Here is a 72,089-nt window from a genome sequence, read left to right as displayed (position 1 = left end):
CATGTCATTCGACCATACGTAATGCATAATTTACCCGACAGTCATGTGACCATGTCAGACGCCTAAAAGTATGACTACTGTTAAGGTAAGAAGTTTGTGAATCGAGGTTTTACCATTGATGACTTACTATTTCCCCTGAAATAGAAACTTTATATTCCAGCTTTTACGAAAGGTAAATACCAACTTTCGGAAGAGGACGTAACAGAGACCGAGACGAATTGCCACTGTACGGATTCACGTGGAAAGGGCTATTAGACGTTTAAAAGTGTTCCGCATACTTACTCAGGTAGTTCCGGTTACCTCTGTCAAAAATTCAGTGACTACCTGATTGTTTGTGCTGCATTGGTTAATCTGAGATCTGATTTTAACAAAGATGAAGATGAGTAACTGATGGTTATGCTAAAATTTTAAACTTTAGTCAGCTTCACCAATGTTTATGATTCATGCAATAACAGATTGTAATATGATTTTATGTACAAGTTCATAATGTTATATTTTTTCTGATCATCCTTAAGTATACAGCATTTCCCCCCTAAAAGACACTGTGAACCATCAACATAAGTTAACATTCCATCTGAGGAAACACTTAACCAGGGCTCTTCACATGAAACTATAGTTCCTTCAGCTTCTATATGTAATCCTGGTGAATGCAATTGTTGTTTGGCAAGATTTTCACCTTCTTGTCCATGCTTGGTGAATTTGTTTTCGTTGAAGGAACGATACAAGTGTTCTCTAATGAATTTATCACTGTTTGTAGAGTGGTGGATGGGAACCTTGTTAGCACTACTGCCAGTTATTTTAATGTTCCTGCTTTCGTGCCACAATTCTGATTCACTTTGTGAAATAGTTGCCATTGATAATGATTTGATTTGAGCGTTAGTAAGTTTTATGTACCTATTATAAAATTGACTAGTTTTTCACAATAAATCACCAACATGTTCAGTATGGGGTTCAGATGAAGGCTCACATACGCATCGTATCCCACGTCTGGTATATCCAGGGGTCCGTGTTTGTCCAACTCTCTATTTTACATTACTTATACGAGTTATGAGATTAGTAGCTGTTCGTAATGTTCCCCTTTTCATTTGAGTTTTTCTATATTCCTTCATTGGGAATTATCTCGTAGTTCCAAATTAATTGGAAATCATTGTTCACTATTCAGATGACATGTGATGTCATTGGTATTCATTGTGGGGCAACAATATTGACCAGACACAGAATACGCTAAGAAGTCTGCATTTTGTTTAAAGTCAAATTAAGCAAATGTTCCTCATTTACTCCCCCAAAACATCTCTTATGAAAGGTGAAGAAAAAGAACAGTGATCAATCTCATAACTCCTATAAGGAATACAAATTAGCGAATTGGGCAAACAAGTACACCTGGACATACCAGATGTAGAATCAGGTACCTAGGAGGAGTAAGCATCCCTTGTGTACCGGTATTACCCGCCTTAAGCCTGGTATCTTGATCAGGTAAACGGAGTAATTCATAACCAAAATTGGTGCGCCAAGAACGGTCTAAAAATTATATGATCTCATATTTTGCCTCGAAATAATTGGATGAACTGTCTTGCGAAAACTGAAAGTTAACAGATTAATTGAGCATTTGCTACGTTTATCATCAATACGTTTTGGGGGCGAGGTACATCAATCAGTTATCCAGATATAAGGTTTCAACACAAGGGAATATTCAGAAACGATGGAGTTCATTTGTCAGACTTGGGCAACAACGTTTTTGTCAATACTTTGAGGAATACCCTCGATAATTTTATTGGTTGTAATTTTGTTGTGTACGTATTTGTTTTACCAACATTTCCATAATGTTTGTTAAGAGCCAATTCCGTTTCTGGAAATGCAATTTGCATTTTTGTTTAATTATTAGTTTCATAGGGCGCGATTTGTGCCTTTCAGCAATTGTAGTCATTTATTCTTAAATGTGCCTTAAATTTTGATCTCCTTTTAATTTCCCCATTGTATTATTTTTTATTCCATGTGCTTTTGCATGTATCAGAGTCCATTTCAACAATAATCATTTTACAAATTAGTCTCTATTTCTCTTGGGATGTGATGATAGAAACGTCATGCTTAAACCTTAGGCTTGATAAAATAATGCATTTAACTTACTCACCTAAGCAAACGAATTTTTCTTTCTAAACCTTCTAAGCAATATACATTCGTGTGTACAATACAAACAGTATTACTGACGGTAAATGTCACAAATTGTTAGAGCGAAACAAAACAACACATATCTATTTCACGAACATGTGTTGTTTGCGTGACTTAACATCATTAGCGCTGAAAGATAGAATCTGTTACCTTTAATCATCTTCTTCCTTGTACAACACAGTACACGCTTTTGTTCTGACTGCAAATCTGCGAATAACGTATATCTTTCGATTTTGTATAAAGTAAAGATCTACATTATGATCATATACATGTATTACTTTCGTCGGTAAACCCCCTTGTTTAAGTTAAAGACACACTACATATCAATGTATCACATTTTGCTGTTGAATGGGCGAAATACGAATTTCCTTTGCTTTAGAGAAATCCCATATCTTCGTTCATGTGGTCAAAGAATCAATAGATATAAAAAACAATTATAAAATAGTAAAACTGATAAAATAGATATATGGAAATATTAACAAATCAATATACATCTAATTCGCGCCAATCAAACCATGACTAGTGTTTTGTAAGTTTTCTATACCTGTCTAGGGGGGTTTCGGAAATCAAGAGATAAAATTCAAACACATATATTTCTTATTGAATTAAAACAGATTTAGAACTCGTATCCACAGGAAGTATATCATTACTTTGATAAGAAATACATGTAATAAAAGAATATATAAAATATTATTATATACTTTCAATTTCATCTCTTCTTTTTTCTTTAAAAGTTTGCGGGCATATATCACACGATATATGCCCGGAAACATTCCGGCCCGCAAACATTACGTCACAATCAAATTTCTACGCCGTTGATTTTCAAATTTTTCGTGTTTTTCATCTTTTACTCAGTTAAACCGATAAAGTTATTGTTAAAAATAAAATTATTGTTAGTTTCTAAATGAAATTAAAAGTATATAATAAAAAGGTTATAGACTTTGTATGGGAAATATGACGACCTCGTTTTTTGTCGCGAACGGACCTCGCAAGCTCGGTCCGTCTACGCGCCAAAAAACTCGGTCGTCATATTTTCCCATACAAAGTCTATAACCTATAATTAGTAACCAGTTTCCGTAACAATATCAGAAAAATCCCAAAACCAAGGTCACCATTCAACCATTCAATGAACAAGGCGGTATAAAAGAAAAACCTGTTAGCAGAATTTCCTAAATCAGGTTTATGACTGTCAAATCGAAATGGTTACACTTAGTCTAGATTACGATTTTTGTAAATCTCAAAGACAGGTCTGCAAATTTATTGGAAGAAATCAAAACCAGTCTGGAATGAAAACACTGTAAATATTTGTTCTACAGTGTTCCATTTTCTTTATACTAAGTACTCTGCATATATGTATATATATATATATATATATATATATATATATATATATATACAGAGAGAGAGAGAGAGAGAGAGAGAGAGAGAGAGAGAGAGAGAGAGAGAGAATCATTTGATGAACAATTCGGTTTATACATAATGCAAATCTGGAATTGATACCTGGATGATTGCTTCATTATTTGAAACAGAGACATTACGGATTTGAAAATTCTAAATGAATTGGATGTCAATTTAAAATTTACAATGGATTACAGTACATCTTGTATACCATTCCTAGATGTGTCTGTTATTAAAAATTAGGATAAAATAATCACCGATATTTTTTACGAACACACGGACCCTCGCCAGTATTCACACTTTTCGTCCTCGCATCCAAGACACACAAAACGCGCTATACCTTACAACCAACATGTACCATTGTTAGTGAGGAACCTAACAGAGAACAACGTTTAGGGGAATTAAGTAATTATTTACGAAAACAGAATTATCCAATCTAGCTTATAGACGACGGAATCAAGAAAGCGAGAGAACCCAATAGAATAAATTTTATTGATAAATCCAAAATCAATTCTACGACAAATTCACGCATTTTACACATAACACCAGGAACTCTAATCTTACACCTATCGTACGGCAACTCAACGACATACTGAAAATGGATGAAAAAATGGGGAAGTAATGAAAAATATACCTTTATTAACAGCAAGAGACAACTGAAAAATCCAATGTACGTCTTATTTTATCGGGCTCACGGCGGGTGTGACCTGTAGACAGAGGATGCTTTCTCCTTCTAGCCACCTGCTCCCACCTCTGGTGCGTCAAAGGGTCCGTGTTCGTCCAACTATCTATTTTGAATTGCTTATATCTTTATTCGTAAAACTTTTTCGGTTGTCCTGAGGACGGGACGGGTCTTTAGAAGTTATCGAATTGTTCGTGTTGTTGGTCATATCCGTGTATATATTTATCCATATAAAAGGTGAATATAACGAACCGTGATCAATCTCTTAACTCCTATAAGGAATACAAAATAGAGAATAAGGTGCCTAGGAGGAGGATGCATCCCCTGTCGACCGGTCACACTTTTAAACGATGGTCTACATGTACAAGTTTATATATTTGAGCCGCTTAATTTTATTTTTATATAAGAGAGCAAACCCCCCTTTAGATTGTTTCTGTAATCAGTACAGGAGCAATAAATAATACTTGGATTCTCGGGTTAAGAGGAAGTTCTCTTTGATCCACCATGTTGTCTCACTGAGCTCGGACAATTATCAATAAATATTAAAAAATGATGTCTTTGACAGTATCTCTTATTTCCTAAAGTGATACTTAATTTACAGAAAATAAATTCAACATAGATAAAATATGCATTTTTGATTTTTGTAGAATGAAATTTTCACATAAAAATGTAACCTATTACAAAATTTGTAGCAGTGGGTGCACTTTCAACATTTGTATAGGCCATGGAGCAGTAAATTCGATGCCCTCCAGACAGGCATGCAATACCTAAGTGTCACGCTGAGTTATATATTGCAAATGACATCGCCGTCAAATGCAAAACATCACGCGGAATTGGTTAGAAATTCATTCACTAATCACACCTGCATGTATATCTATCATTATTCAGTAGGTTGCAGAATGAAACTTCATAATAAAAGAATAAGAGTAAATGCAATGTACATGAACACCGTCAACAACAGGTATGCTTTATTCGGCACTATATACATGTAACCTGATGTCCGTCAGTGCTGTGGTCTCATATTTTGGATGATTCACTCAGCTGTTCCTTAGCCATATAGACAACTGAATCACTCTGGGATCTATTCGGGTCACTGAAGCAATTTATGTCCTGTGAATGCATTCTTATAATGTTTATTTCAAATATTTCATCTCTACACAAGTGACCATTGCTTACCGATCTCCCAAAATGCTTGTAACACCAAAACTCCCGGGTTTTTATATCCTTGAGGGTTTGGACAAGACTACGTCAGAAGGGTTACCTGGTCATACCATTTTTAAGATCATCAAATGTTTTATTAAATATGAAATGAAGTGTAAAATATATAATAACCAATGAATTACGGTTGTCACGTACAGAAATGTATGCATTAATATTCTGATGATTTGAATACTTTTTCTAGTTGAAAACCGAATGCAACTAGACACTCCTGAATATAATATTTTATTACAAAATGATAACACCAGAATTATCTTTATTATATATGAAATTTACATGAATGTCATCTGTTATAAATCTAGGGAGCTCAACAGTGCCAGTCACAGTCATCTGCGATTTCATAATAGCGACATTCAGCCAATTTACGAGGTGCTCCATAATATCGAGGAGGACATCGAATTCTGTTTCCCAGCGCACAAACTCTGTGCGGCTTCGGTTCACCAACTCCTAGCAGTATATTTTCCTTCTGCAATGGCAAAAGGATATATAATGAACAGAAAGTTATTGTAGCAAACTTGATAAATTGTAATATAAATGGTAAATGGCTAAATCGCTCACACGAGTCACCTTGCTCTGGTAGAAATTTGGATATTAATTCAGAAACCTATACTAATGGTGTTCTAAAATTAGGACCCCCATTAGAAGATTGTATAATTTCTGAATTAGGCTTAAATCATATGCGGTAGGAATATCGTCCTTGGTGGCTCAGTGGTTAGGCTACCTAGCAAATGATGCAAAGGTTCTGGTTTGGATACCCGATTGTTTTAAAGATTTTCTCTCCTCTTTCACAACGGTAATGTCTCTCTACACAACTTACTGTAATACACACAACGTCATGATTTTACTTACAACAACCGGGATTTATACATAAAGAACATACATATTGCAATACCCTGATATATTTTGTAGAAACTTAATTCAATACTTGGGCTCTTTAAGGCTAAGAGGAAGTTCTCATTGTTCCACTATTTTCGCGGATATGTTAAGGCAGGTTATGAAAAGCTTTACTGGGATAAAATCCGCGAAACAGAGTGACGTCATAATTGAAATAAGTATATCACTAAGTATATATTAAATTCCGATTTTATTTCTTATGCAAGTTTTATTTATGCACAAAATAAACCATGCAGCTACTAAGATCCAAAGGAATATTAAATGTTATACTGCTGTCGTGTAATTTGTGTCTGATCAATATGGAAGTAAACTGATGACATCATAGCTATACATCGATTGACGTTGACACATGTAAAGAATTTGTTAAAGTGTGTAAATAACGATAAAATGTGGAGTATTTGAAATATTTGACATGGGATATATGGAATATATATGCGAAATATATTGATATTATGAAGGTATGTTGATTTCATTCACTGCCAATTTTGTTTAACGGACAAAACATTCACTTTAGCATGCCAATCTGATTTTCCTCTGTCACAGAATCCTACCGCTTTCAATAAGAAATGGTTATTAAACATTTAAACACGAACCAATCTAGCCTATGTTTCACATAATACACTGATGCTATGCAGTTTTCATTAAAAAACATTTCATAACAGACGATTTTATCAGTAATTGCCGTGTACATTAGTTTATGACCTTTCACGTGGTGTATTAAAGTCTCTAAAAGTATGCAGCGTAGTGTGCTACTTTTGCAGTTCTATTTCAGTGTGTCTATCAAGAATTTCGATAAAATATTGGTGTTTTGCCGTCATTATCGCCAATTAGACCAATGTTTAATTCCTGGGGTAGTGTGTTACTTTTCCATGTTCTATTAAGGTATATCTATTTATAGCAGTCATGCAATGACGTCATACGGAAGTGATACAAAATGTTCTCATGTAAATAACCAAAATAGTTTTGAAAAGTTAGTAGCTCCCTCCCTCTGAGTATTACATATTTTAAAAATTATGCAGTTTACGTGCATACACGGAGTTTGACCTGCTTTAACATATACGCGTTGTCCGATTGAGCTCGGACAATTATCGATAAACATTGAAAAGATGGTTTTGATGTATTTTTTTTCCTTCGAATTTCCTTACGTTGATTTAACAGTTTTCAACAGTCCCGTTAAAAGCTAGCATTTCGCAAATTCTATGGTCGTTATAACGATTAATTTTGCCAATACAATCTGTCATTGGGTCAAATGCTTTCTGACGTGTTTCATACCGATTATTATGCTGTTTTTTACACAGTGATTTTGACTACAGACTACTCCGTTTACCTAATCAAGATATAGAGTTCACGACGTATGTGACCGGTCGACAGGGGATGCTTACTCCCGCGAGGTACCTGATCTCACCTCTGGTATATCCAGGAATCCGTGTTTGCCATACCCCTAAATTTTTATTCTTGATAGGAGTCAATGTTCGTTATCTTAACCCTTTCCTTGTTTGTTTCCCTTGGAAGACGGTGTGAACTTTTAATTGAACAAAATTAAGCTGCGTTTGTCAGTTAGGTTTGTCAGTTAGGCTTGAGAGAAAGACTTCGTTGAGAGATGGCAATGACAATGCCGACGACAATAACGACAATAAAAGCAGACAGACAAATTTTTTTCGATGAGCCTAAAGATGTGTTCCTCGCAATTACACGACGATTTCGTCACTTTCTGGTGTTTTTTTTTTTGAATTTCGAAACACGCACTTTGCATCTACAGTCGTAGTTAGGATCAAAATTGAAGGTAGGGTTTGAGCCAATAAGCGGGTTGAATGTAATCATACTGCAGGAATTGATCCACATTTCTCCATTCTGAATATGACCTGAAAAAAAAATGTATGTAAAAAGGTTTCTACATATGTAACTGAATACAGTATCAATAATTAATATTTTGTCGCTGAGTAAACGTTGGGAGATATTAGGGACTGAGACTAAATCTTCTTACAGTGTACGATGAGGACAATACAGTGCATAGTTCTATAATTAAAAACTTACACATCAACATTTAAGAAATAAATTTCATTTTTTGAAAATACTGTGAAGCTTCACGGCTACATACTTTCCATAAAGCACTAACGTGGTTCACTTATTTCATTTCTTATATCTAGATTTTATTTTATTTTCTGTCGGAAATCTCATCCATTAAAATTGATGTACTATATTTATCAAATAGGTCTATATTCATACAAGCATTGTTTTCAACTGCAGCGCGATCACAAGAAATGCCTGGTTATCATTACAATTTGTAAAGATACATTTACCATAGACAGAAACAATGGAAATGTCAGTATTTGTGAGAATGAACTGCGGTGAAACACACCGGTGTAATTCATGAAGCGCGTTGAGCTTCAATTGGCTAATTGGAGCAACAAATGGTTGTTTGACAACATATGCACTTCTCAGATACTCTAACAGGGAATAACAGTAGATACTTTGCTAGAATACAGTTAATTTCAGTAATGGACTTGAACACACACATCATGGAAAAACTCGGAAAACTACAGAAGAGCGAAGAACAATCTGTATATACCAGTTTTAAAATTTCTAGACAATCCGTAGAAGGTTAGTATTGGAAATGAAACATTGCATTCGAAAAATATCAATGCTAGAGTACCGCAACAAATGGACCGGAACTATCTATTTACATATTAGTTGACGTTCAAACAGTGTTCCTGTACGTGATTTTTTTTTTTTAAATTATACAACATTTGTGATTTTTGTCGACTCATTTGTCTTCACAGTTTTGTGCATTTGCTATAAAAGCGAACAAGTGAATAACTTGATCAAAATACCACGGATGAGTTGTTGAATAGAAAATATCTCGAAATGTTTCGCAAAAGGAAAAAGAAGTGGAGTAGAAAATAAATATTAAAATAGTTCTTTAGTTGTTGTATACGTTCAAGGATTTTTAAATTCGAGAAGTCATTATGTTCATTTGATCATTGGATAAAAAAAATGTAATGTAGCATGGTAGAAAAAGAGTAGAGAAGGTAAACAAAACCATGACAAATATTCTTCCGTGTTTTGGCAGACCAACTGTTTTTTAAGGACTGTAAAATGAAAATAAGACATACCGTTCAGAAGATACACTTTTCTCTCCAGTCCCACACCACATAAAGAAGCAACGCCGGAAGTACGGACCTTTGCAGGCCCTTTGTTTACTATCTGAATCAAAAGGAAATATCTAAATCAAACTATGCATACAATAATTCTGATAATTTACATATTTAAATTATTTGCATTGGTATGAAACACATCAAACAGCATTTGATCCAATAATAGGTTAAATGGGAAACTAGATCATTATAACGATCATAGAATTTGCGAAATGCTGACTTTAAACGAGATTGTTGAAAACCTTTTACCATGAATTTGTTTGTCAGTAACTTGTCTCGCTTTTTAAAAAAACTGATCACACCCAAAACAAACTTTTGCATATCGAATCAGTTGAGAGATATAAACACCATATGCAGGTGATAATGGGGTATATGCAGGTGATAATGGGGTATTGCTTCACAAATATGAGAAGTTGACGATGAAGAAGCGGAATATCGTTTGTCATAAAGTGTAGTTGTTAGATTGCGATAATTACACTTCTGGTGTTTCCAGGGGTTCGCGTTAATTTTGTATTCCTTGTGGGAGTTATGAGATTGATCATTGTTCGTTGTCTTTACCCTTTCTTGTTCCTGGAGGTAGGAAATTCGGTATCAGAGTTAGACCAATAGACCAAGTGATTTAATATCTTATGAATTGAACACTTTTAACGTCTTGATGACTAGCATTCCATTTTGTTTTCGATTTCTCTGTGAAGCATCTTTGGGGAAAGAGCCTTAATCTATATTTCATACTCTTGATTATTTATTTTAGTTCTTCACCTGTTTTAATTTTAGCAAATTATCAGCTTGTTCTAAACTTAAGAATATGAAGTACATGCCTTTAACAGCTATCATAAAGAAAAAAAATGAATATCACGAACAATGATAATTCTCAAAACTCCTATACCTCTTGTGTATCCAAGGGCTCCATGTTTACCCTGCACTTAATTTTGATTTGATTTTTGAGAATATTTACTGTTCGTTAATTTTACTTTTTATAAATGAATTAGATCGTAAACAGTGCTGTATACAAAATAATATTTATACAGTGTGACCGTTTGACCGAGCGAAGCATGAAATGGTCGTGATTGACCTTCATAATTCGATTAAGGATGGTAAATTAGAATACACTTTAAAATATATATATTTATTTTATTTATGAAATTTCCCTTGCGCTAAACGCCCAAAATATTAAAGGGCATTGTGTTGTTACTCCGTTGATAAACTGTAATTATTACGAATCCGTTTTTGTCCGGTATTCAGAATTTGTGACATCCATTTTTATCTGTTTGTAAATTTTTTTCAGCTGTAATTTCATGCGTGCACGAAGTACGATTTCTGCCATGTTTTACTTATAACTTGTCATCTCTCTTCGTCGTGTTTAGGTCACAATAAAGTAAGTTTATTTCATTTTGCAATATGATTTATGTCCATTTATCATGTTAATAGCTCAGATGTAAAACTTATACGGTACCAATTTTGATGCACCAGATGCACATTTCGACAAATAATGTCTCCTCAGTGATGCTCAACTGAAATGTTTGAAATCCGAAATAACAATGAAGTTTTAGAACTATTATAGCCAAAAACAGCGTGCCAAAAAAAGTGGAGTTAAATTCGTCTAAGGATAAGAGCTATGCATGAGGGAGATAATCCTTAATTTTGAAATGAATTTCTAAATTTTATAACAGCAATTAAATATACATCCGTATTTTCAAGCTAATAACGAAGGACTTAGCGACTGGGCTGTAGAGACCCTCGGGGACTAACAGTCCACCAGCAGAGGCCTCGACCCAGGGGTCATAATGTAAAACTTATACGGTACCAATTTTGATGCACCAGATGCGCATTTCGACAAATAATGTCTCTTTAGTGATGCTCAACCGAAATCTTTGAAATCCGAAATAACAATGAAGTTTCAGAGCTATTATAGTCAAAAACAGCGTGCCAAAAATTTGGAGTCAAATTCGTCTAAGGATAAGAGCTATGCATGAGGGAGATAATCCTTAATTTTGAAATGAATTTCTAAATTTTATAACAGCAATTTTCTATTCCGTAATGTCGACTTTTGAGTCAAAACTTTGTAGATGTAAACAACCTGTGTACTTATCAGTCTTGTTAATTTTGTTTACATTCTTTACCTTCCTGTCATCTGCTAAAAACTGAAAAACGATGACAGTGGCGTTGTCATAGTAAAGATATATTACACCTACGCAAACAATGGCACAGTCTAAAGAAACGGCTGATACACAAGACGCTGGAACAAGCACGCCAACAGGGGACGAAAAACGTATATGAGCCTTAACAGAAAGAGGTACTGAACATTACGAAACTGAATATAGGAAATTCATTTCACAAATCGATGTGGTATGGAGTGCTATAGAGGACTTTCCTCAAGAAATTAATACACACAGTTCTGATGTGAAATCACTTCGCATATTACGTTCAAACTTGCTCACACATAGTGAAAAATATGAGAGGATTTATGTCTTTCATCGAATATCTCCAACGTACAAATACTAGAGACAGTTTGAAGGAGTTGGACTCCCAGAGAACTACCTTTGAGAAAGGAAAGGCTGTAATCAGGAACTGGAACGCAGGGTTAGTGACACTCGCATGGAAGCTACAGAAACCGCTTCACGTAGGTCTACATCCTCATCCACGAGTTCAATTAGAGCAAGGTAACACATGGAAGTTCAGGCTAAGCGTGCAGAACTGAAATTTCATGAACGAGAATTCGAACTAATGCAGTAAAAAGCAATTCTTCAAGAAATTGAGGCTAAGCACAAAGCCGAAAATGAACGAAAGAAAGCAGAAATCGAAGCGACCCAGCGTCTTCTAGAGGAAGAAAGGAAAGCGGCAGTCGTTGAGGCAGAAGTCAAAGCGCTGGAAAATTTCGATCCAGGAAGCAGACGGGGATCTGTTGTACCTTCGGACATTGATGTACCGATCGACCGAAACGTTTACACGGCTCAATATGTGAGTGATCACAGTGAAACCAATGTTTCCAGAGACACAAATGCAATGCAAAATACGTCAGAAAACAGAGAGACTTTGTCATATCCTCTCAATCTAAGAGCAGCAGAATTTACACCTACCAGAAACTTACCAGGGCCTAAAAATCAGAATGTCATCAGTGATCTTACGAAGTTTCTTCTCAAGAAGGATCTCATATTCTCACGATTTTCACATTTCACTGATCGTTCGGAGGCATTCGCTTCATGGAAAGCCAGTTTTCGGAATCTTACTCAGGAATTACAAGTTACACCATTCGAGGAGATGGACTTGCTTGTTAAATTCTTGGGACTTGAATCCTCAAAGTATGCGGCGAGCATCAGAGCGGCAAACACAGCGTATCCTGTTGTGGTCTACAGCGAATATGGAATAGACTTGAGGAAAGATATGGAAGCCCAGAACTCGTAGAGTCTGCGTTGAAATCCAAACTTAGAGACTTTCCTAAATTATTAAACAAAGACAATAAACTTTTGTATGAATTAGCTTATATTCTATCAGAAATTGAGGCTACCAAGGAGAACTCTAAATATTCAACACTGTTGTCCTATTTCGATTACTCGTCAGGAATAATACCGATTATCAACAAGTTACCAATTAACCTACAAGAAAGATGGACAACAAGAGCATCAAGCTACAAGGCTCGACTTGACGTTCCATATCCGCCATTTTCGTACCTGGTTGAATTTCTTCAAGAAATGAGCAGAATTCGGAATGACCCGAAATTTCAGTTTGAAACACCCCAAAGTGCTGACGGACAAGCTCAGAACAAAAAGGCAAAGAACACTACTATTTTGTCCTGCAAAACCGAAGTGGAACTAAATAAACTTCCGCAAACTAAAGGACAAAAGTGTCCCATTCATAATTCGCATCATCACGTCAAGGACTATAAAAGTTTTAGTCTGAAGCCACTGTCAGAAAGAAAGAAAATCTTGAAAAATGCTGGACTATGTTTTCGCTGTTGTGACTCATCTCATATGGCACGAGACTGTAAGGCCACTTTGAAATGCGACGTCTGCGGGAAAGATAACCACCATACTGCATTGCATGACAGTAAACGTAGAGAGTACAATGAAGAGACCACACCGTGTGTGGATACCGAAGTACAGAACATGTGTACTGCGATTTGTGATACGAAATTCAAGGGAAAATCGTGTTCCAAAACAGTCCTAGTAGATGTTTACCCATAAGGACATCCTTCGGATAGGAAGCGCATGTACGTGATCATAGATGACCAGAACAGTCGTACACTCGCTCGCTCAAATTCTTCGATATGTTCGATATTGACACGGACGATATTACCTACACGTTATCATCATGCAGTCGATCTGTTACGTTGTCCGCAAGACGCGCTACGAACTTTACTGTAGAACCAATTCTCAGTGGAAATCATGCACTCATATATACTGAATGTGATGATATTCCAAACAGTAGAGAGGAAATTCCTACCCCAGAAGTAGCCCGTTCTCACGCTCATTTATCGGACTTAGCTGGTGAGCTACCGGAGATCGATCACAATGCTGATATTCTCCTTTTGATAGCGAGAGACCATCCAGATGTCCAACATGTGTTATCTCAACGCACAGGACCGAAAGGAACGCCGTTCGCACAGAAACTATCGTTGGGATGGACGATTATAGGCGAATGTTGTCTCGATAAAACTCATGTGCCGCAAGTGGTTGCGAATAAAACCCATATTATCCACTCAGACAGAGGATCAACGTTCACGCCTTGTCCGGACTACTTCAAAGTGTCTAAGGAAAAGGACATTTGTGACCCACATAGCGAAAATTTATCCAGAGATCTTTTCGTACGGATTCCGAGTGATAACGAATCAGGACTGTCCGTAAACGACAGAGAATTCATTAAGATCATGAACAGTGAATGTTATAGAGATCACGATGGGCATTGGACTGCACCTCTTCCCTTTCGATCCGATCGCGCGAGACTTCCGAACAACCGGAACCAAATCTTGAATATGACTTTGACTTTTCTCGCGTCATGTAAAAAGGACCCTCAAAAATGGAACACGCAATTGCATTCATGGATAAAGTGTTGTCCAAAGGACATGCCGAGATAGCACCAGTTCTTCAAGACGAAGAAGAGTGTTGGTTCTTACCGATTTTCGATGTATATCATCCTAAAAAACCGAACCAGATTCGAATGGTCTTCGATTCCTCAGCAACCTACCAAGGACGTTCCCTAAACTCAGTTCTCTTGAGTGGTCCAGATCTGACCAATAATTTATTGGGAATTCTGTTGAGATTCAGAAAAGGAAAATTAGCTGTGACTGGAGACATCGAATAAATGTTCCACTCATTCAAGATCAATGAGGACCATCGCAATTTTGTGCGCTTTTTTTGGTATTTGAACAATGACCCAACCTTACCACTCACGGAATACCGTATGTGTGTTCACTTGTTTGGGAACTCTCCTTCGCCAGCCGTAGCAACGTATTGCTTACGACAATGTGTTCAGGGAAATTGTATGGACTGTGACTCAAGAGTTTCTGATTTTGTAAACAGAAACTTTTACGTAGACGATGGTCTCGCGTCTTATCCTACAGCAGAGGAAGCTTTGGAAGTGATTTTGAAAACTCAAACCACACTCAAGGAAGGTGGAAATCTTAGATTTCACAAATTCGCATCGAACAATCAATTCATTATGGACAAACTTCCACAAGAGGACAGGGCGAAAGACTTGGTTGATGTGAATCTTGACTTTACAACGGCACCTTTACTACGAAGTCTTGGACTTCAGTGGAACCTTCAATCTGACACATTCACCTTTCAGTTCAACGTAAAGTTCAAGGATCAACCACCGACGAAGAGATCCATTCTCTCATGTTTGAATAGCTTGTACGACCTACTTGGAATCATAAGTCCGGTGATACTGCAGGGCAGGTACATTTTCCGTGACGTTATGAGTCTATCTCTGGAATGGGATGAACTTGTCCCCCCAAGCATCTGGGATAAATGGAACTCATGGTGTAGCTCAGTCCATCACCTATCAAGTGTGCAGGTTAGCAGAACATTTGTTCCCCAATCATTGAAGGACTGCAACTCTGTGGAAATCCACTCATTCTCGGATGCTTCAGAGAAGACTGTGTGCGCAGTTGTCTATTTACGCGTTCGTACTGATGATGGCGGAACTCATGTCGGATTTCTTATAGGCAAATCCAAGCTCTCACCTTAACATGGTCATACGATCCCGAGACTCGAATTATGCGCGGCAGTGCTATCGACAGAACTTGTAGCATTTGTAACGAAACATCTGGACACCGAGATACAAAAAGTCACGTTTTATACAGACAGTCGCATAGTTCTTGGTTATATACACAATCGGACTAAACGCTTTCACACATACGTGAGCAATCGTGTTCACCGTATCCATCAACACTCGGCACCAGAGCAATGGTATCACGTTTCGTCAGAAATGAACCCTGCCGATGTTGGTAGCAGATTTATCCTAGCAAATGAGCTATCTCACAGTAAGTGGCTCCAAGGACCAGACTTTCTTACAGAAGAGGATAACTCACTGTATGAGAAAACAGAGCATCCATTGATCAACCCAGAAAGCGACAGTGAAATCAGAGACAATGTTGTCGTTACACAGAAAACGTGCTCGGAAATTTCCATAATCGCCAGTGGCATGGACAAATTTTCCTCTTTGAAATCACTCATCAGAGCTATTTGTGTATTTCAACGTACCACACTGAGAGGACGTAAACTACCAATACCAGATACAGTACAGCTGCATCATGGTTTAGAACTCTACTTGGTGAAATTATGCCAAAATCTAACATTCAGTGTGGAAATCGCAAACCTTTCGAGTGGTAAACCTATTCCAAAGGACAGTGTTTTACGTTATCTGGACCCTTACCTGGACGATGGAACCATTCGACTTGGAGGAAGAATTCGCACCGGCGATGCCCTATCTGGAACACAGGAACCAATCATTATCCACAGCAAAACTTACTTAGTTCGTCTCCTTGTGCTTCATTGTCATGAGAAGGTCAAACATCAAGGACGCCACCTTACAGAGGGAATGGTACGTTCGTCTGGATATTGGTTGATAGGTGGAAAGAGACTGATTGTATCTGTTATACATTCCTGTGTAACATGTAGAAAACTACGTCGCAAACTAGAGCACCAGAAGATGGGAAACCTTCCAGAGTGCAGAATTAAACCATCAGCCCCGTTTACTTACGTGGGTGTTGGTGTGTTTGGTCCGTGGGAAGTCACTACCCGTAAGACGAGAGGCGGTTCAGCGAACAGCAAACGTTGGGCTGTATTATTCACCTGCTTGACGAGTAGAGCTGTCCAGATAGAGCTTGTGGAAGATATGTCGTCACCAACGTTTATTAACTCCCTTAGACGTTTTGTGGCAACCCGAGGGAAAGTACGATAATTTCGTTCAGATAGAGGGACAGATTTTGTCGGTAGCACAGATGCATTAGGAATCTCTGTGGTGAATGTGGAAAGCTCAACAATCAGAAAATTCATGAACGACAATGGTTGTACTTGGATCTTTAGTCCTCCCCACTCCTCACACATGGGGGGTGGGGGTGGGGGGTGGGAGAGGATGATCGGTATCGCACGAAGGAATTTAGACTCCATATTGCTAACAGAGTTTAAAAGGAATCTTACCCACGGCGTGTTGAATACTCTGATGGCTGAAGTTAGTGCTATAATGAACAGTCGACCAATTGTGCCGGTATCAACTGACCCATCTCAACCGACAGTTCTGTCTCCATATATTTTTCTTACGCAGAAAACTGAACTGGATGTTGGACCGTTTTTACCCTTGGATACCAAGGACATGTACAAGTCTCATTGGAAATATGTCCAAATCTTAGCAGACCAATTCTGGAAACGGTGGCAATCCCAGTACCTACAACTTCTACAATCAAGACACAAATGGATCGATCCTACAACGAACCTCGCGGAAGGCGACGTCGTTCTATTGAAAGACTCTGGTACCCCACGGAACGAGTGACCGATGGCTGTGGTCCAGCGTGTTTTCCCAGGACAGGACAATCGTGGGCGTAAGATTGAACTGCGTGTGTTCAAGAACGGTAATGTGATTACTTATGTGAGACCTATCGCTGAAGTTGTCCTCCTGTTTAGAGACTTGGACATTGTGTGTGACGCTAGCGTCACAAAGGGGGAGTGTGTTGTTACTCCGTTGATAAACTGTAATTATTACGAATCCGTTTTTGTCCGGTATTCAGAATTTGTGACATCCATTTTTATCCGTTTGTAAATTTTTCCAGCTGTAATTTCATGCGTGCACGAAGTACGATTTCTGCCATGTTTTACTTATAACTTGTCATCTCTCTTTGCCGTGTTTAGGCCACAATATAGCAAGTTTATTACATTTTGCAATATGATTTATGTTCATTTATCATGTTATCAGCTCAGATACAATTTTCTATTCGGTAATGTCGATTTTTGAGTCAAAACTTTGTAAATGTAAACAACCTGTGTACTTATCAGTCTTGTTACTTTTGTTTACAGTCTTTGCCTTCCTGTCATCTAATAAATACTGAAAAACTATGATAGTGGCGTTGTAATAGGCATCCTTACAAGTCAAGGTTTTGTGATTACGTTCACTCCACACAAACCCTTGACGAATGTAGCTACTTAAATTTTGAGATTTTCACATTTCATTGGGTCCAAGTCTCACAATGGAGTCAATCAAAATTCGGTTCTCATTCTAAACACGTGGTAAATATAAACAATGATGACTACAAACAAAAGATGGCAAATTCTTCAAGTTTTTTTTTCCAGCTTCTTGTCGCAAATACCGCCGTTTTCTCTCTCAAGACGATGTAGATCAGCCATCTTTGTGCTCAGTCCGAAATTCGTTTTGAAAAGAGAACAATTAATTTGACAGTTTATTTTTTAGCATATTACGCATTGTAAAGATTGAGCCCGAAATTTAAATATCTACATTCGTCAAGGGTTTATGTGGAGTGTACGTAATCACAAAACCTTGACTTGTGATGATGATTAAAGGGGTATATTAAAGACAACTACAGGATCCGCCTATTTATTTACCGCAGCGAATATAACGCTAGCCAACGTAAACTGTGCATTGTGACGTCACATTATGACTCGACTTTTTTCTGCTCTTTCAAATCAAACAATTACAAACAAAATCAATACATCCCGTTTGCAATTTAAAAGACGTTTAAAACTATACAAAACTAACCAACAAATTTAAAGTGCTAAAACAATAAAAGTAAATATATCGTATATATTTATTTAAAGAAACTCTTGAACTCGTTCATCTATTTAGTCGTATTTCTATTTTTCTATTTTCTATTGGTTAAAAAATGTTATATTAATAATCATACCATTCATTTTTAACAAATTAAGTGTTTGTTTACAAACTGCATGTCAATCTTGTATTTATTGGCATTCAAAATTAAAACACGAATAATTGTAGAAGCAATTAATGAACAAAACAAAATAGCGGCGCCAATATGAATCACAGAATTTTCAGTGAACGTATGTAGGGATTATCTCATATTTTCTTTTACATACGTGTTACCTTTAGAGCCTTGTTCCACTGACGGGCTTTCGGCCCATCCGAGCTTCGCTCGGTATAGATCCCTTTTTAATATGTGGTTTAAAAAAGAAAATCAAAAAGTGGTCGAAAATTTCAAATAACGTATAATGTGACAGCATGGTGTACAACAGTAGATCTTTCGTAATAGTAAGAAATCGTACATCATGATGCAACTTTTAAAGGGAAAGGTAACCCTAACCACATACATGTAGTTGCTTTTATGAATAAAGTATCACTTATTGATATCGTAATTTACAGTCTTTAACTACAAAAATCCTTGCTTAGCATTGAAATCAATATTAATCTATCATGTATTTTAAATTACCTGCCGCTAAGAGAGTGGACATTGGAGTATAATTTATGACGTCACACCGTCTAGTTCAGTCGAGTCGCAGACCAGGCAGACGGTACACGTTCTTCATACAAATGTCTCGAACCTCAACTTGTCATTACGCAAATGATGGATCCACAGTTTACGTAGTTGTTTCTTTTCAAATGACTTGGTTGAGTGGGGAATTTCGAAAAATAACCTTTTTTCACATCTTCCCTTCGCATTAGTGTATTTAACTGCTTGCCAGGAAGGCATCAACCTATTTATTCGTAAGATCTACCACATGCACATATTTGATGATCTCGCAGGTGCTTGGGGTTCAGCCCCCCCCCCCTCCCCCCGAATAAGCTACATGAATTGATTTAATTAATTTAAAATAATTCAAAATAACCCTTTAAAAAATACCCTAGGCCACTGGTTATTATAAGTTCTGTTATAATAACCAGTGAGGGTATTTTTTAAGGACTTATTTTGGACTTTATGGGTATGTAAGACGTTGTTGACATGCATTAGAAATATTTTCAAGAAAAAAATAATTAAATCAACTTATGTACCTTATTCGGAGGGGGTGGGGGTGGGGCTGGGGCTGAACCCAATCACCTGCACATGGATGATCTTAGAATCTCATCAAAACAGGAACAGACGGTGTGACGTCAAAATTATTGATTTTTGTGGTATTGAATACAAAAGAGTTACACATCATGGCAGCCTCTATAGATCGCAGGAATTTCTATTTTTGACGTTTTCGAATTAGTACTGAAGCATATCTAGGCCATGTATCAACAGGATTATATGACAAATCTTTATCATATGATTAATCCTATCATTTATCATGTAAAAATCTTTTGGGTTGCCTTTCCCTTTAAGTAGTGTTATGTCGAATTTTTTAATAAATGCTGGGAAATCCACATGTACTAATATAAAAGCTAATGTAATTACAACGCCAGAAGAAAATGCCATGCTAATGCAAAATACTTACTCCTTTGTAAACATTTAAAACTTGTACATCATAGGTCCGACCAGCATTAGGCAAAGACACACCTTCCTCGATCGTGATATCATTAACTCGGGCGATAACAACTGAAATGAATGATATTGGTTTTAAATCAGACTGCAATCGCAATCCGACCACAAATTGAAATATATGCAAAATATTCGATGCATAAAAATTTCTTTTTCAAAGTTCGGAAAATGCGCCCATGACAAAAGGACCCTTATGGCAATTTTTACTCATTTTCCCTTTTTAGCAGATTCTGGTAGATAATAGGTAGATTATTCGAAATATGTGATTTCATGACCCTCATTCATTTCTAAGACGTATTTTTCTGCGTTTGAAGCAGTTATATATTCTATAATATCAGCGTAACGTTATGACGTCCTTGGCTTCATTCCAGAGAACAATTATAATCTGAAAGCAATAAGTAAAACTTATACGGTACCAATTTGGATGCACCAGATGCGCATTTCGACAAATAATGTCTCTTCAGTGATGCTCAACCAAAATGTTTGAAATCCGAAATAACAATGAAGTTTTAGAGCTATTATAGCCAAAAACAGCGTGCCAAAAAAAAAAAAAAAAAAAAAAGTGGAGTCAAATTCGTCTAAGGATAAGAGCTATGCATGAGGGAGATAATCCTTAATTTTGAAATGAATTTCTAAATTTTATAACAGCAATTAAATATACATGTCTAATTTCATTTCTTTGATTGTGTGTGCATTGTGTGAAAAAAAGAAGCTCAAATGTTTAGAAACTTTTAATAGTTATAAATGGAAATAAATATCACCACTTTAGCATGAAGGAAATTTAGCTTTCCACTCTTTTGGTTAAACAAAGTAAAACTTAAAATATGCCGTGTTTTGCCGAATAAAATATGCATTGGTATTTGATCGCAGATCGTGTTTTTGATATGCGGGAACAATTTTGACCAAAAGGTAATCTTTACTTTATTCTTTGCGATAAATTTCACGAGAAATCTTTGTGGAAATAATGTAAGTTCTCAACAAAGCACAAGTACATGTATGTGCATACCGTGCAGTCAAAATTTGAGAAACGGCAATCATGTCTCATAAATAGCGGTACCGGTAATCTTCACGGAGTATCTTCTGGAGACAAAATGTTCATTTCATTTTATCAAAGGTTTAACAGACTCTATATTTTCTTCGTTTAAACTTCAAAGCAATAGCCGATGTTATATTCGTAAAATCAAATTATTGAGTGGGTATTCAATGTGTTGTAGTCATCTACATTAATTAAAAAACCACTCTGGTGCAGAAAACAACCAGGAACGCCCCCCTCAATAAAAAAAAGAAAGCAAGAGTAAACAACAACAAAAGCCCACCTAATCAAACACGATCAAACATGTACCAAACAAGTGACGCACGAAGACAATGTTACACATGGGAAAAATATTGTCAAAGCATGTTTTATTGTCGATATCGATTATAATCAATACATTGTGAACAGTCTTCAAAGGGGTAATGGTTAACGAGTGCCAAAATCGTTTTGTTTTATTTTTGGTTGGTTTGTTTTTTATTTTTTAAATTTGAATAATTTTCTCTATTTGCAATGATTATTTGTTTTCGATATCGTAAATTATATTCTGAAATCAGGCACATAGAGTCAGGGTGGAGGTGGGGGTCCTACTTTTTTGACAAGTTCATTTGTTCTTTCTTTGTTTTTACTTACCACCCTCCCCCCAATAAGATTTTGAATTTGAAGTTAAAGAATGATAACACCATTTAGGTTTCATTTCTCATTTCCATGCATTTTTTTATTATTGTTATTTCATTTTTTTTTTTAAGTTTTCATGCTTATCATTTAATGTTCGAAATTCCTCTCCTTTTAAATTTTTTTTCGAACTTCTCCTCCAGCTGTCCTTCTCCCCTTGGGAAGATATAAGATGTGTCAGAAACTGTCAAATTTAGACCAGCGACTTTAAATGTAATAATAACTTATTAATCTAATTTCGGCTTCAAATAAATTTACAAACCCGGAAAGCAAAATCAATCTTAAATATTCGTCGATATCAATATGTTACAAAAATTCCACAGTCTGACTTCAAATCTGCTAATATGATACATTTACATCTGCTAATAATTGTTTGATAAACGTGTGACTAGCAAGTGATCTTTTCATATTTTGTTAAATTAACACATTATATTTTCATTTGGGGTAACTCAACAACTAGGTTATTGTCAAAGAGTTATCTCTCTTGGGTTTATACGCACATGATTTCATACAGAATCTACTAAACCCAAAAATATTCAAGTCTTTCATGACTTTTTACTACTCTGTAAATTTTGTATGATAATAACTTATGATAGTTGATAACCTAATAACTTGGGGATGTAGAACAACTCGTCTGTTTAACATCGACTTGATGTGTAAACATTGCAAAAGCCGAGTCGGATTTTGCATTTTTGAAAAGGTGAATTCAACTTTTGTATCAGAAATTATGAATTGTTTTTACTTCAGACTCATTCATGATTAATTGTTCAAAGAAATAAACATAACCTTAGACGAACCTTCGTGGATTTGCTATATCTGCTGTTACCTAGGCCTACATATTTTATTTTTGTCCGCTGTCTAAAGCAACCGACGCGGAACACTCAGGTGAATTCTATAAATATTTCATTCAAACCTATTGTTTCCAAATTGTCTTTCTGGTTTGGTTTAAAGCGTAGATATCTTATAAAAGTGATTAAATCTAACACGTGGTTTTGAATCATGAATGCATGCATCTTTACGTATGGGGCTACGTAACGTCAAATTTTTGTGACGTCATTTCTCTGTTCTATTGAATATCCCATAAGAGTCTTTTGTCATGGGCGCAATCATTAATGTACAAATAACAATATAGATTTAACATTTTGTTTTTCAAAGCGTTACCATTGACTTGGTTATACATAATCCAAACCGATGAGCATTGCATATATAAGCAGGTGACGCTTACTCCCCGATCCCACCTCTGGTATATTCAGGGGTCCGTGTTTGCTGAACTCTTTATTTTGCATTTGGTATAGGAGTTATGAGATTGGTCACTGTTCGTTATCTTCACCTTTTCATATATACATAATTACGATAACTTCTATCATCAACAGCCTTGTTGCTGATTCTCAAAACAGTAAACCATTTTTGAAGGATGTTTTTAAAAATATATCCCTTTTTCTAATGTTGACTGATTTCATTCGGACAAAGTTAGTTGTCTTGCCAATGTATGCATCTTTGTTTCAGTTGCAGTTTAGAATTTTGCTATTTCTCATTGTTGTCCTAATTATAGTGAATATAGTCCAGTCGAAGGATTTTCAAAGAATGGATGTAAAACTTGAATTTAGACCTGTGTGAAAACGGATTTGAACAAGAGAACATAACCATGAGTGAATCTAAAGTTGTACATGTATATAGAATATGTATCGATGTACTACGGTGTATTTGTAGTGCTAATGATAGGGTAAAATAAAAAATAAAAACAATTCTGAATTTTTATCTCTGATTCAAATGAAAAAAAAAACACCACAAAAAACAATACAACACACATTTTAGTGAAACATATATTTAAAAACTGCTTAGAGAGCAAATTCACATCCTTTTTATATTGTCCAACATTCCACGACCCCGGGGAATATTCCCAGCACGTGTGATGAGCACCATGGTCATTATGTCTTTAATACATGTACATGAAACTTACCGTAAGCAGATTGACAATATTTAGTTTGACCATCACTATCGGCACAGCTGCATCCTTTTACTTCAGACACGTGTACCAAAATGGCAGCCAAAACAAGAACAATAATCTTCAACACAAAATAAAAATCCCAAGATAAAACAACAGTCGTTAATTAAAAAAGTGTCTAGTTTTATATAATAGATTCCCGAAGGTTTTTTTTAAAGGAAATAATGTTAAATAGTAGAAATATAGTGATTAATTTATTAATCTTACCTGCATGACGCTGTTTTAAGGTTATTGATATAACTCTTACTAGTAGTCTCCTGCAGAGGTTGCCTTATATAGTTAACAATCGCAACCAATGTCATGACTCTCCAACCCCCACAGTGCCCTTACATCAATAACCAATTACATTCATTAACATGATTATGTTGATTTCAAAATTGATGAACACTCATATATTTTCCTATGAACAGGTGTTGATAAATCGCGGACATCAATGTGCAGTCCTTTAAGCGTAATACTACACCAGTGGAACAATGAACGAACTAAATGGAATCCATGTTGCTGGTACTCAAGAAAAATAAGATTTTGCAAAGTAGAAAAAAATATATATAATCGACTCTAATAAGAGGGGTTGGGGTTCCCTCATGCATAGATCTGATCCTTAGACGAATTTGACTCCAGTCTTTCACACTCTGTTTTCTTTCTGTTCTCGCAAGTTTATTGTTATTTCGGATTTCCAATATTTTAGGTTGAGCATCACTGAAGAGGCATTATTTGTCGAAATGCACATCTGGTGCATCAAAATTGGCACCGTACAAGTTTTACATTACAAGACTACATCTCTCTCTCTCTCTCTGTATATATATATATATATATATATATATATATATATATATATAACACCCGATACCTAAAAGTGTCGGATCCACACCATGGATACAAGGTCAAATACAAAAAATTATACAAAACACTAAAATGACCAACGACACGAACAACCAGATTGTCAAAATTTCGGAACGACCCGTCCCTTCTTCAGGACAAACGAAAAGAATTACATAATGTGACCAATATTACCAGAGAATAATAACAAAAACTACATATAAATACATCTAGCACTACAACTACACTAATATACAAACGTATTTGCAACCCAGACTACATGGTGTTTTTTGTTTTTTTTTGGGGTTGGTTTTTAGGCTTGCCATTCAATGTTAAAAGTGGAGCGAATTAGGACATGCGTTATTCGTCCAAAGAGCTGATCCAAAATGTACGTGTTCATTATGGAAGCGGGAGAATGTCAGTCAACAGGGGATGCTTACTACACCTATGCACCTGATCCTCCCATGTCTGGTATATCCAGGGGTACGTGTTTGCCCAACTCTTTATTTTGTATTCCTTATAGGAATATTGAGACTGATGACTGTTCATTATGTAAAAATTAACCTTTCATTTCAATACATTCCGATAATAGATCAGTCAGTTATAAATAAAAATGTAGATATCATCACAGAAAGCGATTATACATTTATCTCTAGACATTCAAATAAAAATATTGCAATTGATTTACAAAGAGTGTCTAATAGTAACAAATAATGGTTGTATTTTATAATGATTGTATTTTTTGAATTTCAGGAATAATCTTAGCTACCTCCTCTAAGTCAATACTGCATTTGTATTAGATACATCATATTCCAAGCAAATTTAGTACAAATAAACCTTTATTTGGTTTAAGTACTCTTTAAAAAAGTAACTGAAGTAAATATGAATCATTTTCCTCTTAAACCCTAAATTAATTAATATGTGACACAGCATATGCAATGTCTTTAAACTTAATGCTACCTTAAGATTATTAAAGTTTTACGATGAAGATTTAATCGTAAAATTATGATTTGGCATGTATTGTTGATCATAGCTACTAATGGGAGGAGTATTATGATTTTTTCTGTCTATGACTTTGTATAATAAAATTGGTTTTTTACAGTACATTTATGATAGAAATTCAATTGTGGTGATTTTAACAAAAATGTATGTAGAGTTCATTGTAAACACGTTCGCGAAAAAAGTGAACATAACGAACAGTGACCAATCGAATAACCTCTATGAGGAGTACAAAATTAAGAGTTGAGTAAACACGCATTCCTGGACATCTGATTCCTGAACAATCACATCTAACTCAAATTCTACCCCTTTGTAGATAAAAGGCATACATGTACTTTGTTTTCTTTGTACTTCATCTTTAATTATTATCTAACCTGTACATGTAAATAGTTCCAGTATTACATATACATGTATTTCATCTCAAAATGTGCAAGAAACGGTAATGTTTGTGGAATGACCTACCTTTTGATATTTGAAGTCTTCCAACTTTATCATCCTTCAAATGTGCCATAAAAATATATTTAAGGAATGGGTTTTTTTGTCATGGAATTCCTTCATCCAACGATAAAATAATAAATTCATTCCTTATCATTTAATATTTTAAAACATCGAGTTTATATGATAAAACATTATTTGATTTGAGTTGAATTAACGAATTATTCTTGGACTACATTTTATGTCATATAGAGATGAATACACAACTTTAGAAAAAAACTAAATCTGTTAGCCCTAATGGCGACTTCCACGAACTGTTGTTTACTGTTGAGCAAACGGGTTTCTTGTGGACTGAAGTATGCAGTTTTAAAAAGATGAGTTAGAGATAAGTCCTGTTGAGAGAAAATTGCAGGAATTGTGTTGAGTGGAACTGGAATAAAGTGCAAAGTCCGATGTCAGTACTAACGGAAAGCGTGGGACACGTGCATGATCAAGATGTGGGATGCCAGGTAGGATACTCTTGAGGGTTGTCACGGCTTCCAGGTGGACACGTGAGTGTTACAGAGGGTTTTTCGAGTTTTATCAGTGAATTCCTAATGTTGTAACGTCGTGCGGAAGCCTCGTTTCGGTGCCCATTCATAAACATATCTGACGTTTTCCTGGCTTTTTTTATGATTTTGATATTTATCGTACCTGGCAGGATTATGGAAGAACATATTATGCCGGAGTTCGAAACCATAGTCGTTTTAAAGGGCTACGAGATTGCAGTATTTCTGAGGCAGTGTGCGGTACACCATCTGGTATTTGGGTTCGTGACATGAAGGAAGTTGTTGCAAGGTGCAAACTGGACTATTGTCATCCCCGGTTGAATACATTTAACTCTCAGTCCGGAATTACAGGAGCCACAGGCCTCTGAATTTCTATCAATAAGCCAATATATGATTGATCAGTGATATATATACCCCTGTGGCAGAATCAGACGTGTGTTGTTATATTGGGAGGGGGAGGGGGTGTCCTCAAATAACCATGTTTATTTCATTTTGTATAATTAATCATTATCTATATTTGATATTTGTTTTTGTTTAATAAATTTATATAAATCAATAGAATTGTTAAGTTTTTCTTTTCAGGATTCCATAATATATATATAAATACGAAGCATCCAGAGGAATCTCCAATAGAAAGTAGTTCCGGCATTTATATTTTTTTCGTTGGATGTAATATTCCAATAATTTTTCAAACAATGAAAAAGCGTGTAACATGTAAAATTAAATGATATTCTTTTAAACCCAATACTTTTTACAACTATTCCAAACGTAAAGCAAATATGCTGCATTGTCAATTGCGAAATAAAGCTACTAATCTTAATGCTGGTTTATTTAATCACTTTCTTAGGTAAGATCGTAACTGTGACATGTGTCAAAATAGTTCTGAAAGAACACTTCACCTTTTCCTGAAGATTGATACAAAGTTTTGATAATCTACAAATATTATTATCTTTATCTTTAGAATTCATTTTGAATGGTGACGATAACCTTAGTTTAATATAAACAAACTGTTGCAATTTTCAAAATTGTACATGAAATTATTTTGTCTACAAATAGATTAAATTAATTGCATTGTGTGACCGGTCTACAGGGGATGCTTACTCTTCCTAGACACCTGATACCACCTCTGGTGTGTCCAGAGGTCCGTATTTGCCCAATTATCTATTTTGTATTGCTTATGGCGGTTTATGAGATTGATCACTGTTCGTTATCTTCACCTTTTATTCAAATACCACATTACCAACCTTTTTATATGTTTCTTTTTAAAAAAAATAGTAATTCTTGATATTCATGCCTAAATTACTCTTGTCAGGCATACATTAAGTTATTATTATTATTGAATTTGAAACGTATCACTAATCTATATCATATTGCTGTTACCAAATAGTTTCATTTTTATTATTCTTCTGTAATTATACAAACTTGTTATTAAACATTTCTCCATCTGTATGACCTTGTTCTGTGACCTTGACCATGTACTTGTACGGAGAAGGCTTATATAGGCAATACCTGTTGTCTAATCCATTTACTTTAATTTTAGACCGTTTTACGTCCCTTATCATCTAAACAAGCTACATATTGATATTTTGTGATTTGACATGTTTCTGTTTTATGAAGAACAGGGATCAATCTCATAACTCGGATTATGAATACAAAATAGAGAGTTGGGCAAACTCAGACTCCTGAACACACCAGAGGTGGGATCAGGAATACGTAGCAGAGAGGAGAAATACCTTACAATTGGTATAAAAAGTTATTTCATTGTTACTCTATTGGCATGTTAGGCATGCTTTTTAGTCATTTGTTTTAGATTAAAAGTGAAACAAAACAAAAAGCAAAAACAAAATAATAATTAAAAAGATGAAAAATGAGAAGAAAAAACCCCCAAAAGAAACAAAAACAAGAAGGAAACAAAAGAGAAAATCCTAAATCTGAAGAGGAACGGTATAAGTAATTTAACATTAGTACAATGTATTATTCTTAAGACTGTTTTGATATGAGGAAAACGCCTTTATTGAAAAAAAGACGATAATTTTACACTAACTTTATTGATTAATTTTGATACCTATTCTAAGATACTATGTCAGATATACTCATTGCTATATTTCTACATATGTGGTTAGTTGAATAAAATGATAAAGAGCCTGCTGTAGTCCATGTTTATCAAAATAAAATTGGCACTACTCTGAAAAGTAAATCATACATAAAACATGCTAGGCTGTTTTAATTTTTATGGATACCATTGGTTATAACATTTGTCAACGTGGATCGTTAGATGTCATCAATTTACCCACCATATGCGGTATACGTGCAAGTTACCTTAAGGTAAATCACAGAAACCACAGTTGGTTGAAGTTAAGCATCCTTATCAAAATAGTCAATTCATGAACGTAAATTTCAAAATGTATTGAAGCGAGGGCAATGTTTATTGTGACAGAATATCGCATTTTAAAAGTGATAACAATGTGCAGCAAGATGATTTAATTGCTTTATCAAAAGTACTTTAAAACCAACGGGAAACAATAATTTTGTTAATTTGTGTTATTCACCATTTTATGTCTCATTCCTCTGTGCGCACCTTTGGTCAATTTCTCTCAAAGTAGCTATGCTATGGTATATAATATTTTGAAATGGCAATGAAACCATCACCAATGATAACAGCAAAAATTCAAGCAGCACATGTCACATAAAACTAATAAGAAATGTAAAATGTTTAGATTTCGAAGTCAGCCTTTCTTCTTTTCAGTTGTCTTTTTTCTTCTAACAGAACACACCGATATGGAATTTGTCCAAACATGAACTTTTATACAATGCGAACAATACGAAGTAGAAATCACAGGACTTATATTGATTTATTTTATTATCTAACTTTAGATTGATGTCATTAAAGTGTTTAACGTGTATTGTTTTTGTGAATGTAGGACGGTTTGCTGTTCAAATTAAGTCACCAGCTGTGGCAGATGTGGAGTGACATCCTAAGGCAAACACAGTGAACTGAAACATCATTTATATAATGCCGATGGACATTCGGAAACCCTGCATGACGATTGTTAAAATGATTTGCCCCGACTTATAAAGAGATATAAATTTTTTGCAATACGTATGATGCTGTCAGTTACATTTCAGGTCAATATGATACTTTAGTTTCTATTAAGAACAATATTCATTAAGTCCTTCGGTGTATGCAAATATTGTCCGTCTTAGGTAGCTAAAGCATCGTATTGGAAGCAAAAATGTCAAATTATTTTGAATAATTCAAAACATTAAAACTTGCTGAGATAACCTATGCAATGACACCAACAAACTGTCAAAAGTGATTAAAGATTTGTAACATGTAAATGACCAGATAAACTAAAACATTGAAACAAAATTCTAATTCATGTACATTATATATTTTACCGATCGATATCTGATCAGTCATATATAGATCGGGTTCGATATTACAACTGTACAGTAATTTAACAATCGTTCCTCCTGTTCGTGAAAGAAAATTATGTGTTCGATTATAATCTAAGACAGTGAAAATGAGTAGGGGCGTGGGGTTTCATTGAATGACCAAAAAAGTAATAAGCAATAGTATCAATTTTGAAATTCAAACTTTAGTTTTGGCCTGATGTTGGAGAAATGAATTGTTACATTCACCTCGAAGGTATGCAAAGTTGAAGATAAAAAGTTCCTTTCCCCAAAGTTGATAGACATTGATCAGCGAATCGGAAAACACAAAATTATTCGTATAAAATGTCGAATCAATTAACCTTTCCAGCAAAGATTTGATAAAAGACGAAATATATTTATTATCGAAAAATTAAAATATTTACACCAACACCTAGGAATAACCCACAAGAATAAACTAAATATATTCAAGAATATATTCTTTAATTGAGACAGTCTGAATTATTTGGTGAGGAGGATGCACACGATGAGGAGAAAAGTTTTGAAGAAAGCCTTTCTAGAAATAAATCTAAATTTAATACCCAAAGAGAGGCTGTGGTAATATATCAGATACTGTTTGTGATGTTTTACTAAAACTCCACTTATTAATGATACTTATTGTATTTTATCTTGTTTATCGTCTCTCTCGATAATATTTCACTCATATGGAGACGTCAACAAGACCGGTGAAGGGCTTCAAATTTAGGTCTTTACTTGGCGCTTAGGCCATTGAGCAGTGATGGTTCTTTAGTGTGCCACACCTACTGTGACACGGGGCATCCGTTTTTAAGGTCATCTACGAGGACCCGTGACATTCACATCTGATGTCGAGCGTTTGGCGATGGAAATGTCACTACCTATTTCTACGACTTAGATTAGTAACGGGTTAGATTCGAATCCCGGCCTTCCGCATGCGGGGCGAACGCTCTAACCTCTAGACCTCCGCGGTGGTTTGATGATTCTTCAACCAAAACTAAAACTGAAATTAATGCGCTGAAATCATTGTCATTGGATGAAAATATTTTTATCAAAGAAGCTGACAAGGGGGGTGGGGGGAGGGGGGTTGTCATTATGGACGTACATTTGTACAAATCCAAAAATATTAGATATGTTAAACAACGACGAGTTCTACTCGGAAATAAATGAAAGTCATTACAAAACGATTTTACAAAAAACAAAAAACAACAAAAAACCACACAACAACATACAAACGGCATCCGTTCATCAATAACTGAAAAAGGAAAGCAGTTTCTACAGCTTACCCTAAGTCCACAAATAGGATAAAATAAAACACGTGATAAAATTTCAAAATTGTGAATACATCACATGTATTAGACCAGAGGATTTGAAATTCCGCCCACTTGTAGGCATCCGCCCCAAAACAAAGACTTAGTAACTTTTTGGATATATATTAAAACCTCTGTGCAATGAAGTGAACGGTTTTGTCCATGATGATTTGGCCTTTTAAGACACTTACCTGATAAGGTGAACGACAACGCAATATTAGCAACATTTGGTGTTGTTAATTATATCTTGCCCACTCGGATTTCGAGCATTAGAATATTGAATAGAGAAACATGTAGAACAAAATGATGAACGTTTTTCTAAAGAATTTCTGTTGAAGGCAACATCACTTCTACTACAAAACACTATCTTTAATTTAAAGGTACCGCATTGGGAATGAAAATTGATGAATGGATTCTATAGGTGGGGTCCTGTTTTAATCACTCATTAAAACCATATACAGGCCAGTTTGTAAATGAAGAATATCTTTTCTACCTCTGGTATCCGTGCATACCGTTGGAGTTTCAAATTCCCGAACTACATGTACTTTGCTGTTTGTTGGTTTGACGAGGGTCAGTTTTCCCTCGAGTCTACAAATTGTTGATAATTTGCCAGCCACATAGACAATTTCCAAGACTCGCAAAGCTTTAACTTGTCATAGTGTATGATCTTTTTGCTCTGCGAGACACTATATAACCCTGAAAATAACCCCTGACATAACTAGATAGATTACCCCCCTCACATTCTGGAGTTAGTAGACCAAGTCTCCCACGTAAATTAAATGTTTGCCAACTACTCTGCAAGTCACAACCACTCTTCATAGACTTCTGAGACGACCTTAACATTTATCTAGCTAGCTAACTCGTGGACCTTTAACGTATACTTCTGGAACTTGGACACAACACTGGTTTGCCCTATGTCCCCCCTCATTTTGAAAAGACTCAATGATCTTAAACAGAGATGTCTTCCTCTTTTTCGCAGTATGAGCTTGTTCGGGTTAAACCCCGTATTAACGTTTAACGACATGCGAAGCGTAGATTTGTAAATTCATGTATATGTCCCAGAGGCGTGGTTGACCCTCCTCATAGAATCTGAGTGCGTCCATCAAGGTACTGTTGTGTTGCACAACTTGTTGATTGCCAGAAGGTCTTTATGGTGTTGTCCGTACCTAGCGAATATATAGGAGTTTATACATCCCCTGGAATAACTACCTTACGATATCCCTTCGGTGATGTAAGATGAAGAGAGGGGTTCCAACAGTCTCGTTTAAAATCACCATTTCGTAAATTATATGGTCGTTATAACGATATAGTTTACCAATAGAACCTATCATTGGGTCAAATGCTGTCTAACGTGTTTCATGTCGATTGTTAGGCCATCCTTGGCACACTGATTTTGACTACGAATAACTCCGTTTACCTGATCAAGATATAGGGCGCACGGTCACACTTCGTTATCGTCACCTTTCAAAGCTCTCTCACGTTGTTATTACGATTTTATTCTACAAATCTTCACACCTTGTCCATATGATCACGCTATCAATTTACGTCAATATAAGTTATTTTAATTCTATATGGGAGGGAATTTATGATGCTTCTGTCAGATTTAACTGTTAATTTACTCACTTGCTGTCAATATGCATGACAAAATCAAAATCATGGGGATAGTATATAATGCTAAATACCACACGGTATCTCTTTTTCAGCAATGAAAGGCGATTTACTCATCTTTACAGTAAAATAGATAAAAATTACACATTTTCCAAACTGTAAAAAAGTGTTGCAAAAATGATTCCAAATCTGATCAGCCTTACTTAAGCTTTATGAACTCCTCTTCGTAATGACATATTTTAGCAACGTTTTGCTTTCAATATCGTGTTTAACATCGTACTCATGGAAGTATTGTATGAATTAATACATGTATATTTTGTATTAAAGCAGTTTTTTCTTTTAAGATGGAAGATAAATATGTTCTCCACATTTCATGTTGATACAATTGAAAGAAATGTTCTTCATTTTCCTCCCAGAGAAGAGAAATAGGAGATATGCTCTACACACTCATTAAGGGGCTTTGCGTTAGAGTTGACTCTATGAAAGTTAGTATGCCACGACTGTTCCTTGAATTTTCGAAAACCAAGCTGTTTGAACTGTTAAGAGTATAAACTACTATACTATGCTAAGGTTACATCACCATATCAGTGGCGTAGCTTCCATTGAGGCAACCGAGGCAGCTGCCTCGGTAAAACCCCCCACACCTTTTACGTTGTTAAAATGTCGATAGCTTCTGGGGGACTGCGCCCCCCAGACCCCCTGCCTCGGTAATATTCGAACCCAAGCTACGCCTATCCATATCTTTAGCTGGGGTGGAAATTCACAAGAAATACAAGGACTAGCTGCCTCTGCCTCTCTCTCTGTTCTCATCTCTCTCTCTCTCTCTCTCTCTCTCTCTCTCTCTCTGTTTGTCTCTTTCTGTCTCTGCCTCTCTCTTTCTCTCTCTCGTTGGATACATGTATATCATCGTTCTATTTGTTTTCATCTCAGAAATCGAAGTTTTGTACTATACCTAACAGTGTCCTGTGTATAATTTAGTTCAGTCATACAATGTCAAGTCTTCCACTCTATCTCTGCAAAGGACATAACTCTAGATCTGTCTAGAAAGGGTGAAGTTTACTGCGACATTGGTACAATTGAAGATAGTTGCATATCTAGTTTCATGAAAATCAGCTATAGTGTGAAAATTATCAGGTCACATCACACATCTTTTCATTGACTACCTGGGCTTAAGGGACTAACATTCAACGTTAAATTGAATTTTACAGAATAGTGTTTACCAAAGAAATCTTAGTGTGGATATTACCAAGTTACGAAATGTGAAATTCAATCCATGGTCTTTCAAAATGCAGCTGTAATAATGAACTTTACAAACTTATACAATGGTCTTTTGCGGGTATGTTTAGATTTGTTAATGCTTTGGCACGACTCGTTGTGGTTTGAAATATTTTTCAACACTTTTACACATTTCGAAAAGCGTGATCTCGGTTTATCGTATATGAAGATTAGCAAACCATTTCTTTTCACGCTTTGATATAGCTGAAGAGTAAAATATTGTTAAAGTTAATAAGCATTTCGACTGTTTCATCACGCGACTCCATTAAGTATGTATATAGCCTTTGACACCCTGGAAGAATTGTATAAGAAACGTTTGAGAGGTGTGTAGTGTTTATTGAGGGTGCCTGTTTGTTATATAGCAAAATAAAGTGATTAAAATAAAAGTCATTTTACATTTTACATGATGGATTTATAAATGTTTTCATGCTGTGCGCTAATAGCAATATTAATTCAAAGAAATATTCATTTTTGCTGTGTTTGTGCATGTCACAGATGAAACATTTAAAAGACACGGCGTAAAGACTTCAAAAGATTCACACTTATGTTCTGTAATGTTGTGAATGTTTAAAAATATTTTTTTTTGTACATGGAATGGATTTATGAAATTTGAAATACAAAATGAGGTCCTAGTCCTTCTTAGGAAGCGGCCATGATTTAAATTTGACCTTTTTTGCTCTTTATATTTGTAAGACTCTAAAGTGCGATGGTCGCTCCAAAGTGCGATGGTCACGCCAAAGTGCGATGGTTTGCGCCAAAGTGCGATGGTTTGTTAACGTTACGGACGCCAAAGTGGGATGGCCACGCCAAAGTCCGATGGTGCAGAGTTCATTAACGTTTGTGACGTCACGTCACTGTGATGTCATTCTTAACGTATTTCAAAATAAAACCGAATAAATGCAAAACAGACGACAGCAACGGCAAGGTATATCTGGTTGAGGATAGTGAAAATGGCATAGTACATTTCTTGTCGAACTATCTACTTCGCCCAAACAATATTTAATTCATGATAATTTATTACTTGTAACGCACACGTAATAACATCCTGGGGATATGCTATAATGCAAAACATTCTATACGATTTCGCGTTGGAAAATTTTGTGTTTAATAACACGACAACTAGATAGTAATGAAATAAGTTGAATTTCTTACTTTTTATGCATGGATTTTGCACTGATATTTTGGTGAAACAACACACGGTTGGTTCAGTTTGTACCAAAACACTGTGTCGTTTACAAACCAACGGATTTCGGCGTGTCACACCATCGCACTTTGGCGTGTCAGACCATCCACTTTGGCGCATGAGTGTGGACCATCACACTTTGGCGTGTCACACCATCGGGGTTTGGCGCAGACCATCGGGGTTTGACGTGACCATCGCACTTTGAAGTCCCACATATTTACTTACGATTTAGTTGCAAAAAATAAATACATACTCATATCGGCTAGCAATACAGGTATGAAAGTATTAGATGTTCTGTAATTGAAAATAAATAATTATATTTTTCTACTTATAATATGGAAATACGTCAACTTATAGAATTTGATAGTTCAAAAGCACATTCTATGATTTGTTTTTCTTCAGTTTTTCAAATTGCATGAAAGGCAAAGATAACGAACAGTGATCAATCTCATAACTCCTATCAACAATATGAAATAGAGAATTGGGTAAACACGGACCCCTGGATATACCAGAGGTAGATGTCACAAAATGACCGAGGACGACTCAGAAATAAGATTGTAGTAAATTTATTTTCAAATTTGGGTGTTTGTCCAACTCTCTATTTTGTTTTCTTTAAAGGAGTAATGAGATTGATTACTGTCTTTTATCTTCGCCATTCATTGAATATAATCACATTCTTACCCTTACAAATTTATCTATATTCGTCATAACACTCCACATCATATTTCTTCATAACATATGCTTTATTTCAACGACTTTTTATAACACAGAAAGAAATAGAACAAGGACAATAGTAGTATAAACTGCATATTAGATTATTCAAATTGCAGAGAACTGTTTGCGTAAAAAATACATCAATGATGTCGTATTCATGTAAACAGCATAAAAAACAACAACATCACAGTCATTTAGCTGCAGATCAGCTAAGAGAATCATGCAAAGAGTAGTTTTGTGTTATTGAAAACGTAATGTTCGGTTCTTTTTTTTTCCAAACTGTCTAAATGTAGCTTGTAGTAAGGTCTAAATGTAGCTTGTAGTAAGGTCCCCAGGGATACATCATTCAACCCGTCATAAATTCTATTTTCTCCCAGGCTTTGTTCTAAATGTCATTCAGTGCTTATTTTGTGTATGTCTCTCAACAAATTCAATACATGAGAGAATGTTATGTGTATAAAGAGTTTTAAGCGGAGGCAGGGTTATGAAAAATCAGTTTACAAATGTTTCAACAACCTCGTTTGAAGTGAATATTTCGCAAATTCTGTGAATGCTGTAATGATTGTATTTGCAAATACAACCTGTCATTAGATATAATGTTGTCTGACAGGTTACATTCCAATTCTTAAGCTGTTCCTTACATACCAGTTTGGACTACAGACTACACAATTTACCCGAAGAGAATGTAGAACTCATGGCGGGTGTGATCGATGAACAAGGAATGCTTTTGTCTCCTGAATACCCTTGTGTTTACAGGGGCACGTGTTTGCCGTGCACAGTATTTCGATTCCTTATAAGATTTATGAGGTTCACTGGTTGTTATAGTCATCTTTTGTCATGAAATACAATGGCACAGGAAGCAGAAGAAAATTCATTTCAATTTTCAGTCTAGTTCAAGCCATTTATCTCATACATGTGGTGTATACTGAAAGTGAGATAAAGCGTTAGCTTTATCACACGCCCGTTTGATAAACGAAATTTGGAAACACACAGTATGAATATCCTCTACATATCAAACTTTGTCGTGATGTTCAATATTATATCCTTAGTACTATGAAATATGTGAATTCTACATAACATCGTTCAAGACCACATATTTTTCTCTAATGTATGACTCTTTGCTAATCTGCTACTAAGATATATGTCTTGGTACATAAATTTATGTACAATGGATGAACAATTTTACTTGTTTTCATTTACTTTTCATAAAGAGTTTTAAAATTGAATCATTCATACACAAACTTGAGAACATATATATGTTAGAGAATGCAGTATTGATCCACAATGTCTCACCAAAAACATAAACCGATTTTGATATTCCTCTAATTATAATCAGAAACGTAATCTCAATGAAATAATACGAAGTAAAATTAATCAACTTTATGAAAACTCATAATCAGACTGAATATACATTTCAGAACATTTTACCACTTTCAACATGTATTTCAAATTTCCAAGCGTTGTTAATCAAAAATTGTTACAATATCATGGTCAGGTATTATTAATCAAATATTCTTACGATATCATGGTGACCATGAATCAAAACATTACAACACAATACATTTATTCAAATCTGTGAGAATTGTACTTCAAAATATCTCCACTACAATTCTTTTGACGTCCTTTTTCAGATAAAATGTGCCAATATCAACGTAATATGTTATAAAAAAATACTTCATATACATGTACATCAAAATATGTAACCTTTAATGTATTTTTAAATGTTAGGTCCGTTAAACAGGGGATACAAGTAGTTATATCCGTTGGCACTTGATTTGTACAAGAGCCCGTTTTGTCCTACTCTTAGTTTTGTGTTCTGTTGGTTTTTTTTTTTGGGGGGGGGGGTTGAGATTGATCACAATCAGTCGTATTCACTTTTCATGTGCCACTTCGGATAGATGTTTAAAGTCCATACCCCTACACAAAAAGAAAACGGGACGAAAAACCACTAGACACATCATAAAATAACCTTTCTAAGAGTACATCTTGCCGCCTTGGGGAATGAATCCTCAGTATCCACCATACTACATTTAAATGCACCACTATTTCAACTTACGCCAAATCGTCATTCACTAACATAGTTAATAGTTGTGAAACTGTATTCTAAAATTTTTAGTTAGTGGTATCCTGGAGATGCAACGATGCGCAATTTTGATAGTTGACTACCGATTTATTTTATCAGCATACGTTGTGGTTGTTGTTTAGTATAAGGACACGCCTATGTTTACCCAACCCTTCGAGCGGTAGTAAGGCAATACGGTTTATAATCTCTTTTGAGTGTAATTTTAACTGGATCACACTTGACTAGTCCAAAGCTCCCAAACACTGATATATTAGTCTGTACATTATTAACTTTCAGAATCAGAACCATGGTACTAGCTGTACATCTTCCTAGCAGGTTACTGTTACCTCTGATGACGTGCACAGGAAATGAGTAATGTTTGTCCTTATGGGTAGTTTCAGCATTGAACTTCCCTAAACATTGGAGTCTTCCTCCTAGTCCAAAGAGAGGTTCTGCTTTTTCCAGTGGTCCCGGATGATTCAGTTGACGAAAAGTGCCTTCACTGATTACTGAGGTGTCAGCCCCTGTGTCTATTTTGAAAGTTACAACTTTGTCACACAGTTTCAGGTTTACGTTCCAGGGCTCGTCATCATCCTTGCAACCGGTCACTGCTCCTAGGAAAAATGGATCCCCTGCTGCAGGTGAGTGGTGCACATCGTCCACGGCCTGTCGAGTACAACAAACTGCGAAGTGGTTGTAACCATGGCAGCGGCGACATTGCTTCCCTTTGGCGAAACATTTATCTTTGTTGTGTCGCAAGTTGCACTTTGAACATCGGCTCTGTGATTGGAACTGGTCTGTGCTGTTGTTTGTACTACGAGGGTGACGTGTGTTTTTGGGTGGACCACGACGTCTCCGATTTTGTTGTTGACTGTGATTGTTATGGCCAGTACCATCTGTGCTTTTATGGACTCCTTCTACGTGTTTGTGGGATAAGGACTGATCCTTAATTTGTGATTTTACCATCTCGCTCTGTCTCGCTCTCTCAATAGCGCCTTCAAGCTTTAAATCTGCTGTTAGCTGAAGTTTCTCGGAGAGGCCCCGATCTAGAATCCCTAGTACTATTCTGTCTCTGATTTGGCCATTCCTATCTTTAAAATCACAATGTTCAGCAATCTCATATAGATTCCTAACGAAAGTTTCAACGTTCTCACCTGGATTCTGTCTACACTGATGAAACTTGTCACGTTCATGAATTATGTTGCGCTTTGGCACAAAATAGTCATCAAATTTCTTGAGGACTGGTGCAAACTTTTTAGCATCCTCATCATCATCAAATACGAACGATTTAAATACATGCTCAGCCTCTTTGCCATCACATAAACCAAGGTACTTATCTGTACACCTTCAGTTTCTTTCCCTAACTTGGTAGCTTCTTGGAATCGTAGAAATCGCTGCTTCCATTCGGACCACTCCGAAGGATTTCCAAAGTTGAAGCTTTCCGGTGGATTAAATCGCAATGCCATGATGCTGAACTAACTAGGTATGTGTTAAAAGTCCTAGATCGTTTTGATCACACTGAAGGATCCCACTTCTGACACCATGTTTCGTTAGGAAAGAAGAAAAGTCAGTGGGTAAATTCAACACGTGCTTTATCTAGCCATTACTATAAACTACAACATAAAACATGACGTAATACACAATACACACGTTACCATTGTTGTTTAGAACTAGGAACGAAGGGTTGGGTAAACATAGGTGTGTCCTTATACTAAACAGTTGTGTTGCACTATAATTTACAGACATTGACATACATCTGACGGTTATTTAGTTTAGAGATACAGAGAGTTTCAAGAATACTCTTTTATCAAATTTCATAGTACTTTTGACTCAGGTTTAACGTGTCATGTATAAGCTTCTGAAGGCTCTCAAAGGTATCTTCCAGGAAAACATTAAACTTTGGCCTATATCAAATGATTATGTATGATCATTTTATCACATTTATAATAAACATCCTTCATGCAAAGGAACGGTCGCAGTAGTTTAATGGTAGAGCGTTCAAATCATAGCCGTGAGGTCGCGATTTCGATCTCCCTCGTATCATAGCCGTGCCAAACCTAAGACGTAAATATTGGTAGTCATTGCTCCTTCGACAAGCTTTCGGCATTTAGAGTCCCGTGGGGATCCGGGTTAGAATAGGTCCTCAGTACCCCTTGCTTGTGGTAGAAGGCGACTAAATGGGGAGGTCCTTCGGATGAGATCGCAAAAACCGAGGTCCCGTGTCACAGCAGGTGTGGCACGATAAAGATCCCTCCCTGCTCAAAGGCCATAAGCGCCGAGCATAGACCTAAATTTTGCAGCCCTTCACTGGGAGTGGTGACGTCTTCATATGAGTGAAATATTCTCGAAAGGGACGTTAAACAATATTCAATCAATCAATCAATCAATCGGCATTTAGAACTAAGAATCACGAGTCTTTCTAATATGACCTTAAAAACGGAGATCCTCTTTCGCATATGGCTTGACACATTTAAGAAATATCATTGCTAGGACCTAGAGTACTAAACATGGACATACATTTCTAATATTTCACATATTGCTGGCGACGTCTCAATAGAAATGAAATATTCTTGACGGACGTAAAAAACAACAACCGGCAACCAACCAACGTTTATGCACATATTTTACTCCTATGGCTTCTATGTTACAAAATAATGCACTGAAAAATGTTGTTATCATAATCTATAACGAAAAACATAGCTCATGTAATATAATATGAGGAAGTTTATATTGTTTTTCTTTTCTTTTGTGTTTTGAGCAAAAGCGATGACTATTTAAAAGACGCCTTGCAACAATTTATAGCAAACCATCTTTGACATAAATGACATGTGTTTTCAATGTAAAAAATTACAAAGAAGTTTTTGATATTTCGCTTATTTAAATTGTAAAAAAAAAATCTGACCCGTTAATTTTTACTACTCCTAATTTGTCCAATTGATTATTTTCATTGATGATTTCTGTCCAATATATTAGCAAGGGTAGTTAAATGCAACAATAACCTTGGTTTTTCTTGATCTTCAACACTTTTGGCCTCAACTTTGTTTGTTTCGAAATATCCATTTCAACAACGTGGTCCTGAAGGGTTTACTTTGGTTGGCATAAATCAGCAGATCTGCCGGTTTCCCGAAAGCAAAAGATATGCTCATCAGAACATATGAAAATGAGTTAAACCTTGAAATAGAATCTAAATCTGCTGAAATACCATATACCTGAGTTACTACTTGAGGTATTTCTTGAATAAGGAATGAAATACTCAAGAGAAGAGAAACTTTCATTAAGCGTAAATATTTGATCACCGATTTTTGCCTTACGTCACTTATCAAATTCATAACAGCCTTAATTTGTTTTTTCAATAACATAGATAATACCACAATACCAACACAGTGAAAAATGATAGGAATTAACGAGAAATACAAAACACGCACGGAAAACATGGTGGTAGTATAGGCGCTTGATGCATAGGTGGTGGAATAAGGATCATGACTATTTAACTCGCAGGCCTGGATGATCTTGAGGGGTTCTCCATGTTTGTACTCTTGCACTGTTGTGACAGGGATAATTGATATCATTACTGCATTGGATATGGAAAAGCTACACACTATAACATGGATAACGGAGATCAAAGCTATCCATTTCTTTAATCGGAAGTATTTGAACTTCATCGGAAAAGCGAACAGAAGCACTATTCTTGCCATCATAAACGACTTCAACAGAAGGGATGATCCGTGAATGATATTCTGAATCCCGAATGAAACCAGGATGAATCTGCAGACTTTATACTCGACAAATCCATAGTTCATGTTAAGGAAGTTCAATAATCCGTCTCTTATTCCTGTAAAGAGTGTAAAGAACATATCCATCGTTAGGGCAAAAACAAGAAGTTTTTGGGTGACACCAAAAAGTTTGGCTCGTTTGAAAGTAACTACAACGATTATCATCACAGTAAGTGGAATAATCCATATATATGGAGACGCATACGTTGCAAAATGGATAGCAAAACTCTCATAGATATCTGAAAATCGCAAAACTGCTGAAACATCTCTTTCTGCTTTAAATAGTTTGTCATTTAGAGTTTTTAGCATTTGAATATGTTTTTCGTTCGCTTTATCCATTTCTGAAAATAATTCAAATGTTGATGTATACTAATTCAGTGCCGCTTGCCAAGGATTACAACAGTATATAAACGTTTTACCGTCTTTCGTTTGCTCGCAAATCTTTTACAGATTGCTTCGTATTGGGATATATATACGGAACAAATACCTGATGGTGGATTACGTTTACCTGTAACTTAGTCGCTGTATGTTAACCTATACTATTATCCCACCTGCATTATATGCCCGCCTACTTCTGGACCAAACTGTCACTATATGTCAAGCTGTACGATTTCGCAGACTTTTTAAATAAACTGTTTCAATGTGTCCGTCTTGTTTGTTATTTGATAGAAAATGTGAATTGTGCATTTACGAAGAGATCATGTTTTTTTTTTGTATTTTCTATGAGGCCCGAATGAACCGTTTTTATGAGTGTATCAAGCATGACTGACGATTGAAATTGAATTCGATAAAATTTTCTATTTACTCTCATGATTATTGACTTTTATTACAGAATCGGAACCCTTAGATGCTGAAATACAGCGGAAATACGAAATGAAGCTTGTTAATTGAAGTCCTGAAATACAGTGAAATACTAACGAACGTATCTTATCCATAGGGTAATTTCACAAAGTTTCCATCAATTAAACACTATCATAAGCGATTTTATGATAATCAATGGCAAAATTCCAGCTCTGTTTTCATGTAAATCATAACAGAAAGACATGTTAGGTGTAAAACTTTGTAATTTATTCAAAATGACGACAGAATGTGAGTCTTAAAAATACAGAACGAAATTGGCTGGGAGACATACCCGCATCCTGACAAGAAATGCAATATACATGTATAAAAGTATTACACAACATCGTTCTCCCAGCCACAATATTATTACAAAACACAAATGCGATAAAATACATTATTATACTTTCATGTAAAATACTCGAATCTGATTGGTCGAGAAGCATTTGAAAAAAAACCCATATTGTTACCCTCTGAGAACAGAAAGCACGCGCCCCAGGGTGATAATATCTAGCAACAGGTAATAGTACTTGACAACGGGTGATATCATAAAAAATTATCACATGCGTCAAATTTATGCGCGTACGGTTCGCCGTAGATTGTTAGACGACGTCATCTGAGCGTTTGTAATAAACAGCAATATCCACATCGATATACGAAATGTCGTATGACAGTGATTGATCAAATGTCAACAGACGTAAGTTTTTCTGCTTTCCTGTTTACATAACATTCAGTATAATAAAACAAATATTGCATGTAGTTGAGGGTAACATTGAAATTTTCACCCCGAGAAAACCTTTGTCAACCGAGGCGTAGCAATGTTGTGGCCTTGCTTTGCTTTGGTATGATAAACAATTTATTGCATGAATGTTCGGGAGATATGAAGATTTATTCACCCAAGAAAAATCATATTCCCCGAGGGCGTTGCCCTCGGGGAATATGATTTTTCTTGGGTGAATAAATCTTCATATCTCCCTCACTATCATGCAATAAATGTATAATATGATTCTTTAGTGGAAACAAAAGTGGTGTATAATAAGGCCATGGAAACCTAGGTTTGAACCACCTAGCACCAAACGTTATTTGAAAACGAGAATTCGAAGAATTCAAAGAACAATTCTGATTCCAGTAACAGATGGAGAATTGTTTGTGAATAAACTTTTTTAAATCTAAAAAGTTGATTAAGTTGAACACATCTTGTGTGGATTCCATACTGGTGTAGAGGATAAATTTTGTAATCGTTATTGTTTCATAATCCATTCTGTAATACGCATTGAAGGTGGAAATATATTGTATGTGGGAAGTCTGCTTTTAGAATAGGAACCATGATAAAATCTTATTTTAAAACTCTGATATTGTTTATTACATTTATGAATAATAAAAAAAAAGATTTGATGAAATCTCTAAAACTCAAGAACAATTGATATACATGTCATTTATTATTATTCATTATTCACTAGTACACACATCCATGTCGTTGAGAAAAAAAAAGAAATCATAATAATAATAATAATAATAATAAGACCTTTATTTAACCAGGATTACATATTTAGCGATAACGCTAGTTTTCAATATGGTCCTGCATATAACATACATACAGACAGATATTAGTAAAATAAACACAGATTAAAAGAAGTAGAATACATATAAACTTAATAAATAATTATGAATGTAAGATAAATAGAATACAAAATGAAGCTTAAAAAGTATGGTGATAATCTCTAAGATAATTTCTCTTAAAACACGCAACACTCGTTGAGTTTCTTATGTTTTGACTCAAGGCATTCCACACTGTGCTCTCTGAAATGCTGAAAGATCTTCTATAATATTCTGTTTTTGCCCTGGGTATATACAAAATATTTGAATAAGAATTTCTAGTTTGCCTCTGACTGACTTCTGATACATATTTAAAAACATTTAAATAATCTGGCATTAAACCTTGTAAAACTTTATACACTAAAATGACTTTTCTATAGACAAAGTAATCTGATAGAGGCAACCAGTTAAGTTCTGTAAACATGACATTAGATGGTGTTTCAAAATTTCTGATGTTAAGAATTACCCTTGCAGCTCGTTTTTGCAATATAAAAAGCTTATTCACATTTTCAGCATTTCTTGGATTGCTCCATATAGTACAACAATATGTAAAATGTGGAAAAATCATAGTATTAAAAATCTTCAGCAGCGCATCGTTTGACATAAAATATCTTATTCTTCTTAAAATGCCAATTCTCTTGGAAATCTTGTTCATAAGTGATTCTATATGACTTTTCCAGGTCAAAGTTTCATCAATAATAATACCAAGTAATTTTGACTCCTGAACACATTCTATGACATGGTTATTTATCACTAAATTTAATTTTCGATACTTTGATAATTTTTGTGCCGATCCAATAAGCATACATTGAGTTTTAGACAGGTTTAAGCTTAATTTATTTTCCTTAATCCACATTATACTGCGCTGAAGATCTTCATACATCTTTGACTCAATATTTTCCACTGACTTATCTGTTACATCTTGTGAAGTATCATCTGCATACATATTTACATGAGAATGTTTCAGTGCTTGTGGATAGTCATTAATATACAGGATAAAAAACAATGGGCCTAAAATAGAGCCTTGCGGAACTCCAATGGTTACATTTCTTTCCTCCGATAAATTGCCTTTCCAAATAACTCTCTGTGTACGATTTGTTAGATATGATTTAAACCATTCAAAAGTATCATTGCATATGCCAACAGATTTTTTTATTTTTTTTTTCAAGATGGCCACCGTGGTCAGATGTGTGTTAACACCTCTCCTAGTTTATCTGGCTTTTAAACAAATTTCTACCGTTTTATTCTTCCAAGAGTTAGAGGAGGATTTTACTTATACACCAGGATTTAGATGGCCTATTTTGAATTCAAAGTTATGTTGTTTTGGACGTGAAATTTTAACAAGAAGTTTATCTATGGAGCATTCAACGAAATCAAGAAGTTCTGTGAGGACTACTCACTATATAGGATTTTTATGTCTACTTTTATCAAACGATGTCCATTTAAACCCAGGACCAGAAGGAGCTCAACAGACCATAACTGCTCACTGTATTGGATGTAATCAGGTAGTGAAAACTACAACCCAAACCATGGAAATTCCTAATCAGGTAGAATGGCTGTGTGACTCTTGTATAAGTGAAATTTCAACTGGCTTTAATGTTGACCTATCTCTTGAGAAATTTTTGGAAACTGTACCTAAGGGAATTTTATATGCACACTTGAATGTGAGAGGAATTTTAAGTAAATTGGATCAAATCAAAATAATGCTACGTAAAGGTGCATTTGATGTTCTGGCCTTGACTGAAAGTAAATTGGACAACAAAATAGAAATTTCTGAAATATCAATGAATGGTTACAGAATTCTGAGGAGGGATAGAAACCGGAATGGGGGTGGAATATTAGTCTACATTAAAGAAAAATTTACCATTACAAACATAAAAATCATGGATGATTTGGAAATGCTTGAATTTGTGATTTCTATTGGGCAGTCGACTAAGACATCCTGTGCTTTATCTTATCGACCTCCAGATTCCACAGTAGATTGGTTAGAGAAGTTTGAGGGGCGGATTGAACAACTAATAGCAGAACACAAAGATATTCTAATTATGGGCGATTTCAATGTGGATGAGTACAAGACAAAGCGTTTAAAGACTATCATGAAAAACATTGGATTTCAGCAACTGATAAAAAACCCTACACGTGAGACTAAAGACTCCAGTACTTTAATTGACCATATTTATGTAAATAGTCCGGATAAGTTTTCTTCATCAGGAGTATTCCCAATAGGATTAAGTGACCACAACTTGATTTACGCTGTAAATGGTAAAATTAGAGCCGGTGCAAACAGTCACGTTCATATTAAATATAGAAATTTTAAAAACTTAAATGAGAGCAGTTTTCAAGAAGAACTAAACACTATTGACTGGAGTCCCATATATGAAATGGTGGATATTGATACTATGTGGCAATTCTTTTATTCTAAATTTTTTGAAGTGGTGGATAAACACATTCCTCTAAAAGAAAGAAGAATTAACTCACGTTCAGAAGAATGGATAAACGATGACATACTTACAGAAATGCACTGTCGTGAACACCTCTTTAAAAAGGCGACACAGAGTAATGATGATCACGCGTGGAACCTATACAGAGCATCAAGAAACAGGGTGACGAAAAAGATCAGGGAGGCAAAACATGCATTTGTTGAGGAAGCAATTTCCCAGGCAGAAAACAAGCCCAAGGACATGTGGGACAAACTTAGGCAATTCTTACCATCTAAGAAAACGAATACAAACTGTACATTTCTTAAGGACAATAACGTAATTTTTAAAGATACAAAGGATATTGCCGAATGTTTTAATAATTACTTTTGTAACATTGGTCATGAGCTATAAGATATAATCATAAGATATGTATGAAAGGGACAAAGTTTCCCTTTTATATGAAAGAAACAAAATCAATGAATAAATTATGTGATAGTGCAGCGCAGTCATTTGGAAGTTTCTGAATGAAAGGTGAAGATAACGAACACTGATCAATCTCATAACTCCTAAAAGCAAAAAAATAGAAATAGAGAATATCACAATTTTGACTCCAGATTGGAAAACCTTTTCGTTTTCAAACTGAACATTGACATGTGTAAAAGAAATACAAACGAGGAATAAGTTTCTTCACAAAGAAAGGACACAAACAAAACCATTTACACTGCACACGCTCACTAGCACACAAAACTTACACACTGAAATCATATAACATATGACAATAAAACAATATACTTTACTTTAAGACAGACAGTCTATTTCATAAAAACATGATCAGTATACAGGTAAGCAGAACATACAATGATTCATTGGTTCATAATACAATGCGCACACATAGTAAGGATACTTACACATGTTATGTATGTCACCATTTGGTATCCGTAGTTGGAATCCACATTACAGAGATTTCACATTATGTTTCATCCAGGTACAATGTGTAGTAGAAGTTGATTATGGTACTGCTAGTAGTGCAGGAACACTCAAGTGTAGTACAAGCAGACAGAACCAGTACATGAATTACGTGAATCGCCTCAATGAGTACACATCAGAGGTCACCTATGAAAGGTGAAGATAACGAACAGTGACCAATATCATAACACCTATAAGCAATCCAAATTAAAGAGTTGGGCAAACAGGGACCACTGGATATACCAGAGGTGGCATCAGGTGCCGAGAATGAGTAAGCATCCCCTGTCGACCGATCACACCCGCCGTAAGCCGTATATCTTGATCATGTAAACGGCGTTATCCGTAGTCAGAATCAGTGTGTTAAAGACGACCTAACAATTGGCATGAAACACGTCAGACAGCATATGACCCAATGATAGGTTGTATTGGCAAACTAGATCGTTATAACGACCATAGAATTTACGAAATGCTGACTATAAACGAGACCACTGGAACCCCTGTACCATCATCTTGTTTGTCAGTGACCCCTTCGATTTATAAACTGACCATAATCAGAAAAAGCTCTTGTGTACTGAAACAGTTGAGAGATATAAACACAATATCCAGGTGATAATGGAATATTGCTATATAAATATGGGAAGTTAACGATGGAGAAGCTGATATCATCCTGTTTGTCATAAAGTTGAGTTGTTACTTTGCCGTTAATATCTACTTTCGATAAAATATCTAAGTATGAAGCAGAAGTGGACGACTCTGTGGTGTCTTTTATTACAGTTCACTGGGATATATCAAATCGACATATGAATTAATGAAAATTATTTTGTTAATAGATGATACGTCGTCGTTATATCTAAATGTCGAATGGAAGGTCACCGCAAGATATTTTTTCTTCTCACGTAGAAGTTTTTGAATAAATTCTGCTTCATGGGAATATAAAAACAGGTCAGTCAACAAAGGAGCACAATCCGTGTCCATGGAGATTCCAACAGACTGTTGGAAGACATGATCACCAAAGACCACGAAGATAATGTCAATGAAGAACTCAAGCAAGTTTTTTTTATTTCAACTTCAGGGTACTTGTGCATGGAATCAGAGTGGCGTTTAAGAAAGTAATTTTTGGATGGCTGATCACTAAATATGAATATTTGCGTTTTTCTTTTTTGCTGAAGAAGCAACTGTCTATGATGTCAAAAACTCTAGTCTTTAATTTATCGTGAGGAGTGGTTGTATAAAGTATTGAAAAGTCATACGTTTTGATGTTGTTGATTTGAGAAAAGTCTTGCGATTTCAAGCTTGCTAAAAGTATTTTAGAATTTTTTTTAGAATCCACAATTGATTTACACCACTTCTCGCATATATAGTCGCACAATAGCTCTAGAATATCATTGTTATTTCGGATTTCAAACATTTCGGTTGAGCATCACTGAAGTGACATAATTTGTCGAAATGCACATCTAGTGCATCAAAATTGGTACCGTATAAATTTTACATTATGACCCCTGGGTCGAGACCTCTGCTGGTGGACTGTTAGTCCCCGAGGGATCTACAGCCCAGTAGCTAAGTACTTTGCTACTAGCTTGAAAATACGGATGTATATTTAATTGCTGTTATAAAATTTAGAAATTCATTTCAAAATTAAGGATTATCTCCCTCATGCATACCTCTTATCCTTAGACGAATTTGACTCCACTTTTTTGTCACACTGTTTTTCCCTATAATAGCTCTAAAACTTCATTGTTTTTTCGGATATCAAACATTTCGGTTCGAAATGCGCATCTGGTACATAAAAATTGGTACCGTATAAGTTTTACACAGTACGTTTGAAGTTTCTCATTCACAGACGTTGAAATTTTCTTGAAGACCAAAGATAAGGGCTTGGTAGAACATTTTCTAAATCCAGCAACGTATCTTTGTAAGTTTTTTTTATGACGTTTAGGAATCGAGTATAGGTACGGTAATTCATATTCATGTGTATTCTGCAAACACTCTTAGTTTTTCATTCTTATCATTGTAAATTGTAGCAGTAGGGTTGGCGTTACGAATGTTTTTTTTTGTTTGGGTTTTTATTATCATTTTGTAGAAACACTATTTGTTTTTTTAATGTTTGGTTGTTAGTTCAGTAGTTTATTGTCACCTAATATGTACACCTGGTTATGTTTACCACTGGTGATGTTTACCACTCGTTATTTTTACGCCTGGATTATAAATAAATGTTTACGCCTGAGGTTTTGATCAAAATAACTCATTGTGTGTCATTTTACGGCTTGTTATACGCCTGGTCTACCCATTTAAAAAGAAAGATTTCCGCCTTGTTTATATACCTGATGTCTCTCAGTTTCCATGTCGTTACCAAGCGTAGTATTTCTTGCAGAAGTACACAGCTTTGTGGGGAAAATGACATCAGAATGTAATGTAAAATGAGGCTGAATGAGGTAGAAATGTCATTTATACTGTAATGGTGGAGTTATTGGATCTGAAAGAATACTCAAAATTTACAATAACATAGCTTTTCCTCATTTAAATTATTGTTGGACATTATGACATGACACCAAGAACAAGACAAATATTGATAGGAAGACGAGAAGAAGAGAAGAGCAGCAAGAATCGTTTTACACATCAAAGTTAGTACCTCCTTTGGTGTCAACTCTTGGATATCTTTGTCGGACTATTTTATGCATCGAAAAAATATTCGTGTGCTTAAAGTTTTATATCGTATGACTTCAGAGTATTTGAATGTTTTTAGATTTGTGAATGAGGTAAACTCAAGAAATACAAGGCAGAGTTCTAATAATTTCATTTATGTTACAAGAGCCAAAACAGAATATTTTAGATCTTTTATCATTACAGCAGCATTTTCATAAAACTCATTACTAGACTTAGTTAGAAAATGCACAACTACGAGATATCTTAAATCAACCTATCTCAAACATATGTGTTTATGGTCTCTTTTTATGTAGTCCTTATCTGTATGTGTTTCAATTGTGATTTTGTCATGTTTTATGATGTATGTTCTCGATATGTATATATGATATAGACAGGAACACAATGTAAACTAATTTGAAAAACTAATTATGCAATCTTTTATAGTTCTTATTAATATAATTATAATTAAAAAAAGCTAAAACATTCTTAATTAGGACCTCCTCACTTTAGCTTGTGGTCACTTTTACCACCCCTCTTTTTAAAGAAAAAAAGATTATTTGTCTATTATAATTGTTGATGAATATTAAACATGAATGTATCTCCAGTATGTTCACAGTCCTTTTCCCCTGGGATATTGGAAGATAAGGGTAGAAATCTACGTTTTAAATAGTTACCCTCAGCCTGAAAACTATTAAATTATTACCCCAATAGATACGGCTTTCCTTTATTCACGATATCTAAATCCCACCAGAATGTGCTATTTATACAACTTGAACTTGTTAAAAATCCTTTGACAAGCGTGATGTTATTTATAGACGCCTACCATAAGTGTACTACCTAAATATATTTACTTTTTAAATGTTTTCATTTATATGCTGTTTTCAACAGAAATCAAATAACTTTGATACATGAATTTCGAATGATGCAGCTTTAAGCGGATATAATTGACTGAATACCTCACACACACACACACACACACACACACACACACACACACACACACACACACACACACACACACACACACACATATATATATATATATATATATATATACACACACACACACAGAGAGAGAGAGAGAGAGAGAGAGAGAGAGAGAGATAGAGAGAGAGAGTTGAATGTCGATTAAAATCCAAATAACACAGGGATGTAGCAACAGGACGCGGAAGGGTCTGTCCTCTCCCCTGTCTCCAATATTTGGTATGTATACATGTATTCGACAATACTGTGCGGCCTGACAAGTATTTCGAGCATTAGCGTGGCACAGATTATAACGTGGCTGATTTATTATTCAGCAGGTCAAGATGAGGTCAATACAGGAAAATGAGGTAGAAAGAAAACGTGCAGTTTTTACAGATTTTCATGAATTTCATCACGACACAAGATTGTCTGATCTTGTCTTTTTATATAATCTTTATTACATCAAAGAATTATAATAGAAAGGAGAAATCTGGAGAACCTTGTACTCAATATAAACAAAAGTTTTTAAAACCGGTCATTTGATGAATACCAATAGAGATTTAACAAAAACAGACAACCGCGACTTTAAAAGACAGCGTAGCTCTTAATGTTAATGAACTTTTCAGTAAGATAAAATACCAAACCTGTAAGTTAATGTATTAATGAACATCTTGAGACATTGTAAATGGCAAAATTCAAACTATGATGTTTCACAGTTTTACTAAATCATCGGGAGCTAAAATGGGGAGGTCCCATTTCACAAGCTGATTAAGAGGCAAATGAGAGGTGAAGATAACGAACAGTGATCAATCTCATAACTCCTATAAGCAATACAAAACATATAGTTGGGCAAACACGGACCCCTGGACACACCAGATGTGTTGCATCGGAAACATGCTGAAATAATACACGTTCCTTTAAAGGGACTGGTTTACGATTTTTGAACAAAATAATGTTTTTTATTTTTGATGTGAAACATTAAAAATATTACTCATTTAATGTTGTCAGCCAACATTTTGACCTACTGAACGCAAGAATAAAAGGAATATTTTAGCCTTAAATCTGTGTTATGTAAACAAAGACTCGAGTCTTTTTATGCAAACAAACAAACCAATGAAATATCAATTTTGTAATATAAAGTATCTTAATATTGCATAATCCCAAATTTTAACTTTTAGATGACACATTTTACCCGAAGAATGCTTGAAATGTGAAAGATATAAAGAACTTAGATCGATATCCATTTCTTCTGAGAATTTCGTAAACAATAACATACCGCAATCTTTGTTTACAAAACAAATAGTGAACTCTCTAAAACGAGCTTCTGTGATAATGTATAACCTTAATTTTTATGTGAAATCATTTGAACACATTATGCAGAAGACTCTGGTCATTAAAAGTGAAAAACAAAAGTTTGGGGGAAATCGTGAGTCAGTCCCTTTAAGATTTCTGTTAACGTTCTGCCATCTTTGTCATTGGAGTCATCAAAATGGAAACGGAGATCATCTGTGATCAATAACTCATCAGGAATTAGCACGAGGCTGTCTAGATAGTTGGTCCAATCTTCAAAGAAAACTGAATTCCAGAGATTGTTTGATCTCAATTGCGGTGGACGTTATATGACACAAAGACAAACAAAGTTGTTTTGACTCCAACATAGTACTCTAGATGTTCAAATTTGTGTGCTTGACATCTTTGTTCACAGGTCATGAACTAATCTTTATTATTATTTAGACGATCACCAGACCCCTATCCCTACATTCCAGCCTTTGTTTGTGAATGACATGGCATCCATCCCGTGTAAGGTCAGATAAAACGGAATTATCTCTGTCATATCCTAACCATGTTCAGTTAGCACCATGAGATCGATGTTATTTGACTGTATATAGTCGTTGATGGACCATGGTTTGTTTCCCGTAAATCTACAATTCAAAATGCACAATGATACAATTGCAAACCTTCTAAATTTTAGAATGTCATCTATGTGAAATTTATTGAAATCAAACACAATTCGACGAATTGAATTGTCGATATTCTCTGCCCGGTTATGTTCAATGTTGGGATTTGATGCTATCCTACTATTTGTTTTATTTGACCCATTTTCTTACATATATTCGATAGATATCCGGTTAAAATTCGAATATTTCACTGAAAATAGACAATGTTATGCAATCTAACAACTAAATTATCGTCACATTTAAAGTACAATGCATCATAGCAAAACACAATATATCAGCGTTGTGACTTTGTTTAAATTCAGATTATCGATTTAAAGATCATGGCATTTCACTTCTTGCTTACTAACATAACTCATACCTTCAGATACCAATACTTAACCACCTGGACTTTTCATAGCAATGGTATTTTTCAAATATACGTGTATATACACAATATATAACTTGGATTTATGTATATGTATACATATAAATTTGTATGTTCATATATATAATTATTTTGTGTTCCACTTCCATTCTGACCTTGATGTACGGAGAGGGCTAAAATAGGCTGTGCCTGCTTGCCCAATCCTATTCACTTTTGAATAAAACATTGTTTAAATAGAATATATACACTATTTATAAATTGGGTATGGTGGTAGGAAAATTTTGGCACAATTTGTGTTCGTCTAAATTGATGTAGTGTCTTAAAGTGTCATAACAATGCCAAACAGAAATGTGATAGCCCGGTATTTTATTTTACAACCCTCTACTTTTCATAGGCCCACATGCGTATACACGATTTTGTAGATAATAAGAACTTTAAAGCCCGATATTTCATTTTACAACCCTATACTTTTTTACAGTCGATTTCACAATCGGTTTCGTTCCGTGGACGCAATATACCAATATCTGATTGAATCTAGATTGTTCATTTAAAATCATGTTTTGCTTACTAATATAACTCATACTTTCAGAAATCAAAACTGAAACACATGGACTATCCGTGACAATGATGTATAAATATAGATGTTATATATGCTTAAACGTTTTTAATTTTTCTCAAAAGAGCACCCAAATTTAGGATCTAATACCACGGGACATTTCCAGTTCCATACAAATTTGATATAAGATACAGTACCCGCAACGTTATTCTTGACATTCCTATCGTGCTCTATCGTGCGTGTATCCTATCGTATCGTGCGTGTATCCTATCGTATCGTGCGTGTATCCTATCCTATCGTGTATCAGGTTTTCCGTTTTCTATCGTGTTTTGCGTTTATCAGGTCTATCGTGTATCGTGTTTTGCGTGTATCAGGTTTTCCGTTTATCATGAAAATCGTTTATCGTGTAGCTTCGGAAACTATCGGGATCGTATATAAAATCTAATGAAAAAGTACGATACTTTCCGAAACCTTTATTCGTTTTGTTAAAGAAGCTATTTTTAGGAATCGAGGAAAGATGGTATATTTGAAGGAGAACATAAAGTTGTCGATTTTAAGGCAGAAGAAGATATATTTGTCTGTCCAGAGAGAGAGTGAAAATTTATCACAATTTAATTCTAAGTAGTCTGGAAAGTAGGACAGTAAACCGAGCACAGTAAATCTGAAAGCTCCTTCTGAAGTTCATAAACATTTGTTTGTCTAGAAACAGTTATTTGTAATTAACACTAACAGAAAAATAGGGATTTCCGATTTGAAAGGAAAAATCAGTAAATTACATTGTTTATCACATACATGTATATTTTAATAATGGTTCTTTTTATTCCGATTTTTTTCCCACGTGTATGCTACTTATATAGCAACTGCTGAACTTGTGAGCGTCCTTATATCTGATTTTGTGTATCACCCGTGTTTTGACAGCTAACATTCTCAGGGACATTGTATTTCACACATTTAGAAGATTAAGTTTTAAAAGGGTGCAAGGGTGTTGCATCCCCCAAAATTCTGCTCAACTGGGCACGATTCCGCTGTCATCGTTGTTCTTTTTTTATATACCTTGTACATGTACCAATACTCGTACGTGTAGATACTGGAAATCTATGTTGGTTTTGATGATTATTTGAATTTTTTTTTACACACTAAGCGTTTCAAAATTGCGAATTTAAAACAAGCCGGGTTTTGTTTATGTTTTTTAAACAGTATATTTATGTTTTGTTAACAAAATATCAATTCAAATAAATATGTTCCAATTACTTATGACTATCAATTATCAATCATAGTGTAAAAATATCTAACAGGTGTAGTGCGGTTGATTTTTTTTTAAAGCGGTCGTTATGAAAATAACTTGAGATGTTGAATGAGCCGTGAACTTAGAGCTTGATGCAAAATAACCCCCTCCACGCTACACGCACAATATTACTTGGTTTTATTTCATACCCAAGGTAATATACATTAGCATAAGAGAGCTACTGAAGCATGATATCACTACATTATACAATGTATTACATTTAGTTAATTCCCTGTATAATCTATATATTAAACATTAGGTGACAATATAAGTTTTAGAATCATTGGCTGATAAAATTCATATAGATATCAAATAATGAATTCAATGCCGTATATATTTTATTTTATTTTTTTTTAAATTTTAGCTGTGATGGCATTAAAAAAACCAACAAAAAAAAACGTATGACCGTGGATTAAACAAATTATATGGTACAAAACCGATCAATGCTTTAAACAAATGTTACCACGACGGGGACAGGTAGCTGATAGTCATCCCGCGATGAGAACGCGGTTTTCCTGAGTTACCTATAGATTACCGCGTTAGATTTTTTTCCATCGCGAGAACGCGGGAAACAAGAAATCCGCTTTGTCCGTAATGTAGGTATATAATGAACATTGAAATCCTTCAATATTATTATCAACATAATGTAAACATAATGTAATTATGTTGTAGGTATCAAAATTTCGTTCCGTCTAAACCGTTTCTAAATTTACAACATTTCTATCAGGTTTTCCGTTTATCGTGAAGATCGTTTATCGTGTTTTGCGTTTATCAGGTCTATCGTGAAGATCGTTTATCAGGTTTTGCGTTTATCAGGTTTATTGTGTATCCTATCGTATCGTGCGTGTATCCTATCGTATCGTGCGTGTATCCTATCCTATCGTGCGTGTATCGTGTTCTATCGTTTATCATGTCAAGAATAACGTTGCGGGTACTGTATGAGATATATTTTTATAAATAATCTTCCTGAGCTAGTATAGAAATCTCTACATAAGTAGTAATAATATAAAAATGTCACAAAGCGGATTGAGTATACTGTTCTAGTTTCTTTAATCCCGGAATCATGTCACAAACTCAGACTTAACTACGTCAAAATTCCAATCATTTGTAAGATGTTGATTGCTTTTGAACTGAGAATCTCAAATTGCAGACACTTGAAATTTGATGAAAAATTATTGAATAACAATTCTATTTTGAAGTGATTGACTTTTCTTATATTTCGTCGCAATAATTCAGATTTTGACTTCAGCTTAACATATTTACAATCATATGACCTTATGTTGATTTATTAGAAATGTATTTCTCTGGAACCAATTTTGATGCACCAGATGTGCATTTCGACATATAATGTTTCTACTGTGATGCTCAAGCCGAAATATTGGAAAACCGAAATAACAATAAACTTGTAAGAACTCAAAAGAAACAGAAAGGGTGCCAAAGACTGGAGTCAAATTCGTCTAAGGATCAGAGCTATGCATAGGGGAGATAATCCTTAATTTTGAAATGAATTACTAAATGTTATCACAGCAATTATATATACATCCGTATTTTCAAGCTAGTAACGATGTACTTAGTTACTCGGCTGCAGAGACCCTCGGTCTATATATATATATATATATATATATATATATATATATATATATATATGCAAGGCGAAGATAACGAACAGTGATCAATCTCATAACTCCTACAAGCAATACAAAATAGATAGTTGGGCAAACACTGACCCCTGGACAAACCAGAGGTGGGATCAGGTGCCTACAATATATATATATATATATATATATATATATATATATATATATATATAGCTTAAAATGTTTCATAATCCCAATTTTTTCATACAATTTAAAGTCTGAGATTTTACTCAAATTTTGACTGCTCAATGTATGTTGTTGGTTATTAGTTACAAATGTATGCAGTAATCATAATGTATGGAGTGATATTAAAAACCGTCAATACATCTGTGATTAGTAACCCATCAGTAATTAGCACGAAGCTGTCTAGATAGTTGGTCCATTCTTCAAAGAAAACTGAATTCAGGAGATTGTTTCATCTCAATTGTGGTGGATGATATATGGCACAAAGACGATCAAAGTTGTTTTTGACACCAACAGAACACTCTAGATGTTTATGAATGTGTGTACTTGGCATCTTTGTTCACAGCCACACACTAATCTGTTTTGTGTTTACGATCGTCACACCCCCATCCCTACACTCCATTATTGGTTTGTGAATGACATCACATCCATCCCGTGTAAGGTCAGACAAAACGGAATTATCTCTGTCAGATCCTAACCATGTTTCAGTTAGCACCATGAGATCGACATTATTTGACTGTATATAGACGTTCATGAACAGTGATTTGTTTCCCGTAGAATTACAATTCGAAGTGCCCAATGAGACAATTTCAACCTTTCTAGAATGTCATCTATGTAAAATTTATTCACATTGAACACAATTCGACGAATTGAATCGTCGATATTCTCTGACGAATTGAATCGTCGATATTCTCTGTCCAGTGAGGTTCAATGTTGGAATTTGGTGCTACCCTCAGCTGCACCTATTCGTTTTATTTGATTCATTTTCGTAGATGCATATCCGCTTCATATTTAAATATTTCACTGGAAATAGACAACGTTATTAAGGTGGGTCCTTAGTCCTGGATTTTTGGGGTTTAGGTAGCATTTTTTTCTTTGGAATCAATAAATTAATATTCAGAGTAATGAAAAAAGGCAAAACAGTTAAGGGTTTCCATATTAATTTTCATTACATACACCACTAAAGTCATATACCCCGATGTAGATTTTTATGAAAATCATTGGAAACAATTATTGGTTGTTATTTTAATATAAAAACAACAAAATATTTTTTGAATTGCATTTATTTATCGGGAAACATGTCAATAACTAAAACGCATGTTATTTTCAATATGTTCATCAAGTTTTATAATAATATGTGCAAAATTATTGAATTAGCGTTATTCTCCAAATGTTAAAAAACAAACAAATGTGGACGCATTTTCCTTATTGCATGGTTTACATATCATTTTTTCTGTTTATATTAGTAGATGTACATCTGTTATAGTTATTTATGAAAAAAAATCCATACCTTTCCTTAATAATTTCAAATCTATAGCTTCCAGAGTATGTATACCCCCATAAAAAAATGAAGTCTGGCACTATACAGTTGAGCTATTCAAAATCACTCGGGATTAAAATTTTATGTAATTTCATTAAAAGACACAGATAATGATTCCTTATCACCTTGGTAAAATGTTTGTCAAAAATAAAGGAAATCTATCGCATAATGGACTTGATAAATAATTTAATGAAAACAGAGTTATTGTCCTTGGAATCAATATTTTAAAACATTTCATTAACTTTTCAAATATAACTAAGACTTTTCAAATATTTTATGGCTAACAAGATTTTTTACAATAACTATTGAAAAAGGCTCCAACAAAATTTATGTTCCTGTCATTAAATCATTGACTTTGCAAAATCCTATGACTTCACAGGAGTGTGGAACTACGTTAAGGTCTTCCGTAACAACGGAAGACCTTCTACTGATTGTGCTGGTTAAGATTATTCTTATTATTCTTTTTTTTTTCCTAGACGCTAACTTTGAAGCTTCATATCTCGCTCATTTCTGCATAGATTTTCCTCAAATTTTCAGGGTTTATAAACTTTACAGAACAATTTTAAAATAATGTACTACATTTCAGAAATCCCCTTCTGTTCACGAGCTATTCCCCTTTGAATGAAATTTTAGGGGCTTTGGTTTCCAGACAAAGGCTCCGAGACTGTATAAGCTTGAGCAGAAAATGCATTGAAAATGAAAAGTAGGAGCATTGTAGTTGTGCACATCGTTTTTTGTTTTTTGATTACAGCGTTCAAAATGGTGGTTGACAGGGTTCAAAAATTAGGACGCCCAAAGGAGCAAAAAATTACACATATTTTCCTTTGTATCTTTTAAGCTAAAAATATTTTGTTAAGACGTGTAGAACAAAAGTTGTGCAAAATGTTAAGAGCTTTCTTCTGGCCCCTTAAATTAGGGATCTGGGGATCTTCAAAGTTTTCGCTTTATAACTCAAAAACGGTAAATATTTCGATATGGCTTTCGCTGGAAAAGTTGTTCTTTAACATCTTATTGATCTCATAAACATAATATTTTGCTCGAGTATTGTGTTATATTTGAGTGAAAAGCTTGACCCGCAAACAGGTAACCGCATCATTAGGTAGGTGAAGGGGGAAAAATATGTGTATAACTTAAATAAACTTGCTTTAATTGATAAATCTGACTTCATGAAATGCTAATATTCTTTTAAAATAAGGTTTTAACGTGATCTATGGTTCCTTTAAAAATCATCTATCGACAACTTTTTTATTATTATTATTTATTAGCTTTAATATAAACAATCGTTCCAAAGAAAAAAAGAGGAAAAGGTTATCTCTTCTACGTTTGTTATTAAAACAACGATATATCTATTTGAGGAAACAAAGCTTCAAGCATAGAATAACTCAGTCATTAACTACACGCATCTTACATACACCGCGGGGTTTGTTTTTGTTTACAATTACGTAACCGCCTCGAGGAACCATCGCGTGTGAACCAGGGCATGTACACAAAGTAAACATTGTCGTCCTAAATATAACACAGAATGTTATGTTTTTGATCATATTGGATTTTTCGAATAATTCAGTCTTTCCGGGGATGTATATACTTGTTTATACGTCCCTGCTCTTACGTTTGATTTGTTTTAAATTCAAAACTCTAGAGCATTGTGTCAGGCATCAATTTTAAAATCTGCAATTTAATATACAGTTCGTTTCTCAATCATGTCTAATTGAATGTGTGTTTAATATCGGAGATGCATTGCTGCTGGACTATCGATCTGTGATTTCACACTACTTTAACTGAACACACAAGCTTTACTCAAAATCTTCGTTGTGAAAAAGAAAATGGATACATTTTACAAACATAACGAATTATTTCTGAACATGTTTTGAAATCAATAGTTTATAATCATGATTAAACCAAATCTAAACATGCGTATAAAATATTCAGAAACCCATGACCGACCATTCTCATTTCAAATGATTTGTTGTTTTATTGTTTAAAAACAATGACTTTGATTAAACATTGATTCAGAACTCCTGCTCCAAATTATGTAACTTCGGTACGTGCCCCTGGCGTGAAATTCATACGCGACTTATGTGCGCACTGTGTACATAATATACCTACATGTATTTACGCAGATATATATTAAAGTTTAATAAAATATTCAAGATTTGAGAGCAATTTATTTGATTTGTATGTATAAATAATTCAAACTCGATGAATTATTCTCTTCAGTCTGAATATTATCCTATCATAATTTTGTTGTATGATAAAATATTGGTAACAGCTATAAACCTTTATTGTATGTTCTGAGCCATAAATTTCATAAATTTAAATAGTAATTTTTTCTTCATTATTTGGACTGAAAAGTTAAATGCTGAAAGAATTTAATCCCACATACACGCGCGCCTCAAAAGACTGTTTCTTGGAATGAGATCATACACGCATGTACTTGAGTAGTATAAATGTATTAAACACCTAACGATAAAAATTTATAGTACACCTTTATAGCTTCATTTCAATGATATATATTAAATTCTCAAACTATTTCATAATTACATACGAGAAGTCAGAATCGCCAGCGTAGCCAAACTACTTATATCGTTACAGTACTTAACTTCCTGTCACAGTTGATTATTTTCTTTCTAAAAACTTGACTTGTATTCGTCTTTTGTAAAATCACTGGATAAGTATTTCAAATATTGTTTCCCGGGGTGATGTTACGTATGCAAGGTGAAGATAACGAACAGTGATCAATCTCATAACTCCTACAAGCAATACAAAATAGATAGTTGGGCAAACACGGACCCCTGGACACACCAGAGGTGGGATCAGGTGTCTAGGAGGAGTAAACATCCCCTGTTGACCGGTCACACCCGCCGTGAGCCCCATATCCTGATCAGGTAAACGGAGTTATCCGCAGTCAAATCAGTGTGCCAAAAACGGCTTAACAATCGGTATGAAACACGTCAGACAGCATTTGACCCAATGCGAGGTTGTATTGACGAACTAGATCGTTATAACGACCATAGAATTTGCGAAATGCTGACTTCAATCGAGACTGTTGAAATCCCTGTACCATCAACTTGTTTGTCAGTAGCTTACCTCGATTTAAAAACTGACTATACCCAGAACAAACTCTTGCATATCGAATCAGTTGAGATATATAAACACCATATGATAATGGAATATTGCTACATAAATGTGGGAAGTTGACGATGGAGAAGCTGAAATCATCCCGTTTGTCATACAGTTGAGTTGTCAGTTTGCCGTTAATGTGTACTTTCAATAAAATATCTAAGTATGAAGCAGAAGTGGACGACTCTGTGGTGTCCTTTATTTCGAGCTCACAGGGATATATCAAATCGACATATGAATGAAAGCTATCATTTTTAATAGACAAAACGTCATCGATATATCTAAAAGTCGAATTGAAGGTCACAGCGAGAGATTTTTTCTTCTCACGTAGAAGTTTTTGAATAAATTCTGCTTCATATGAATATAAAAACAGGTCAGTTAACAAAGGAGCACAATTCGTGCCCATGGGAATTCCAACAGACTGTTGGAAAACCTGATCACCAAAGACCACGAAGATATTGTCAATGAGAAACTCTAGCATATTTTTTTATTTCAACTTCAGAGTACTTGTGCGTGGAATCAGAGTGGTGTTTAACAAAGTAAGTTTTTGAATGACTGATCACTAGATATGAATATTTCCGTTTTCCGTTTTTGTTGAGGAAGCAACTGTCTATGATGTCAAAAAGTCTAGTCTTTAATTTATCACATATCAAGAGGGAAAGCAGGCGAAAGTTAGATCCCACACACACATACTCATGTACGGTTCCTGTATCAAATGTCATTTAATTTTAAAAATACACCGTAAGCTCATTCTTCACATCAAGATTATTAATGACCATAACATGAATATTCTTGATGTAAGGTCATTTGCACCATTTCTAAAGGTCTAAAAATTAAAAATTGATTAGAGTCTTAATATATCTTACTAATCGCATTTTTTTTCAATTAATACTGATAAAAAGTTTCCATATGATCAAAGAATATGTCCTGGCCTTGACCCATGGTCACATTGTCAAAATCGCTTTTTAGAAAATACAAACCCAGTCCTGGCCATATCAAGTAATGAAGAAACATTAAGATTTCATACATACAACAGATTTTCATGTTAACTGAGGCTGCATTAGGACCTGACCCAAGGACATAAGGTCAAGTTCAAGGTTTTTATGTCACACAGCTCCGACGGAAGACCTCTCGTTGCTTTGCAACGAGCTTTGCTCTAGTTTAATATAACAATTCAAATTGTCGTCACATTTCTAGTACAATGTATCATAACAAAGCACAATATTTCAGCGGTATGCCTTTCATAACATTTAAATTGTCGATTTAACTAAAGATCATTACATTACTAATAAAACCGAAACTAAAACACCTGGACTTTCCATTACAATGGTAATTTTCAAATGGTAATTTTCAAATGGTAATTTTCAAATGTATATATATAGATGTTATATATATGGTTAAACAATTTTTTGATTTCCCCCCAAAAGACGCTCAAGTTTAAGATCTAATACTACAGGACAGTTTCAATTCTTTGATATAAGGTATGTTTATATACTCGTATAATATTCCTGAATCAGTATAAAAATGTCTACACAAATAGTGATAATATAAAAATATCACAAAGCCGATTGAGTAAAGATATTACTAATTTAAGGTACGGATATTGTGACAGTGATTTCCAGCTACAACTGCATTGCGAGGTGGGGACTATCCCTACACTTTTTTTCGATATCGTATTTTCCCCGCATTATAGGCAACATTGGCCAGTTTTAATGTTCGATGTATAGGCTGGTTCCCGACCCTTTTTTAAACAGTGGTTGTGAATTGTGGTGGAAATGTAATTAGATTTAACAGAAACATTGAAATGAAAAATCAACCCTTGTTCCCATACCCTAAAAAATTAGGATTTAGAGCTTTGATTTCTTTCTAAATTTTGCAAGATAGGAAATTTCAAACAATTGTGAAGCCAATTTCCTCTTAAGCTTATCTCTTTAAAAAAAGATGCAAGGTGCCTGATTATATTTATATCATCACATGATTTCATTGCTATTCATTTTATTATAACTTGACCAGAAATAAACATTAAATACGACTGTAATCCGCCTCCCCAATTTTATATGAAGCTTATGACCGCATCAATAAGGACTTCCCCAATTTGTGATGTAATGCGAGTAATTGCAAAAATGTAGCGCAAGCATGTCTGTAAATAGTGTTCACTTAATCTACCATTGATCTCACAAAGAATCGGTGTGTGTGTGTGTGTGTGTGTGTGTGTGTGTGTGTGTGTGTGTGTGTTAAAGTACATGTGTACTTAACTAAGCCCAATTTTCTTAAATCATGAAATCAATCTCTTTAATACTTTATCAATTTTAGTTGCGATTTTCTTTACTTAAAAGTTCCAATCAACGAAAGTAAGAAGAGACCACTATGCTGGAATATCCATTTTCCCCACATCAAATAATGTAATGGTCTAATTATGCTAGCAAATATAATCCACTTTGACAGAGACACTAATAATACATTAAACACACAGGCACCTGAAGTATGGATATTACTACTATTTTATTATACCGGTAGAAGGCCAATCTCTAAAGCTTATAAAAAGCGTGAAACGATTACATGAATCGAAAGAGGGATGAGATAGACTGGGAATTCATACATTTCAGAGAAATTATTGCCGCAAAAAATATGAAAGGGGGGGGGGGTTGTAGTAATATCCATACTTCAGGTGCCTGTGATTAAACACACTTCTCTAAAATCTTAAATTGAAATACATCGTCACCCTTTATATTTCTAAGGTCAGTTTCTTCAAAAAAATTCACGACACTCAATAAAAATAATGCTCCAGTTTGACATGTTATGTATGTTTCCAGTTTAGTTCATCTCGTGTTCAGTCTAATTCAAATTAGACTTTAAATGATATAATCCACTCACATACTCGCTACACAAACTTGTGTAATGAGTATGTGAGCGGATCTAACATCTAACATCTAATTTGAATTAGATTTTCTCGTGCTCTCTCTATATTATCATTCAAACAACAGCATGACAGTGCGCTTCACTGGGCGTACAAGCTTTTCATACCATGGTTACCATATCACGCATCGTTTCAATGAAATGAAAACTATTTTGCACATCAAACACAGCACCCGACCATATAACCGGTAGCACGGCCAATCAATGAGTAGTATGGTATGAAAATCTTGCTTGCTCAGTGAAACGAACTGTCATGCTGTTTTTGTCCCTTTAATGATAATAGAATGTACCGCTTGTCAATTGTCTATTGGTTTTCTTGTCTTCTATTTATACATGCAGAATGCATAGCTATGCGTAACATTTTTATTCATTTTCTAAATCTTGTCAATTAAAGTTTTACATAGATATGTCACGTTAGTTTTTAGTGGTCTTTAATAACATAAGAATAACGAACACTGATGGATATCATAACTCCTATAAGGAATATAGAATATAGAGTTGGGCAAACACGGACCCCTGGATATACCAGAGAAGGGATTAGATGCCTAAGAGGAGAAATTCGTTTAGTGTCCTAATTTTCTTACTGCGATTTCTGTCTTATTTTTCATACTGAATTGACCTTCTTGATTTTTCTAGTTTATTTACTATCGAAAATTCCTATTTAAATTACTGTCATAATTTCTTATTTCATTAATTGTCTTATATTTCTAATTCTATTTAATATTCAGTGATCAATCTCATAAATCCTACAAGCAATAAAGATATAGAGTTGGACAAACACGGACCCCCGGGTACATCAGAGGTGGGATCAGGTGCCTAAAAGGAGTAAGCATCCCCTACCAACCGGTCACACCCACCGTGAGCTCAATAAGATAAGTCGTACGTTGAACTATATTTACTAGTTACAAATTAGATTTGATTGAATTACTGTTTAGGAATACAAAACCCTCGTGCAAGAATCTGAAACAATACTATGGTGATATAATTTGAAAACCCAAAGCTGAAACGAATTTAGATGCGTTGTGCAGGAATTGCTGTTTTAAAAGAGAGAAATGCATGAACAGATCCAGAACAATATGTTCTATAATGGTACGAGTCTTCCCGCATAGTGAGACTGGCTATATAGCGAGACAAAACCCAGGAAGACTGGCTATATAGTGAAACTTCCCCCGGAAGTCTGGTTATATAGTGAGTCTTCTACCGGGAAAAATCTCACGATATAGCCAGACGTACGGGCGAAAGGCTCACTATATAGCCAGTCTTCCGGGGTTAAGTCTCGCTATATAGCCAGTCTTCCCCTTTTATAGTGAGGCTTCCCCCTTTACTTTAGTAGCCGGAATATTGTCCTATTCGCTATAATATACATGTGTTTATTCAAATACAAGCAGTTTCTTTTATGCACTTTTTAAATTCAGTTGTCTGGAAATTAGATACCTTTAAAAAGATCGATTTTATATTAGTCGATATTATATCTTCTCGGCCAGTGCACGAAGTTGTGTTAACAATGAAAACCTTCAAATTTTTACTTGTCAATTACTCTTTTGATATCCGAAGGACAACAATCAATTCAATATAACGAATCATTGATTTATATATACATATATATACACTTCCTCGTGAATTACTTCTTCTAAAACTAAAGGCATATAACCTCTCCAAGTCAGCTCAAGAAATGTTAAGTAGCTATTTCTCGCAAAGAAAACAATGTGCAAAAGTAGGAGAGCACATCAGCGGCATGTCAAATACCACAAGGATCAATTCTTGTGAGGGGTGGGGGCATGGACAGTCCTCAGAAACAATGGGTTTGAAGAGTCCACCGTAATACTTCCAGTGTGTCCATGGCTAACCCTGGTGGGGACATGGGATGAAGCCCCCAACCCTAAACCTTTGCTTAAAATTATTTTATCACTACAGGTCTACGCCTCTGAAACACAAGGTTAATACGCAAGGCCGAAATGACGTAAACTCAGTTATATGCTTGAAACACCATTAACGTAAAAGACTTTGGTATATATGTACAATGCAATACAATTTAAAAACCCAAGGCTGAAACTAAAGAAGATCAATTTTACGTTCAATTATATCATATTAGTCATTAGTAAATTGATCTAAGGCGACACACGCACGAAAATATTAGTTTTGAAATGTTAGGGGGTACGCTATTTTTACATATGATGTTTAACACACACACACACACACACACACACACACACACACACACACACACACACACACACACACACACACACACACACACACACACACACACTCATTTGAAAACAATGAAAACAAAAACCAAATACAACATTGTTTTTACTACCTGATATATTACTATATTTATATTAGAAATCGCATTTTCCTCTATGAACCAACCAATTTCAGCGCGCGGCACAATCCGTTCATATTGACTATGAACGGATTATCAACTAGTTTAAAGCACGCGACTGAGAAAGCGTAATTATTTGAAAAAAATACAACATGTGTTACAAAGATCTCGCAAGTCACACCTCGGATTAAGATTTTGAACTTACGTGGATTATCATCCCAAAATTGCGGTCGCCTACCTCCAAAATACAATGCCCCGTGTTGATAAAAGGCAGGGTGAGACGAAGTGTGATGTCATGTCTATGTGTTGACGTACGTAACAATACGACTGTGACAGAGGCCAGAAGTTCGTTTTATGCAACAAAATAGAATCAATGTAAACAAACGGCGATTTAGTAAATGAATATAAATATAAGAAATGAACAGCACTAACGCGATTCACAGAATTTGCCTCAAATCCAAATCCGTTCATACTGACCATGAACAGCTCAAAAGTGCTGTTCATTTCTTAAATGTCAGATATTCCATGTATCTATTTACAAAGGGATTTATAAAAATCGGATGATGCAGGCTTATACATTGCTATTTTTTTTTTTAGGTTCAAAGGCGTGTAAAGAATGAAGACTTCCCATTTTTTTTGTCTATTCCTGATCTGTACTCAGCCTGTGGTGCAAGGAAAAAGTAAAGCAGTATTAAGTATGATCACGACTGGTTGGGACTTGATTTCAATGGGTATCGATATTGGAAAACTTATTATGGAAAGTGTAGATGAAGACCTCTCCGATAAGGTAGATGGGCTAGAACGTGCAATCAATGACTTTAAGAACTACGTAACTATCCAGATATCTATGCTTAGAGATTTAATCAGAGAAGAAATATTTGTCAATTACGTTCGTGGGTTACTCAATGACGTAGACAGTTGTTTACAAGAATATGAGCATCTCAAAGTGAATTTGCATGCTACTGGGATGAAAGATAATTTTTGGAATCAGTGTAAAGACATAATTAACCCACTAAGAGCCCTTCGTGAAATTCTGATTGGTGAATCAGTGATTGGGAAATCTAGCTTAATGACACACCTCAACGAAAAGGAAGGATTTTGTAATGGCGTCACTATGGGTGCTACTTTTTCATATATTTTTGGTGGTTTTGCCGAAGGATGTGCTGCATTTTCAATAGCGCAAACATTCAAGCATGGGAACCTCTCTCGTATTTATGAAGAAGAGTTCAGAAGGGCGTTTGATGATATAAAAACTTACATGACGAAGGTATTTCAAGAGTGTAGCATCCAGATATGTTCTCGGGATTTTCAGCCGAAACTAAATGAAATACTGAAAATCAATAAAACTCTCAATGGAACGATTATTCAGTTTCATCAACAGCTCCCTTACTTAAAATTCCTCATTCTTAAAAAAAGGTCAGATACCCCGGCTTTCCCACGTCCCGCCAATCATATTTTACAGAATATGGAGCTTCAATACAATGGTCATATCTACAGAATATACGCATTAAAGTCCCACGAAGTTTCAAATGGAACGGGTCCTCTTTATAAACTTATTGAATATTACCCCTCAGATATACTTGATTATGAATTCAGCGATGATATGAAAGTAGGTGGTAACTGCGTGGAAGGAATGTCCATATGTGCCTTTACAATATATGTAAATAGGAAAGACGCAGGCTGTTTCCAAATGCATGGTACAGATAAAGGTTCAACTGCAAATGCTTCTCCACTTGTATTTATACTCTCTATTTCCATTGGAATTCTCTCATATATATGATGATTTAGAAATCAAGTGTGTTTGGTTTCATCGAAAATCGTCTCCATCAAAAAGAAGTATAAAATGTCCCCATTATAGATACTATTTAAAGCATAATTGTTGAATATGATGTTGGTCAATACTGAAGGATCAGGGCGCGGTTTTCTCCAAAAGTTAATGGCCACCAGTGGCGGATTTAAGAAGGAACGCAGACGGCGCGCGCCCCATTAAAATTCTCAAATTTTAGGTCAATCGTGGTATCTTGGTTAGACAAATGTTCTAAACGATAAAAGAAGCAATGATTTCTTCCACTTCCGGAGAAACAAATGACAAAATCTTTTGATTTCTTGAATTACTTTATTGGGAGAACTTATTTCTTTTAAAAACCCTTAAATGTTGCGTCATTTTATTAATTCCACCTTATTAAAAATGATAAAAAAATAGCGCAAATGACTAAATAGGAGAGATATTGTAAGCCCTATAAAATCTATAAAATCCAGGAGCTTCGCCCCCTGGGCCCCCATCAGGGCTTCGTCCTGGACCCATTGGGAGCCTCAAGGCGGCCCCAGCCTCATAAAGCGGCACCCCCGTAACCGCAATTCCTGGGTCCGCCCCTGGCTACCGTATCAAGAGTTTGTTATTTTGACAATGGAAAGTTCGTTTGAGTTTTATGATAAAAAATATTATATTGAATATACAGTACAGCTTAAAAAATGTATAACGATTGCAACGAATATAAGGAGAAAAGATTTGAGTAGAAATATTAATCAGCAAAGCCTATGTAAATTCGACATAGCAAAATGAACTTCAACGATGAAGAATAACAAAGGATTTCAAAATGACAACAAGCGTGGCAAGCATGTGATTTTACTTGAGATTACCAGACTTTGTACTGACATGTAGTTTTGACGTTAAATTATCATTTTATTTGGTTAGGGTACAATATTTTGTATATAGATTACCATAGTTTGAAATTATTTTACTTTGAGATTATCATACTTTGTGATTAGATAATTTTACTTTGCACTTATGTTATAATACTCTATAATTATGATGTCATACTGTGAGATTAGCTTTTTCAGTAGTTTATTATACTTTTTGAGTAGATTATAACACTTTTCAATCATGTAATCATACTTTGTGATTAGATTACCAAAGTTTAAGATGACTTTACTCAGCCATTCAATCGCATTACTCAAAAGGGAAACAAAATTAAAAGTTGGACAAACACAGACTCCTGAATATACCAAAGATTGGATCAGGTGCCTACGAGGAGTAAGCTGTCGACTAGTCACATCCGCCGTGAGCCCTATATTTTGATCAAGTAAATCCATTGTCAAAGGAACGGCCTACCAATTGGTATAAAACACGTCCGACATTTAACACAATGACAGTTTGTATTGTCAAACTAGATTATGATTTGATGTGTCATACTTTGTGATCAGGTTGTAAATACTTTGTGATTAGGTTGTAATACTTTGTGATTAGTTTGTAATACTTTGTCATTAAGTTGTAATACTTTGTCATTAGGTTGTAATACTTTGTCATTAGGTTGTAATACTTTGTCATTAGGTTGTATTACTTTGTCATTAGATTGTATTACTTTGTCATTAGGTGTATCATACATTTGAATGGATTGTGATTAGATTAGCATACTTTTAGATAAATCTAATCTTATATAATCACACTTGTTTCTATCAATATATTTTTGTGATAGTTTACATTGTTTAGGAAGAATTCATTTGACCTCTTCATTATGTTAAATCAAAAATACAATTTTGTATGCCATATCCATGAGTGTTTTCTTATTTCAATCCATACCTAGTTCTAATTGTAACGGGGATCGTTACAGATGTTCCCCAAACATCCCCCATGTATAGTTGATGTCACTGAGCTTTTGCACAACCCCCCACCCCCATTTTTCACATTCCTAAGAGATTTATCGCCTATCAAAATATGAACCAATCAAAATCGAACTCATGTGCTTGCACGTGTGTAAAAGTGATTTTGACGATATTAGTAAGTAAACGATCCAAACATATATCTGCCACATAAATTTTATTGAAATCTCAAAATGTTGTAGATCTGTACCTGATTAAACAAGTTAAAACTTACAATGCACGTGCATTTTCGCGTATGCAAATTTATTTCAGCATTTACTCTTCACATCATGCAATTTGACCGGGTGGCGTGTAAAAAAGGACTACTTCTTAATCTTTGAAACTACGGTCATAAGATATATGATCTATCTATCATATATATGGATATTTTTTGTAGTTTTTAACCATGTAAAAATCAATTACGTAAATAAAGCCATTACATTTTTAAAAGGCATTTAAAGTGAAAGATGGTTTCGTCTAAATATGACGCAACACTTTGTCACAAGGTAATTTTCCCCACGATATGACTTTTTTATTTTCCCTATGAATGCAATATTTATTATATTTTTAAAAAGCGTATATTCCCTGCTTTCATTTTTAATGCCTTGTAATGTTATAAGAAAATAGCATTGTCTGCATATGTACATGTTCTTACGCTTTAATTTCTCAATGTTATTCAAGAGTATCCTCAGCCACGAAATCGTGCAAAGCGTTATCGCGCTGTGGTACAATACACATTGCATATCGAACAACCCTCGTATTTTCTACGCAAACATTTCTGTGCGATTTGAATAATAATCTAATGTGCAGTAAATACTACTATTGTCTATGTTCTGTTTCCTTCTGCTTTATACAAAGTCGTTAAAATAAAGCATATGTTATGAAGAAATATGATATGGACTGTTATGATGAATATAGAGAAATTTGTAAGGGTAAGAATGTGATCATATTCCATCGCAGTCATGGACATCGTTCATATAAAAGACCAAGTATAAATGATGTCACGTTTGATTCACTTTTACCTTACGTCAACAGACAAATTAGGTCCACATCATATTCGTACAAAACTCTACTCTGTTCC

At 35.0% G+C, this 72,089-nt stretch overlaps 3 protein-coding genes across 6 annotated transcripts in view; 1 reads left to right on the top strand and 2 right to left on the bottom strand.

Annotated features, from left to right (window-relative positions):
* LOC125677225 (uncharacterized) overlaps positions 1-2,227 on the bottom strand; it is a 13,964-nt gene extending 11,737 nt beyond the window's left edge. Inside the window, exon 1 of one of the 3 annotated variants that reach the window (XR_007371000.2) lies at positions 2,129-2,199. The gene's annotated coding sequence lies outside the window, so the exon portion shown is untranslated. Of the gene's footprint in view, positions 1-2,128 lie in introns of all 3 variants that reach the window. The other 2 variants (XM_048915231.2, XM_056158408.1) reach the window with 2 other exon arrangements.
* A 3,476-nt stretch (positions 2,228-5,703) lies between these two features.
* Positions 5,704-24,460, bottom strand: LOC125677378 (uncharacterized). Its single transcript, XM_048915417.2, has 6 exons — positions 24,352-24,460; positions 24,100-24,205; positions 20,391-20,491; positions 9,472-9,562; positions 8,105-8,220; positions 5,704-5,930 (listed from the first exon to the last, which is right to left on the bottom strand). The coding sequence occupies exons 1-6, from the start codon at positions 24,355-24,357 to the stop codon at positions 5,772-5,774; spliced, it is 579 nt and encodes a 192-aa protein (XP_048771374.2). The 5' UTR covers positions 24,358-24,460; the 3' UTR covers positions 5,704-5,771.
* Positions 24,461-63,482: 39,022 nt separating this feature from the next.
* On the top strand, positions 63,483-70,918 carry LOC130052691 (uncharacterized). 2 transcript variants are annotated; one of them, XM_056158406.1, is made up of 3 exons: positions 63,483-63,608; positions 65,772-65,922; positions 67,967-70,918. In XM_056158406.1, the coding sequence occupies exon 3, from the start codon at positions 67,986-67,988 to the stop codon at positions 69,147-69,149; it is 1,164 nt and encodes a 387-aa protein (XP_056014381.1). In that variant the 5' UTR covers positions 63,483-63,608; positions 65,772-65,922; positions 67,967-67,985; the 3' UTR covers positions 69,150-70,918. The 2 variants fall into 2 exon arrangements, with proteins under 2 accessions (XP_056014381.1, XP_056014382.1); XM_056158407.1 differs by lacking the exon at positions 65,772-65,922 and having other exon boundaries at positions 63,545-63,608.
* Positions 70,919-72,089: the final 1,171 nt, after the last annotated feature.

The sequence above is a fragment of the Ostrea edulis genome, chromosome 3 (assembly GCF_947568905.1).
Source record: "Ostrea edulis chromosome 3, xbOstEdul1.1, whole genome shotgun sequence".
Taxonomy (NCBI): domain Eukaryota; kingdom Metazoa; phylum Mollusca; class Bivalvia; order Ostreida; family Ostreidae; genus Ostrea; species Ostrea edulis.
Note: the sequence above shows the minus strand (reverse complement) of the source record. Positions and strands in the feature narration are given on the sequence as shown.

What these genes read in the sequence shown, in the direction of transcription:
- LOC125677378 (XM_048915417.2), bottom strand. An exon ending in TTTTAAATGTTTACAAAGGA is followed by an intron (nt 9,563 to 20,390) that starts GTAAGTATTTTG and finishes CTTTTGATTCAG; the next exon opens with ATAGTAAACAAAGGGCCTGC. An exon ending in AAAAGTGTATCTTCTGAACG is followed by an intron (nt 8,221 to 9,471) that starts GTATGTCTTATT and finishes TTTTTTTTTCAG; the next exon opens with GTCATATTCAGAATGGAGAA.
- LOC130052691 (XM_056158406.1), top strand. Translation starts at nt 67,986, where the DNA reads ATGAAGACTTCCCATTTTTTTTGTCTATTCCTGATCTGTACTCAGCCT.